General features: G+C 39.9%; 1 protein-coding gene and 1 long non-coding RNA gene across 4 annotated transcripts; one reads left to right on the top strand and one right to left on the bottom strand.

The window, feature by feature from the left end:
• The first annotated feature begins 2,193 nt into the window (after nucleotides 1–2,193).
• On the top strand, nucleotides 2,194–12,547 carry LOC149323702 (uncharacterized). Its single transcript, XR_016277391.1, has 3 exons — nucleotides 2,194–2,268; nucleotides 4,692–4,858; nucleotides 12,387–12,547. It is a non-coding gene; the product is annotated as an uncharacterized LOC149323702 (long non-coding RNA).
• Nucleotides 12,548–18,553: 6,006 nt separating this feature from the next.
• LOC149323701 (tyrosine-protein kinase SYK-like) lies at nucleotides 18,554–71,304 on the bottom strand. 3 transcript variants are annotated; one of them, XM_089491217.1, is made up of 14 exons: nucleotides 71,193–71,304; nucleotides 56,826–57,284; nucleotides 54,449–54,609; nucleotides 46,214–46,352; nucleotides 40,624–40,708; nucleotides 39,225–39,277; nucleotides 36,750–36,818; nucleotides 29,205–29,280; nucleotides 27,198–27,381; nucleotides 25,891–26,100; nucleotides 25,034–25,220; nucleotides 23,120–23,260; nucleotides 22,798–22,910; nucleotides 18,554–21,839 (listed from the first exon to the last, which is right to left on the bottom strand). In XM_089491217.1, exons 2-14 carry the CDS (start codon nucleotides 57,231–57,233, stop codon nucleotides 21,767–21,769), a joined length of 1,899 nt encoding a protein of 632 aa, XP_089347343.1. In that variant the 5' UTR covers nucleotides 57,234–57,284; nucleotides 71,193–71,304; the 3' UTR covers nucleotides 18,554–21,766. The 3 variants fall into 3 exon arrangements, with proteins under 3 accessions (XP_089347343.1, XP_089347350.1, XP_089347357.1); XM_089491224.1 differs by having other exon boundaries at nucleotides 27,198–27,375; XM_089491231.1 differs by lacking the exon at nucleotides 36,750–36,818.
• Nucleotides 71,305–72,089: the final 785 nt, after the last annotated feature.

Raw genomic sequence — 72,089 nt, 5'->3', positions numbered from 1 at the left:
TTAGCTATTTTTTACAGAAGTTTCAAAATGATCTATGACTTTTGTTTACTAAATCTTCTCCATTTGTGGAATATCATAATGTCTCTTTGTTTTTAAAAAGTTTTAAAATATGGGGATATATTTTCTTCATACTTTATCATTAAGATTTGTTTGTTATTAAAAATTATTAAGGTACTTGAAAATTGCAGCTTCTGTACAGTGCTTCACACATTTATATGCCTGCAGCTCTAAGCCTATGGAATGGTGAAGGCCCAACACATGGTTCTAATGCTTAAACAAAGCAGGTTTGGTATTCTTAGCCATGCTAGTGAATGATAATCCTAGAGGCAAAGGAATCTTTCAAAAGATACATAGAACCTGTGGGAAGCATAATGGGGTAATAATCAGGGTTATCTTTCACATATTTGTGGTCTTTCTGAGGTATAAATGAGAATATATATTTTCCCAGCAAGAGCGGAGATTTTGATTTATTCAAGCCACCATTGACCAAAAATATTTTACAGTATAAGTTAAGGACAAGATACACTGTCCCTTTCCAGTTCCATGCACAGAAGCTAACCAGATTTGTAGCTGGCATACACAGTTCAGTCTTCCAAGTCTTCTTCAGAAGAGCTTCAGTATGACTTACTCTTTGTACATGCTCATTGTTTGCTATGGATCTATTGGACTTTGCAGAGATGCTTTGGCTGAAGAATCCATTTTGTTCTGGAAGGCACAATTTGAGTAGCTGCAGGGAACATAGTAAAAGTTCTGAGATGCTGCAGAGGTGGAGATACCTAGTATACAGAACACTATGATCCTCCTCACATGTAACCAGGAAAAAATCATGGAAATGCGTACCCCTGTCACCACCCAACCAACACTTGAAAAAGAATCCAGTCCTTCACCTGTCTACCAGCTCAGTGAAGTTAATCCCTAACCCAACGAACCCAGGTGGCTTTCATGTGAATAATTTTATCCAAAAGTGACATGCAAGTACAGCAGGAATTTCACAGCTGTTCACCAACGGTTCTGCCCTTTTCCTGTCTTGGTCAGATTGTAAAAGGTGTTTTATCACCTGGAAGAGTTCTGCTTGATGGCACTGAACAGATGCAATAATCTTTTGCTGTCATCACCACCACAGAAGAGGCCATCATGAGGCCTCTAATCTGAGAGTGGTGGAGTCTCCTTACTTTAAACAGAGACTGGATGGCCATCTGTCGGGGATGCTTTGATTGAGAATTCCTGCATGGCAAGGGGTTGGACTGGATGGCCCTTGTGGTCTCTTCCAACTCTATGATTCTATATTTGGTAAGAGTTGTCTCAGATTAGTCTTCCATTTGTGCCTTTGTGATCATCATCCTATTCAGTTCATCATTTCTGTTCTCTTAGAAAACCAAGGAGGCTGCCAAGCACTAAACAGTGGAAGAAGGAAATAAATCCCTTCTTGCCATGAAATGCTTTTAATGTTCATGTGTAAAAGTGATAGCACAGAACTTTCTGATACATAAAAACTAATTGTAGATTACTGATGACAGGAGGGTGGGATGGTGTCTTTGTACTGCAGTACATAAAACATACATTTGAAGACAGAATCCTTTCAGTTCAGCTGTAAAGCTGCCAAGGGATTGTGCATGCTCAAATTTGTAGCTATAACAAAGGGCAAATGATTGGCCTGACTAAAACATGCCATAAATAGCACACTAGCTCCAAAATGAATTCATGGAATCTAGTATAGTGCTGATGCAGGGAGAATGCTGCCTGTAGAATCATCTTCTATAGCTTTACAATGCCAAAACAGTGATAAAGGTTGGGGCATACATTAATTTTGGAATGTAGCAGCCCTTGAACAGATCCAAAAGCAAGCAAACAAAAACAAAACACAGAGATTAATAAAGTAGAGGCTCCATAAAGCAGACATAGATAGAGCCTTCATGCATTTGTCTAATTATCTTTTTAAGTTAGTCGTGCTAATAGCCATCAACACATCTAGTGGCGAATCTAAGAATAATGCTGACTTCAGAAATCCTTCATTTTCTCAGCAGTGAGAAAGAACATGTTAAAGTGTTTACTGCCAACTGAAGTCAAGAAAGATGAGTCACTCCATAGGTATCACCTGGCATAGATTCAGAAGAGAGCTCTCACAGAGAGGGATAACAATCATTCAGTCCACTAGATGCTGTTAGACTACAATTCCCAGCATTCCTTACCACTGGCTATGCCAACTAGCGCTGGTGAGCCTTGTAATCCAACATCTGGAGGGCCGCATGATTTCCACTCCACTAGAAGGTAAGAAACTCTGTTTACTAATGTATGTAGAATTGCTTACAGTAGTTGCTTTGGGTACCAGTCAGAAAGAATAACTTAGGAGCCATTCACACTATGTTATAAACCGGTTTGTAAACCAGCTTAAAAGGGGGTCGTTCACACTTGTACTGGTTTTTCCTGACCCGAATTCTCAAGGGGGGCAGGCACAAGTCTCCCTTAACCCATTTTTTCCAAGATCAAGTTTTTCCCATCTCTTTCCCAAAACACCAGGGTTTATCAGGGTGCTGCCATTGGGAACTTGCTCCAGATACTATTCATGGCATCTTGGAGGGAGGAGTTAATGCGCAGGGGGAAGATCATTTCCACCCCTTTGCTTTCTCATTGACAGCCAAGTGTTAGTGTTTTTCCCTCTTGGCACTCATTTGCGAGAGTGAAAAAAGCAGCTCCATAAATGCAGTGGATTCAAACTTCTTGCACTTTGGAAAGTGGTCTCTTTAAAGTGCAGCCTGGCTTTTTTCCTTTTCTGCCCATCAGTTCCCCTTATCTGCACCAGTGTCTGATTCCCATCCTGGAGTGCACCAAAGCCAGGGAGGGGGTTCTCCTGGGAACATCATTAGATGGTGTTTTTTTTTTAAAAAAAATACAATTTGACAGCTTATGCACATATTTGCTATTGCATGGCCACAGTAGACTGCACCTTTGAATACTTGCGTCATCATTATGACAAAGGTGTGCATAATTTGCTTGACATTTAAAAAATGGGGCTGTAAGGGGTCATTTTCCCCTCTTTCCCAAGAAAGAAAACCACAACAGACTCTGCTTCCAAGTTGCTTCAAACTAAAGTTCTTGCAAACATATGCTGAGAGTTTATATTATTATCTTATTATATGGCTGAGAGAGTGTGACTCCCCCCAAAGCTCTCCTAATCGAGGGTTTCTTGCTAAAGATTGTTTTGAGGGGCTTGCCATTGCCATCCTCCAAGGCTGACGGGAGGGGGAGGGTTTGACCAAACAGTGCGACATACATGTACATCATTTGATTGACAGTGTAAAAACTCACCAAGAACGAGTGAAATGGCAGCTCCATTTTAAATCGATACAAATGGTAATGTGAGTTCTTAAACCACCATTTCCTGTGACAACCGAATCAGAAATCTATGGTTTAAATATTCCCTTTAAATATAATTCTAATTTTTCAAGAGTCCTTAAATCACAGTTTCGTATTATAAAGCAAAAGTTGAATAAATTGGGTTTTTTTAGTCCAGCTGTCAGAAGCCTCCAGCCAGTATAGGATTTTGGGAACTGTAGTCCAAAGAGTAACTATCCAACTCTTGCTTTACAATGACAATGGTGGTTTGACGAACAAGAAAGCCTTCTTTGAAGCTGGTTCTATAAGACAAAGAGGGAATGTTTGAAGTTATTGCTCATTCCTGTCTGAGAAACCATTATTTGGGAATACAGTGCCCCCGCGTCATATGCGGGCACGGCATACGTGGCTTCCAGCATATGCTGGAAACCGCGCCAGAAAGACATCTCCCGTGCCCTGAAAGAAGCAATGGGGTGTGTGCCGGGCACGGCTGCGGGAACAAGCCCCATTAGTTTTAATGGGACTGGAATTTACACGTTTTTCCCCTATGCGGCGGGGTCCAGAACAGATCCCCCGCGTAAGGGAAGGGCCAACTGTATTACACCTGAACCCAGCCACCACCTGAGTCTTTGTTTCATATTTTCAGGAAGGATTATGAGATCTTATATGGGACGTTATTATAGGGAATGTCTTCCCCTGTATGATCCATTCCCTAGTATGTTATGATTATTAGATAAAGCCTGTTGCAGATATATTTATCTTCTGTGATTTACTGCTTCAGAACAAAGGAATTATTGTACAGGATCAGAACAAAGGCCTATCTAGTCCAGTGATCTGTCCCCACTGTGTCCAACCACTGCTTGTAGGGTGGGCACAGGTTCAGCTTTTGCCTAGAATGTCCTACCTTCTGATGTATTTGTGATAAAAATAAAAGGAACATCTTTTTCAGACCTTCTATTAGAGTATTACCTCCTTCTAGCTGAGCCGATAAGACATCAGGGAAGGTGTTAAGTGGTAAAAGCAAATGTGACCAGGAGTCAACTTCTTGTGTACATGTTCTACATACTTTAATGCTTGCTTCTTAGTGATATTTTTTAAAAAAGAAATCTAACTAAAAAAAACACATGTACTCTTACTAATAAAAACTTTCCCCCAAACTTGTATGTAAGCAAGAAAAGAAAGCTACTCTTTTACTGAGAGCCATCCAAATTAGAATTTAACATAGAATGCCTCTTTGTCAAAAATTTGTAAATATTTGTACAAATGGCAAAACATGGTAATCTGCTCTGTTGTCCTGCATGTATATAGATTAAATACATTTAAAACTGTTAATCTTTCTCTCTTTGATGCAACCTCAGGGTTCCCAGAGCTACTTACAGTTGGAAGAAGGACTAGTAAAGCCATGGAGGACCAACCAGAGACAAACTGAAGGCTTCTGGAATGTAAAAAGGATGAAACAACCTGATCGAGGAAAGAGTGGACATAGCAGATCAATAAGTTACCAGTCACAGTCTTCCCCACTATGGTGAGCCAAACTGTATTTTTTACTTAAACCAATTAAGTTGAATACTGTCTGTGCCTGCATATATTGTTTAAATTTGTAAATGCAATTTTATACTACAGCCAATGTAGTGTAAGGGTTTGAGCATTGGACTGGAGATCAGGTTTCAAATTCCAGCTCAGCCATGTAAACTCATTCAGCCTCAGAAAATGGCAATGGAAAACCCCCTCTGAAGAAACTTGCCAAGAAAACCCCATGTAACCCTGATGTAAATAGGGTTGCCATAAGTGAGGACCTCCAAACCGGGACAAATGTAGGACAAATGTAGGGCAACATTTTCAAATGTAGGACACATTTTATAACAATGGAGGACGTGCAAAAAATTGAGTTTTTTTTTAAAATGTTAATATAAATGCATGTTTTTAGGCATGATCAAAATGGAGGACATTTAGGCATTATTCTTAGACAGATGGCAGAAATGTACTTGCCCTCGGGTTCAACTGTACATCTCAGAAGTGTGTACTTGGGCAAGGGACTGTAGTTTTTCCTCAGGGCGCATGAGTTTGTAAAAATCACAGCAAGTTACATTGGCCGTGCCTCAGAGGCTTGTTGATATCATCATCATCATCATCATCATCATCACTATAATTGGCCAAGAAAGGCAGACTTGTTAGCATTCAAAGCACCATAAATACACAAAAAATGCACTTGCATATATTTAATAATAAAAAATAATGAAAAAATAAATAAAAAACAAGGCAGGGTGTATATATTTGATAATAAAAATTAATGTAATAAAATAAAAAACAAGCAATAATAAAAATTAATAAAATAAAACAAAAACAAGCAATAATAAAAATTAATAAAATAAAACAAAAACAAGCAATAATAAAATTAATGAAATAAAATAAAACAAGCAATAATAAAAATTAATGAAATGAAATAAAAACAAGCAATAATAAAAATTAATAAAATGAAATAAAACAAGCAATAATAAAAATTAATGAAATAAAATAAAAACAAGCAATAATAAAATTAATGAAATAAAATAAAACAAGCAATAATAAAAATTAATAAAATAAAATAAAAACAAGCAATAATAAAAATTAATAAAATAAAATAAAAACAAGCAATAATAAAAATTAATAAAATAAAATAAAACAAGCAATAATAAAAATTAATAAAATAAAATAAAACAAGCAATAATAAAAATTAATAAAATAAAAAATAAAAACAAGCAATAATAAAAATTAATAAAATAAAAAATAAAAAGCAATAATAAAAATTAATAAAATTAAATAAAAACAAGCAATAATAAAAATTAATAAAATTAAATAAAAACAAGCAATAATAAAAATTAATAAAATTAAATTAAAACAAGCAATAATAAAAATTAATAAAATTAAATAAAAACAAGCAAAAAATAATTTAAAACCCCCAAAATACCAAGGCAGACCTAATGGCCACTGACTCAGCTTTCCTCTTCTTCCTCCTCCTCCTTCTGTGGCCCAATTCTGCCCTGGCCTTCAGGCACCCTTCCTCCAGCTCCTTCCTCCTCCTCCTCCTCTCCCCCCTCCTCCTCCTTAGGATGCCTGGCGCGGGAGGAAGGGAAGCGGGGCAAGCGCGCGCGCGGAGGGAATGGGGAAGGCGCGCGCACAGAGGGAATGGGGAAGGCGCGCGCGCGGAGGGAATGGGGAAGGCGCGCGTGCGGAGGGAATGGGGAAGGCGCGCGCGCTGCCACTGGCCCCTACTGAGGCCTGGGCAGCGCATAAGCCCTCCCAGTGGGGGCGCGGTGGCAGCGGCGCTTCTGCTGCCGGCCCGCCAAGGAAGAGGAGGAAGGCGGAGCCGGAGGAGGAGGAGGAGGTGGGTCGGCGCCGCAGCAGCCGCATTAGCGGCAGTGGCAATGGCCGGAGCGGACCCCCCAAACCGGGAACAAGGCACGGGTGGGGGCCCAAACCGGACCGTGACCGGGAGGGGCCCCCCGAAACCGTGAATGGCACGGGGGCCGCCGGGTTATGGCAACCCTAGATGTAAAACTAAAAAAAATGTAGATTGGAGTACTTGACATGCACATACACACATGCATCACCCCAAGAAAGTCCCCAATCCCCACTTATTGGGCAGCAGCAGCTGTGATTGATGTGGGTCTGTTGCTGTCACTTGAGAAGTTGGTTGGTGTCTCGGGCCCCCATGCAATGATCTCTGGCATGAGGGGGAATTAGGACAGGGGTCTTGCTTCTGTCTGTTGGACCAGAGATTTATCATGGGAGGGGGTGGGAACAGCAGTCAGCTGCTTCCCAAGTGACAGGGGAACAGGTTCCCTTATCGATTGCAGTGGCTGCTTCCCAGTAAATGGAGACTGGGAGGATGAGATTCACTGCGTAGTACTCTAACTACGGTGCTCCCATAAAAGATTCTGGTCTGTTAACCCCTAAAGTTTCACCCCAATACCAGAATTCTGTTGGTGCACTACAATGAAATAACTATGCCAGGGTAGGTATAGTGCCAGGATGAAAAAGGCCATGAGTCATGAAAGAAGTAAGGCATTGGTGAAACAGGCTGCATGGAGCTAACAAATTTTGGGTCCTTTCACTACTGTACACAGTTATAGTGCTATGATTCCACTTTAACTGCTGGGATTCCATCCTGGAGAAACCTACTATTTGCAATTTAGAGATGGGTCTTTAGTTTTTCAGACAGAGAGCTCTTTTGTGTCACCAAACTACAAACCCCAGGATTCCAAAGTGGAATCATAGAGCTATAATCGCGTAGTGTGAAAGGGCCTTTGCCTTCCCTTGCCGTTGCTGTGCCAGCCTGGAAAAAGTGTGAGCACTGCTGTAGTGAACCAGCAGGATTCCAGTTTTACTTATTATGTTACTTTTTGAAATGGAATTTAGTTTCATCCTTCCAATCCCGCCCCTCCCCAGTAACTAGATTCAAGTAGCTGGCTCTGTGTAAATCCACTCAGGGCACTGCTGAGTGCCACTAGTGTGAGTAAGCAGACAGGCAGTATGCACACCAACTAGGGAGCCATAGTATGTTTAAATCAATTAGGAGGGTCTAGCAAAGGGCATTTCACTCTTTGCACCTAGTAACTGGGAGTTCAGTTTGCAAAAAAAGCTCAACCCTCATACCCTCCAACATGTCACAGATGAGAACAGGGGCATGTCTGGCCAAGCAACATCACTGTGTGGTCAAAATGGAAAAAATTAATAACACAAGAGCTAGGGGAGGATAGAGTAGTTTGCCTTTTTTTAACCCTACAATCCTGTACAATCCACCCCAAACACTGAGGTCCTCTGGAGGGCAGTTGCTACAGCTTGCAAGAACCTGACTGGTAGCCGTTACCCAGAAGACTTTCTCATCAGCTGCCCCAAGACTGTGGAATGACCTGCCAGAAGAGATCCAACAGCTAAACCAGTTGTCGGAATATAAAACACATTTGAAGACCTATCTCTTCTGGCAGGCCTATCCAGGCAGTTTTAAATCATGAATTTTAAACCTGAATTTTATATTTAATTATTATCCTATGTATTGTGATATAAATAATGTGTAGAGATGCAGCTTAATATGTGTACTTTATGTAAGGATTGTGTTTTTACTATGGCCTGGAACAGACGGGCCGAATATACGAACCGCACTGTCCCTAACCCTAACATGGCACAGCGGCAGAGTAATGGCGGCATCCCGTCCATATGGGTGCCACCATTTTGATGTAAGTGATGCGCAGTATCCGCACATTGCCATGCGTTGTTTACATCACAAGTGACGTCACTCCAGCGCCACAAAAAGAACCCGGAAACACTGGGTTATTTTTACTCCAGAGGGATGGCGCGTGATTTGGGGGCTGCACCATCTCTCCAGAGTTAAAACGGGCGAATGCAGACTGCTGTTTCATGGCAGTCTGTACTGCCCCGATGTTGTAACCCGCCTTGACCCATGAGGAGAGGTGGGTAAGAAATAATAATAATAATAACTAGGATGAGCAAGATTCTGTTCCTTCTCTCTTTTCTCCTTTGCTGAGTTACATGGGTGTGAAATACTTTTGCATTTTGAATTCATTTAGCAGCATTTGAAGTAAGCTAAGGACAAAGAAGGAATGTGGGAGGAGAAGAGAAAAACTGGGGCATTTTAATAGCATCTGAAAATACAGGATGAGAGAAGGTTAATTGGGATTGTCCATGCTAAACCAGGACAATTGGAGCATCTGAAACATTAGTTGGGCCACCAAGGAACCTAAAGGTGAATTGAACTGTAATGATTTAGAAACACAACTCTTCTTCCTTTCACCCATAACTCTCCAACTTTCATTTGTCTCCTCAGCCTTCTTTGCAGGCTGTGTAAAGCACAAGCTGGCACTGCTGATAGTCTGTAAAGGAAAATTTACACCAGAGTGAGTTTAGATGTTGTTGCACAATAGCAGCAAAAAGAAGAAAAACAAAACAGGAACATATGGAACAATTAAAGAGAGCGAGAGAGAGGCAGAGATCTGCCTTGTTCTTTATGGCCAGGCTCCTGGAGTAGGGAATGCAGAGCAGCCATTCTCTAAGTGGCTTGTTTTAGTACATTATGTTCTGCCTGTACAAGACTCCAAGCAAAGTACATGGAAATTAGAAGATAATAGAACATTGTCCAGGAAAGTGATCGCACCAGATGAGACAATCAGAAAACATTCTCTGAGAACTCAGTTTTCCATGGCAAATCAATGTTTTGTTTATGCAGCCAATGCCAAGTAAATATAATACACAGCTACATGTGGCTACAGACTCAGCTTTATTGCTTGTCACAATTGCTTTTCCCCAGTCTCCTCCCTAGAATGGAAATAAGAGGGGAAAATACCTACAGATTAAAGACCTTATCACATGATTGCCAGCATACCACAATTATAGCAAAAAACAACAACACTACTACTATTAATAACAATACCAATGTGAAACAAAAAATAGATAGGTGTACTACGCAAAATCATAAACATGTGGATGAGGTGGGCAGATCATGAGCCATATTGAGAATATGTGTGATTTCAATCAGAAAAGCAAAGTGGCAACAGCAAAAAGTGTTGAAACTGTGCAGTTGCACAATTGTGGCCATAAATAAATAAATAAAGAGTGTGCATGTGCTACACAAGGAGCAAGACAGGGTCAGTGAGGCAGTGTGGAAGACTGATTGTGGAAATGTGCATCACCTTAGTGGTATAAGCTATCGCAGAGATGTTGTGATAGTGATTGGTCCCATATCAATATGTTTCCATTTGCTTAAACAATGTGATTGCTGCAAGGCAACAGGCTGGTGTAATAAACCCTAGGATAAAATGGTTGACATTAATTCACCATCTTATTGTATTGCTAGGTCAAGAGCTTGTTTCCCAACAACATATAAGGATGTTAAATTCATAGTGTGTGTGCGTGTGTGCGTGTGTGCATGTTAAACATTCTTTCTCTTGAAGCTAATGCATCCATGCAACCATGATCTACCCAGGATCTATATTTGGAAACAAGCTTGCAGACGTATCCCTAGAAAAAAATGTGTGAATCAATCAGCCCTCCAGATATGTCTGGCCTGCAGTTCCCAGCATTCCTCACTGTTGCCTGTGGTGACTAAGGCTGCTGGTAATTATGGTGTGTCTTCAAGTCGTTTCCGAATTAAGATGACCTCAAGGCAAGGCTATTGTAGGGTTTTGTTGGCAAGGTTTGTTCAGAAGGGGTTTGTCATTGCCTTCCTCTGAGGCTGAGAGAGTGTGGCTTGCTAAAGGTCACCCAGTGTGTTTCCATGGCTGCATGGATATTTGAACCCTAGTCTCCAAGAGTCCTTGTCCAACACTCAAACCACTACACCATATTGGCTTTCCATTGGACTACTGGGAATTGCAGTCTAACCATATATGAAGGGCTGCACAAGTCCCCCTCCATCCTAAATATAGAATTGCATGCATTGGGGCTGTGGGTACATAGGTTTTGAAATTAAAGTGCATTTCCACCAATGGTCTACTTGGAAAAATAGGTGTGGGACTGTGATAAAAGATTTGACTTCCCTCTTCTTCACAGATGATAGGCACTATTTAAAATAAGAATGGGAATGTATGGCCTTCCCACTGTTGGGCTGCAACTCTCATTATCTCCCACCAGTAGTTATTCTGCCAGGGCTGATGGGAGTTGCAATACTACATTTAGAGTCTAGGGTTCCATGTTCCACCATTGGCCATTGGAAGGTAAAGATAGGCTTAATGCAGATGTTTCATTACTGAGGCATCTATCTCTGAGCAAATCCCATTTAGGATTTTTAGTAGCATGCAAACATCTTAGTTTAATATTGTTTTACAATCTTGTGTATTTCAGTTATATGCATTTGTAAGTTTGTTTTATATAGTATTGAAGTGACTTTTACATTTCCATCTGGATAACTGGTTTTACAATTGTATTACAGTACATACTTTTATATTTATATTACTCCTTCCTTCACAAATGTGTGGGTATGTGCAGATATTTTAGCTTGCATGTCTTTTGGCAAGTCTTGGCATTTTATTGCTGTTTTACTTGTAAAGCACCATGTACACCGTTAATGCTCTAAAAGAGGAAGAGGAAGGGGAAGAAGGGAAATACATATTTCTCTGTAATATCAGTACCAATCTGTATTTAGCCCTATTTGGGTGTTGTCTCCTTACACAACTAACAATTGCACATGGAGGAAAGTGGAGTCATCCCTGCTGGACTTGCCTCCGCCATCTTGGCTCCTTGCCCTTGTATGGCTGTGTTTGGAAGGCAGGTATCTGTAGAAGGGAGACTAAAGCCCGGTACAGACGAGCAGGAAGGGATGGCGAGACGCTGCCCCTTTCTGCCTGGGATTGTTGCCATGGCAACTGCATGGGCATGGCAACGATCCACTCCAAAAAGGAACTGTGAAATGCAGCTCCTTTCCACACCATTGCCAAAGCAAAATTAGGGCCCTGGAGTGGCACAGTGATGTCTCTTGTGCACCACTCCATTTGGACTCAGCACACAAGGCATGTCATCGGTGTGCACACTGTCTGAATGCGTGTGTGCCCAAAATGGCGCCGGGACAGCGTGGAACCTGTGGACACTCTGCTCTCCTGACCCCTAATTTCGGCCCCAAGCTGCCACAAAGCACAGTCTGTGCCAGGCCTAAGTATGTAAACTCTCCCCACATGATATACAGGGTCCCATGTCACACACTAGAGTAGGCTCCGCTTTTCAAACATACCTCATGCAACGATTGATAGGACGGGGCTATGATCATGGAGGTTTGCTATCTTTAGGAACAGGAAATTGCCCTCTCAAATTATGCCCCCAGCTCACAGTGCATTAATACCCAAGTCCAGCCAAATTATTTTGACAACAATGGCCTAAATCCAATTTCTATTCCCAGCTAGAGTAGATCCAGTGATTCAGCTGATGATTCAAGGGCTTCTTTGATGCAACAAGTCCACTTTAACTGGGACTATTAACTGGATAATTTCCCCTTCACAGGCCATAACAACACAAGAGCAGATTAAATTATTAAGAATAATTACGAATTTTGTCTCTTTTCGTGCCAGGTCAGCTGCTTGACATAAGACACCTCAATCCACTTAAGTATAGGTCCAGCTCTGCTGAGGTCAACAAGATACTGTCAGAGTCCTTTTGATGCACCTCACCTGTTTTTGAGAAAGGAAGAATCTGGATAATTTTTGGAGTCCTCCATTTGTTCCTATGCAGATCCAGGTAATGATTTACATTAGGACAGGAAACTTTGGATTCTGTAGATATTTGGGGGCCACAACTGTCTCACCCTCTTACCATTGACCATACTGGATGGGAGTCATGAGTGCTGTAGAGCAAAACTTCTCAAAGGTCAGAATTTCCCCACATTGGCTACACAGTACGCATGAATGTAAAGCTATTCGTGTAATAGGCAATACATTAAAAGCAAGATATTGGAACAGGACAAGCCTCATGTCATTCTTAGGAGACGTATAGCAACAATCAGAGGTTCAAGAAGGGATAGAGACAACTGCTTTCATCACTCCCAGCTCCCTGTTAGCTTGGATCCAGAAATAAGAAGAGGTCATTTCTTATCACTGAGTTGGGGAACAGATACTGAACACTGCCTCCATCAGTCCCTTCCAGCTTGCAAAACCAATAAACAGGGATTATCAGAAGTGAAGGCCAACCTGATCAGGAAGGCCACACATTCTCTACCCTGACATAGCACAAAGTAGTAATTCCTGGAAGCAATTTCAGGTTCATTGAATGCCTTAGCTGATCAGTTGCCAGGTAACCAAAAGGATGTCTGAGTAACAAGGGACAAACTGTGACATCCTGTTAGTGACATATGCAGGTGTAAATCCACCCTATGCCTGAGTATGTCTCTTTTTGTTTGGCCATTGTGTTGGTTGGTATTCTATTCCACTCTTCTCAACAACCAAAGCTCCCCTCAACTCAGCAATCAGCTGTTATAGCCCCCCCCCCCTTTGCCATTCCTTGGTTAGTAAAGAGTGGGGTTGACTGAAGGACTGTTGGCCTGTTTCCCTGTAGCCAGACACGTAAAGATTACACAGAAGATCCCAGTGGATCTCAGTGCATGTTGTAATCATTTTGGACAATGACTCTGGAGACCAGAATTCAAATCTTGGCTCAGCTATGTAAACCCACTGGGTGACCTTGGGCAAGTCACACATTCTCATCCTCAGATGAAGACAAACCTCCTCTAAACAAATCTTGCTAAGAAAACCCCATGATCTGCCACAAATCAGAAATAACACACAATACATCTTTTGAGAGCTAGTATGGTGTAGCGGTTTGTGTTGGGCCAGGACTCTGGACACCAGGATTTGTTTCCTAGCTCGGCTATGAAACCCACAGGGAGATCTTGGGCATGTCACACTCTCTCAGCCTCAGGGGTAGGCAACAGCAAACCTCCTCTGAACAAATCATGCCAAGAAAACCTCATTATAGGCTTGCCTTATGGTTACCATAAGTCAGAAACGTCTTGAAGGCACACAGCAACAACAAATAGGTACATAGCAAGCTGTTTTTCCAATCCTGTTTGCTGTCACCCATGGAGTATCTGGTGTGCTGCAGCAACTAAATGTTGTGAGGGCAGTATTGTGAGGAAATATATAGTGTAGTATATAGTGTGGAAATATTCTTCTATGATGTTTCTACAGTAGTGTTTCTCAGGCTATCTGATGTATGGGACTGGCAATTATTGTCTTCCAGTGTGCCAAAGAACAACGCTTAATTTGTGTCCACTGGGTCCAATTGTTTCTCTCCCAGAAACTTGTCTGGGACTGGGAACCAATGGCTCAGGCACTGCCACCGGTGCAGGGATCATCACTTTGAGTAGCACTGCCATACAGGATCTTGCCCTCTGTGTGTGTGTGCATGGACAAAGCCATGTAATTCCTATTTAAGTTTTTTGCTATGATCCTTTTTAATAATTGCATTGATCTTTTTCGACCAAATATCACATAGTTAATTCATAGTCAGCTTTTCATCCGGTACTTCTTGCCCACTGCTCTCCATATGTGGGTTAGTATTTCTTTCCTTTGTGGATTTCTTTAACAACATCACTGTATTTCATATTTTAATTAACACTTGGAATGTGCAGCTTATTTTGAAAAACATATTCACACATTTGCAGGACCTTGTGGTTGGTGTCTGAGTCTTAAAGCCAGATACTAAAGAAAAGTAGATCAAGATCTGACACTACGAGAGTCTGTTGAATGCCTGTTTCTAGTTTATTTTTAAAAAACGAGGGTGTTTTTTCCCCCAGTTCTATTTTTTTTCAGGAGCACTATATTTTTTGAGCAGTAATGGTTTATGGCAGTATGCTTAATTTAAAGATGGATAGATTCAAACACATTTGCAGTATTTAGATTCAGTACCCATTAATCATTAGTAATTATTTGTAATTTATTTTATTAATTTATTAAAACTATTCATTTTCTATAACAGTAAGAGCTTGGAAAAGTTACTTTTGGGGGCTATAACTCCCCAAATCCCCAGCAAGCATAGTAAGTGGTGGATGAGTTAAGTTTTATTATGCCTGCACAGAGCTGTTTTAAAGTGTTTACTTTGGATTTTCCATAATGTGCAAGATGTTTTCTGCTTTCCAAACCAGTTGCTGTATTAACGGAGATGAACTTTATAATCTTATTATTTGATATGTGCCGCAACTGTTAATGTTTGTAAATGCTCTTTTGCTTAATGAAGAGGTTCTATACATTTTCTGGCAATCTGCTGTGAGAACTCTGAAGCCCTGAGGTTTGCTACTAAGTTAATCAATTGTTTTATCACAAGATAGCTTCCATTTTGAGTTGTGAGCAGACAGAACTGTTGATCTTCCAGCAATAATGATTCCCCGCTTCTTTTCATTATAATATGAGTATATATATTCATTTCAAAGGCTCTGGGAAACAGGGAAGCGTTTCTGTTTATGTTTCTTTTTCAGAAGAAAGTTAATAACTCTGTCAGTTTGAGCCTTTATTACATTTATAAAGCATTCATTTCTCTGCTGAAAGTTTGCCACCACTAACAAAACCAAACCAAAGATGAAGCAGCAACTGCAGCAGCCAAAACTAGAAAGAAAAAGAACACAGAAGTAACAATATGTATTCAAAGACTGCCATCTGTTGGTTAAATACATTCTGTACACTTAATTTTGCAGAATTGTTCCCTGCCATCAGTCAATTTAGACTACTTGACCATATTTCCTTGAGACAAAAACAGGACACTGGGATGGCAAAAATGAGATAGGGTAAAAGTAAGACAATAATAAAAAATTTATTACATGATCCATTTTCTTCAGTGACAGAACTCATACAAAATATATACTGTATAGGTAAACATAGAGGGGGGCTGTATTTCACTACAATCGTCCCATGAATACTTTTCTGACGAAGTAATCTTATGCGGCAAATTTTGGTCTTTCAACACCTTATCATAAAATGTCTCATGCGCCATGACACAATTTTTGTTTTTGACAACCACAATTTCAAAAAGGGATCTTCAAACTCTTTTTGCAACATGACAAGGCATTTTTTCTTGAAAATGGGACAAAATTGACATTAAAACAACAGGATGGTCTAGAAATATGAAAAAAAATAGTACTGTCCATTTTAAAACAGTATGTATGGTCAGCCTAACTTAGACTTATTTTGACCCTGTGAATGAGAGACCTCTAAGTCACCCTGTTACCAACAGCCCTGCTCAGGTCTTGCAAACTCAGGGCTGTGGCTTCCTTGATTGAGTCTATCCACTTGTAATGCAATCTTACCTTTTTCCTACTTTCTTCTCTCTTGCCATGCATCATTGTCTTTTCTAATCAATCATGTCTTCTTGTGATATGTCCAAAATATGAGAGTCTCATTTTAGTCATCTTGGCTCCTAGGGAGAGTTCAGGTCTGATTTGCTGTGTTGTTACTGCTGTGTGCCTGCAAGTCATTTCTGGCTTATAGGGATCCTAAGACAAATCTATCATGAGGTTTTCTAGGCAAGGTTTAATTAGAGTGGGTTTGCCTTTGGCTTCCTCCAAGGCTGAGAGAATGCGACTTGTCCAAGTGGGTTTCCATGGATAATTGGGGATTCTAACCCTCTTATCCAGTCATAGTCCAATGCTTAATTCACACTACTCTTGCACTCTTGATTTGCTCTAGAACCCATTTATTTGTCTTTTTGGCAGTCCAGGTTATCCATGGAACTTTCCTCCAGCACCACATCTCAAGATAAGGTGATTCTTTTCCTGTCAGCTTTCTTCACTGAGAAGCTTTCATACCTATTATAGAAGTGGGAACTGCAATAGCATGGGCACTCCTGATTTTGTTGTCCAATTTTGTATCTTTACTGTTGAGGATCCTATCTAGATCCTTCATAGATACCCTTCCAAGTCCTAGTCCTCTGATTTCTTGACTACAGCCTCCATTTTGATTAATGGCTCGGCAAAGGTATAGGAAATCTTTAACCTCTCTCTCTCTCTCTCTCTCTCTCTATATATATATATATATATATATACGGTCATTATTTTTGTTTTCTTAATGTTCAACCTTAAACTTCCCTTTGCACTTTCTTTCTTGAGTTTTTTCCATAGTTGTTCCAAGTCTTTGTTATTTTCTGCTAGTAGTATGGTGTCATCTGTGTATCTTAAATTGTTAACTCTGGTATAAGCTACTGGTAGTAAGTATATAGGAGTCAGTGTGGCATAGTGGTTTGAGTGCTGGACTCTGGGACACCAGGGTTCAAGTCTATGCTTGGCCATGGAAACCTACTATGTGACTTAGGGCAAGTCACACACTGTCAGCCTAAGAGGAAGGCAATGGAGACCCTCTCTGAACTAATCTTGCCAGGGAAACAGGTTTGACTTAGGGTTGCCGTAAGTTGCAAATGACCCAAAGATGCACAACATTATTTTTAGACCCTCCAATCATGCACATATATTTTAAAGCTTTGATAAGTATTCCAGCTGTTGGTGGTGAATGTGAATGTAAGTTCTTGGAGGAACATTCTCCCCTTCTTTCCCTTCTGTCAATAAAGCCAAAAGGAAAGGAGAAGAAATGGCTGGCATCCTGTTCAGCAGTTATGAGATTGTTAACAGGACATATGATTTCATAACTCCTGGGGATTAACATTTATGATTGCTAATATTTAAGCATCCAAAACCCTACATTTACAGCCTGGCAGTGCCCTGATCAGAGGGTTTCCAAGGTACTGCAGATTAGGGCACCAGGAAATGAAACCTGTAGCACTCTCCTGGTTTCATGGCACACTGAGAGAACCAGTTGTCAATGAACCCCATGACTGGGGGGTTATTCAGGTAGTGAAAATAATCCTGGTAGAATGTGGGTTGAATCTTTGTTGTTCACATGCATTTTGAATTAATCTGATTAAGGTTTGAAGGAGCTGCCAAAAAACCCACTTAACTCAGGATAATTCATCTTGGGTTTTTTCTGTCTGAGTTTTTCTAAATGTTTCATGTTGTCGGCTGTGTGAATAACCAATGTGAATAGACCTGGGACAAACTGGGATAAAACTCTGAATGCCTTGAACATGTTTCAAATATATCCACATCATCAACCCCATCTTTTTTTGAGTGCTGATACGTGTGAGCAACAGAATACACATAAATGCAGTTCTGATTATAAAAATACTGTGAACAACAAAACTGGAATGTGTGAGTGATTTGGATAGTCGCACACACACACACACAAAAAAAAGGCTGAATAATCCCTGGGAGAAAGTGCTATAGATGTCATTTCCTAGTGTTTCAGTCTGCCTCAGAGACCCTTTAACTGGGGGGCTACATGGATGCAATTATAAGGATTCGTTTTCTTGGGGGGGGGGTTACACAGTCAGACATAGCTACAATGACCAAACTCCATCATCATTATGTCTGAGGTGCAGGATCTCAGCCACTGTTTCCTTGATAGGCTAGTGGGGAAGATGAGGAACACTACTCTTTCTTTCAACTCATACATGCAACAGTTGCAATACATACAGCAATCCTATACATAATGGCTGAGTCTGGTTTTGCATAACACCACAAAATCTGTGTGACTACAGTCGTCTTTTGAAGTCCAAAATCGGAAATTCTGCAAAAACCTTATCACCCACACTACTAACTCCAATGTAGGCAGAAGATTTTATCATTAATGTAATTTAATATAGCAAAACATTTTAAAACCATTTTTAAAAGAGATAATAAACACAAGAAACAGAAAGTCTCTTTTAACTGGGTTACTTACATCAGGCATTCAGAAAAAGAAAGAAATGATTTTTTTATCATGATTATGTAGTCAGAGATGGGAAGCCTTTGTACATACTCCCTGTGCTAAATTTCTATCTCATGTGTGTCTGCATTAGAAATAAATTGACACTTAAGAAAAATATGTTGTGTACATACTGATCATATTTATTATACAGAAGTTACAAGTGGTTTTGAGTTCTACAACACCTGATACGTTTGCCATGGAAACAGATGAAAAACCTGTAGCCATCTATTATGATTCCTGAGCAATGTATAAAAATAGCAATTCAGCATTGCCTATTCAGTTCAGTTATAACACAGAACACACTTAAATATCTCATATATTATTAAAGAGATATACAAAATAAAAATGCATTAATTTCAAGTCTGAATGCTTTATGCCTTGCTGTTTCAAATTACTTCATACCTTCATAGTATCATTTTAGCCGAAATCCTCTCTCATGGTCCACATTACACAACTTTATGAATACTTAGCTACACAGAGGAAATGCTAATAAACTCTGTTAGTGAACTGTGAAAGATGCATAGCAGGACATTGGTAAGAGAGTCCTGGCATCCTGATGCACACCCAGACTAATGCACATTACTCCTGCTGTATGTTGGTCCTAATGTACATCAGCCATTAGGGGTGCACCACTATGTATTAATGTAACAGTGGCCCCTTACTGGGTATGGATGTAATGGAATTGTCCAATTCTAATTCCCACAGGCATAGTTTCACTTACAAAGATGCAACTCCACAACAGGATTCTGACATGTGCCTCTTTTCACTGTAGGATATGAGGCTACAATTATTGCTGTTTTACAGATATAACCAATGACACTCAGGAAACTGAAAAGCTGCTGAATGGACCTTACATTTCAGAAACCTCCAGTCTGGGATCCCTGACCATCAAGAGTACTTCTAAAAGAATAGCTCCTAGCACTAATCAAAAATACGAAAAAGTGAGGAAGTACTCCTAAGAGGCATACAAATAGAAGGCAACATCATCTGAACCCAACATAAAATTCCATGAATGACGCTGGACAATTGCACAGTAGAAGCCCCACGTGAAATTACAATAAGGTGCTTTAAAGAGCATTAAGATAAGGAATGGAAATTGGGAAGTGTTTGTTCTGCTAATCGGTCTGTACTGATGAGATAACAGTCTGGAAAGTTTAGTCCATGAAGACCAATTTAAATGTTACCACTATAACATGAGGACCACCAAAAAGCATTTTTGCATGGTGGCTGAAACATTTGAAAGCTTTCACTGTATTCATTAGCTCAGTTACATCCAGCTTCTTCATGACATACTCCTGGGATGTGCAGTGGCTGCCTGGAGATGTGTTCTGAGTGTATAGCTTTGCGCAGCAAGGAGCTTTTGAAATATTATGGTCATTATTTGGCTTAATGTTGTAGCAGCCTTCAGGTTGGGATTGTGACATCTAAAATTCCAGGAAAATAGATCGTAGAGTCTATCATTGGGCTTGTTCCAGAGCTTGATGCTAGAAACTTAAACTTAGGTGTTAATTTTAGTTCATCTATTTGCCTCTCATTGTGAAAGCAATTTAAATTGCAGTCTTAAATACAAATAGTAAGCAGTCAGTAAGTTGAACTTATTCACCAGTAGATAACTTAGGACTGCAGGCTTAGTTAACATCAAGACAGATCTGCTGCTAATGTGGGATTCCAGAATAATCTAATTTTATTGTATATATCTTTATAATAGGTCTAAGTAAGAGTTGTAGAGGTAGAGGTATGGTTTAAGCTTTGCGCAGTCACACCATAAATACATTTAAAGCTGAGAACTGTTGTTTAGATATCATATTGCATACGTTGGATAATGGAGTGTATTATCTAGTCTAAGACTTGGAAGGGCAGCTATGAAGGAGCTAGATAAGAGCCTGAAATGTCAAGAAATATTATTGAACACTAAAGTTAGGAGTGTCAGTGATGGCGTATCTCCAATTTCTATGTATAGTTGTGAAAGCTAGACCATAAAAAAAGCTGATACAAAGAAAATAAACTCATCTGAAATGTGGTGCTGGAGAAGAGTTTTACAGATACCATGGGAGGCTAAAAATTAAGAAAAAATAAATGGGTCCTAGAGCAAATGAAGCCTGAACTATCCCTAGATGTCAAGATGAATAAACTGAGATTGCCATATTTTGGACATATCATGAGAAGACAGGACTCCCTACAAAAGACAATGATTCTTGGGAAAGCAGAAGGCAGTAGGAAAAGAGGACATATGCATTACAGATGGATACACAATCAAAGAAGCAATAGCCCTGAGTCTAGAAGACATAAACAGGACTAATGACGAAAGAATGAATTGGAGGTCTCTCATTTATAGGGTCACAAGACGTCAAAATGGCCTTAATGACAGTTAAGCTGCCCCTAGACTTTGGAATGGACTCCCAGAGGAGACCCGCCTTGCTACATCCTTAGAAACCTTCAAGAAGGCAGTAAAGACAGAGCTCTTTCACCATGCTTATCCTCCTGACCTTCTATGAAGACCACTAGCATGGAACGGGACCAGCTGCCCCCATGATTGATTGTTGTAAATGTTTTCAGGTTTTTATGTTTTTGTTCTTATGCTTTTATTCTTTTGTGGTTTTAATCGTGCAGTAACTAATGCTGCTATACTGTAATTGTAATTTTAACCTTGTTGTGATCCCGCTTCGATCCATTGGGAGAGGCGGGAAGACAGAAATAAAAATTATTATTATTATTATTATTATTATTATTATTATTAACAACAACAATCTAAAGTTGCCACTCAAAATCAATCCCTGGTCTGTGAGCTCCTTGGAAAAGCTATGATAGTGGCAGTATTAATGTTTATTAATAGCAGCAGCAAGTGAAACACTGAAGATCTCCTGACTCCAGAATTACAATACAGAAAGAGAGGAAACAAACTATGAGGTTTCATATCATCAGCAAAATCCATAGCAGTATAGAAGCAATGGAATCAACAGGCTGAAACATAAAAATCCAAATATCTCTGGAACCCAATTTTTCCAAAGTTATTTAAAATGTGGAAATACTCCAAAAAGCAGCAAGGCAGTTCTACAGCAAAGTTCTTTTCACAGTGGTTCTGATGGAGACATGTTGTATTATTTCAAGTTTCTTGCATCTGCCTTCCATGGTGTCTTCCTTTACATAGGTCATACAAGTCTGCAATATGCTTATTGTGCAATGTCATAGTAGAAGTTGCGCAGTCTTAATTCCACTGTGGAAAATGGTGGCCGATCATCAACGCTTCAAAAGAAAGGCAAATGTTTTTGTATACAATACACATTTTGCTCCCTTGCTCTTTATGGCCTCTAGGGCAATGCCCCATCTATCTAACTGGATCTTTAACACCAACATTATTGAGCAGTGCTTTGAGGATCCTGCTGTCATGTAAAATTTCACTTACTGTGCACCAACCAATTCCCTATCAGATAACTTAGTCGTTATTTCCCAAGAGCAGCAGCATTGGTAGATAAATAGAAATGCTTTAAGAAAACTCTCCAAAGAGTTCTAGGCTACCAAGAACAAATAAATATACTCATCCCTCCATATTTGTGGAATTGGTTATTCATAGATTTGATTAATATGTTCTCTCTAGGAATCTCTAGGTCCTCCAGTGTAACTCTGTGGTCAACTTTAACTAAAAGTTGCACTGAAAGACTGAGAGATTCCTAGAGAGAATACTCCAGCAGGCATTTGTAGCCCCTCCAGTGCAAGTACTATGGTCAGTGTTTGTAGGATGTTGACCACAGAGTTGCACCGGGGGACCTAGAGACTCCTAGAGAGGTGTCCTCTCAGGTAAAAACATGCTGGTTTTGTTACTTGCAGTTTTTCTATATTCATGGAGGTCTTGTGCCCTTAACCCTAGCGAATATGGAGTGACAAGTGTATTTAAGAAAGAAAAACCTCCCTCCATAATGTAAAACATAAAAAGCAGCAGTGGAAAAGTACAATATTCAACAATAACCCAAAAAATATTAAAATCAAATATTTATCAAAACAGAAAGTAAAATCACCCACCGAAGGCCTTCCTAAGATTAAGCACACATTTCTGTTTTATCCCAAACCAAACTGCAGTTAATCTTAACGATGATTAATGGAAAAAAGCCAGCTTCATAACCCATTCCATCATTTCATCCTAATTTAAAAGAAAGATTAAAGAGAGAAAACCTCAAACAATGCAATGTATGTTGATTGTACTCACTTGTATGTCCAACACAGTTTCATTAATTCATAGACCTCAGGGGGGCAAGCTGGGGGACATTCCATTCGTTCTCCTCTTTCAATCATCTGAGCAACTTCTCCTCCTTTCATACCCTGCAAAACAGTGATTGACCTTTTATTGGTGCAGAGGACTATCAGGATGATTGTTCTAGCCCTAATTGATAGGAACATCACAACTTATTCTTTTCACCTGAGAGAGTTTCTGTAACAGACAAAATATCTTTATGCAGGATTTTCCCACCCATCAGCTCAATGTGTAGGAGTTAATAAAGGAAGTTTAATGAAAAACAAAATGTAGTTACCTTGTATGGCTTCTGCCCATAGGAAAAGGCCTCCCACATTAACACACCGAAACTCCAAACATCACTCTTGCTTGAGAATTTGAAGAAGTTCATGCACTCTGGAGCATACCACTTAACTGGCCATTTCCCATAATGTTCTGCCTAGAATAATACCAGAATAATAACAGCATGATCTTAGCCAAATAAAACTCAATAATATATTTCAGGTTTTTAAAGATAATCTCCTCCTGAATGTTTAGGGATATATTTCCTGCCTCTATGGTAAGGCAAGAAAATGAGAAAGAGGGTCAGCCACCATTAAGGTGTTACCCAAAGAAAGGTGTGGGAGGGGGAGTGGTGGGATCTCCACCAATATTACAGTGTTACTTTAATTTTTAGAGAACTTAACTTTTCCAAGAAGCTGGGTAACCTTTAGGACTATTTGCACCTGTATATACCAGTAATAACTAAAGACTTCAGGTCTGAAGTGAATTAAGAGAGTTTTATTTAGAAAAATGCACAGTGCAATCACACACACAATATCAATTCACACAGACTTAACCGAAATGGAAATACAGAAACTGGATAGTAGTTTGAGGGGGTGCCGTGTATGTGTAAATACCTGCCCTATGAGTAGATCACAGAAAGCTGGAGTGACTCAGACTGGGGGCGGCGGGGGTGTCTGAGGGCAGAAGTTTCATACATGGAGCGCAGTTTGGAACAATTGTATTCGTGCTGTGAGTGTGCAGAGACTAGGTTTTTGAAACCCATCTTATACCTGAAATCTAGCTCCAGACAGTGGGCTATCTCATAAGGTAACAAAGGCTGGATGACCTTTTCCAGGAATTGATAATGGGATTCCAGATTGGTTAATGGTTTTAATTTTAGTGCGACAAAATAGCTATTGGATCAGGATATCCCCAGGATAAATGGACAGGGAAGTTTGGCTAGGCAGAGGTTAGCTTGCTTCTTTGAGTGCAAGGAGCTCTTTTGTCTCAAGGGGCATGAGGAAATGCAGATGACTTGGGGGAAGGAAGAAGCACTTAATATATACTCATTTAGATCTGTCTTATTACCTGCATGTACACATGCTTTGAGTCTTGCTTTTTTTCCCCTGGGAACCTGAACTGGTGCTCCCAAAGGTCATTAGGACTTCTCAAGAACATGCTGGCTCCAGATATGAAACATGGGGACTCAAATACAGACAGGGTATGCAGTATGTGCTAACAATGGTATACTTTTCCTGGTGCAGAACTATACTGAGAGCCAATGTTGTCATAAATTACAGGCAAGCTGCTATTGTTGGGGATGGCAAAATATGGCTCATGGGTCACATGAAGCTCTAGATCTACCTTTTCAGCATCTGCCTCCTCCTCCCATGCTTCTGAATGTGCCACCATAATTTAGTGTCAGAGCAGCAGTACAACTCCTTCCCCTTTAAAGCCCTTCTGCTGTAAAACAAATCCCTTACTATTGCAAGCGTAGATTTCTTTATTTTTTGTTGCTCCTGCTCTGCCATATTATTGGTGACATTGTTCAGTGGCATGGGGACTATAACAGTGAGTTTCCTTGTGGGTTTCAGGAGGAGAAATTGGCCCCTAACTCCCAAAGTTGCCCATATCTGTGCTACTTAAATGCATCATAATTGTACCTGCTGGTTGCAGACCCTTCCTTTGCACAACTCCCCAGAGTGCTTTACAGTTGCAAATGAACTAGTGTAATATTTTATACTGAAGGATAAATTTTCCACGTACTAAGTGGACACAGTATTATCATGGTGCAATAGGCCTAATTATTGATCTCTAAGAGAAGATTTTCTTAATGATTCTTGTTTTCTCTCAAGGCACTTTTACATGTTCTCACGTCCAGCTAAAACTGAATTACAGCGACATCATACTACAAGTGACAAATGCCAGGCAAAGCATAAAATGTTACCTTGTAATAATCATCAGAGCCAAGAGCTTTAGAAAGTCCAAAATCACTAATTTTGGCATAATGTTGTGTAACCAGCAGTACATTTCTTGCAGCTAGATCTCTATGCACAAAGTTGTTTTCTTCCAGATATTTCATTCCCATAGAAACTTGATGAACTAGTTCTATAATATTCTTATCTGTGACATCTCTGAAAAATCAGAAGTGGGCCATTAGTAAATTTGCCTTTGACATCATTTCATTCCCCACTTTAATTGATAAATAAATAAATAAAATAGTATATTAACTGGATTTTTATCTGTTTCTATGTGGGCTGTTTCAGGGACACTTTTCAGGGATGCCGAACAGCACACAAAAATCTTTACAGTTGGATAAATGAGTATCTACTAGATATGGAAAGAATATTCAATGTTATTCATTTCCTGGCCAAAAAAATGCATTTCTTGACACTAGGGAAAATTAGTTGGGAGGAATAATGGTGTGAATGTTAAGATTTCATCTGATATTTGTATATTACAAAGACTTCAAGGATTTTTTTTCTTGTGCCCAGATATACATGAGGGTTTCATTCACAAACTTTGGGTGTTGTTGTTTGTTTGTTTTTGCAGAAAACCCAACCAAAAACCATGAATTTTTAATGCAACATTGTTGTCGTATGCATGCTCTTCAAACAAATTTTGAAAATCTCCATTTATTAACTAAATTAATATCAGTGTTTCAGCAAATGTAGCAGCTTCTGATGTTTTCACAGATCATCTACATTACAAATTTGTGCAATTTAGACTGCATCAGTTTTCTTATTCATGCTCAAAATTCTGTAAATTAAGTTTATTGAAGGGCAAAAATGAAATTCAACTTACTTGTGTTTTGCCAAATACTTATGCAAGGGGCCAAGTTCTGCCAACTCCATTACCAGCATCCAGGATTCAGCTTCACAAATACCAATCATTCGGACAATATATGGGTTATCCAATTGTTGCATTACATTTGCTTCTCTCAGCAGTTCATCTTTTATGGCAGGATCATTATTTTCATTCTTGAGAATTTTAACGGCTACTGTCTTCTTTCCCCTGCAAAAGAATTTTCAGAAAGCTTAATTATGTGTAGAGCTTTAGGTGTTTTAGCTCTTTAGCATGTGCATACTGTATCCAATACTATTTTTCTAATCATGCCTATATATAACCCTTCAGAGGAGAAGTAGGTAGGGATGTAAAGTGACTGAATAATTCTTCTTGTGCCTGAAGAAGGACAGGAAATATATTTACTGTTTTCCCTACAGGAGAAATGTGAGACAATTAACAAGTCTTGTCTTCCACAAGGAATAGAACTCATCCATTCCCATCAGGAATGGGAGCTTTCATTTGAAAATCAATGGTCTGGAAGTTTTCTTGTTTTGTTGCTTGATTGCTTCAGTGCAATTAAAGAGCAGGGGTGCAATAAAATCTGTGCATCTTCACACTGAAAAAGTCTAACAACATAGAAAGTTCTTCTTGCCAAAGAGATGTTGAAATTGAGTGTTTTTGTTATTTTATAAATGACTGGATTCAAATTTGTCTAACCTAAAATGTCACATAAGGGAGGGGGAAGGTAGCTCAGTATATTTTATGAGGAAGATACAGTGAAGAAGACAAGCTGAGATCAGTTTGGACTATAGCTCCTATAGCTGGGAAGGAGTTTATGGGAGCTGTGGGCCATAGCTGGTGCAATCAATGCTGAAGAATGCTGGGAGCTGCAGTCCAACAACAACCAGGTCTTGAAAGCTACATGGGGTCAGTCAGCCTTTGTTAGTACTTGGAGGGAAACGACCCAGGAATATTAAGTGCTGTAAGTTATCTTTCAGAGAAAGGAACTGGCAAAAACACTTTTGAGGATCCTTGCCTAAAAATTGTCCAAAATATTCATGAAAAAAATTGTCCAAAATGTTAATGAAAAAAATTAGACATTGACTGAGTTAAAGGGAGGGGAAAAATCAAACAGAAAGAGTCTTAATCCAAAAGAAGGGACTACAATAATTTTATGGAACCCACTCCTTTTAAAGTTCACATCAGATACAGGATATAATATGAAGGGTTTAAAATTTTACGTAGTAGTAACAAAAACACATTACGAAGAAAAATAATAAGAATCAAAATGGGGGAATGCTAAGATAACACATTCCGCTACTTACTTTTTCATTTCATAGGTGCCTTTTTTTACAGTGCCAAAATTACCAGAACCAAGTTCCTGCTCATCCAGAGTCAGCAGGCTTCTATCAAGAGTGACATTTTTAGCTTTCACCTCTTCTGGATCTGCATATGGACTTTCATAGACCTCTGTGTCCATAGGCAAAGCTGCTCTTTGATCATCTGTATCTTGAACAGCAAAACATATAGTACTGTCACATCCTTTGAAACCTGCGTATTTCTATTCACACTGCCTTTATAATATGAATCACTAAACATTAGCGCACTCTGACCTGAATCTTGTTCATAGATTCAGCTAGAGTAAACCCAGTGAATAGTCAGCGCTTACATAGATCTCGTTAATTCAATGGTTAGCAGTTAGGATGAACAGTAGAATTTGGCCCTGTGTCTTTTTATTTCTGCCTTCATGCCTTCTGTACTATACCGCCACATGCAAACAGGACTCTTTCCTACTGTTTAGCAAGCCTCCTCCTTTATCTCCTTGACACCCACTTTTTCAGAAATGTCCAACATCTTCACTGATTCATTTTTGTAGCTTGGTTGTTATTGAAGCTCCATCCTATTTCAACTTCATTACAAATTTGCACCACTAACTTCATCCCGTCAAGTTTCCACTGCTTTGCTGGATATTTAAAATAGATTAGATATATTAACCCATCTCTGTTTCATACAGTATGAAGCTTATTGTTAGTAAATGTTAAAGAATGGCAAAAACAGTAGCAATGCTGAAAGGTTAAGAAGTGTTTTAGAATGATAATATAAAATCATTTAATGTAATTGTACATATTTTAGATACGTCTGTATAGATGACTATTATAAGACTGAATGGATAGGTATTTAAAGCATAATCAATGAAGAAATTATTTTCCTTTTTTAACAGTTTGAACAATTACTCACATTTGACAAACAAGGTTGGGGACGACTTTTGCTAACTTTCTATAACTAAATTTGGAAAGAATGCATAAAAGGCTAAATTAGTTTACCAGGAGGGAGCAGACGGAGGATGGATCGTGACTGGGAGAGGAGTTCGGGAAGGCGAACTGGGAAGGAGCAGATGGAGGTCGGAGCATGACTGGGAGAGGAGTTCGGGAAGGCGAACTGGGAAGGAGCAGATGGAGGTCAGAACATGACCGGGAGAGGAGTTTGGGAAGGCGAGCCGGGAAGGAACACACGGAGGACAGATCGAGACTGGAAGAGAAGTTCAGGAAGGCGAGCTGGGAAGAAACTGTTTTGCCATTTTAGGAGAAATAAAAACTAAAGTACTCTAACTCAGCGTTTTCAAGATCAAATACATAAAAACAAGAGGACTAGAGTGTAATATTAGAGGCAGAAGCCCTTTAGAAATACAATTGGTAAGCTGTAAATCAGCAACATCTAGTGGATCCTAGATACATTGCCATCACTACTGAGAGAAGGTGATACCACAGCTGCTCCTGTTTAGCATCTGTCATATTTTCAACTAAATTTTCCAGAAGGTACGAAGGCAGATGGTAATTTTTAGTTCCTCAGAGTCAACATTATGAAGAATTCATATAGACCTAGATTTACAAGGCAGGCATTTATAAGATGATCACCTCAAGTATAGTCACCTTTCATTTTAAGCAGATAAAAAAAAATACCTACAGTTATAATTTTTAAAACAATGGAATGGTCAAAATAGCAAACTGAAGATGGAAGTAAAGCAGTGTAATAGCAACTAGAAGGCAACAGATACCTGCCTGGTACAGTTTAGGTAAAACAAGTTTTAAAATCTTCAGTAGAGAAGAGCTAATGTGACCACAATCAAATCTGTTACACATGATTTAACATTACCTTCTTAATCTTAGACTTCCACAGAGGGAGAGCTGGATAAAGTTGTCTTTGAATTCACAGTAAAATAAATAAGTGGTTTCATTACAATGGCTCTCATAATATGCTAAATAGCAAGACATAACTTTTTAAATGTCAAATTAGGCAGCAATCAATACTAGTGAGATGATATAATTGCCTACCTCGCTTTGCACGTGACACGTAACTGTTAAACGATGCAAGTAGGGTAGAATCATTGCTTCGGCCAGAAACAGGTAACTGTGATATACAAAATAGAATTTTCTCTTAGTGTCTTTTGTGAAATGGGTGGGCTAAGGAAAAGGTTACTCAACAAAAATTAAACAATGAAAGTTGTAAGAAAGGATTAATGCAGAAAGAGAGCGAAGCATACCTAAACATTCAGGTTATATCTTGCACATACATGTCAGCAAATAAAACATATATTACTAAAGCATCAACTTTCAGTATATGCCATAAAAGTTCTGCAAATATTTCAGAGCACTTCAAGAGGAAAAAACCTATTGAATGGCTTTGTGATTGAGTTATACGTATGATGAAATTTTGATCTTACTTCAGATTTTTTTCCATTCAAATTGGAGGTGCTCAGTGTATGTCCTCCACAGACTTTGTAGAAGTAACTTTTTTTTAATCTACATCTTTCAGAATGTCTAAGCAACCAAGACCATCCTGGCTGAAGGTTAGTCCAAACAGTAACCTTTACAAACTCTAATATTCCAACTTGCATGTTTTCACTGATTCTTTTATGGACTTTGCATTATACAAACCATTTCACCAACATACATGGACTTTGAAAACAGTAATTTGGAGAGTGAATTTAGGTTTACATGTTTGCCAGTATTTGCAGCTCCAATAGATTACACAGGTACACCCCTTCAATTTTTTCCTATATCTTCTCTTGCATTTAGCAACCTCTGTTCCAAGCTCTTGATTTTATTTCCAAAATAAAAGGTACAGTTCAAAAAGCACATTGACACAAGCTGTTTTTTTTTAATTTGTGCAGACAGTTCCAACACTTGATGGGTACAATTCACCAGTGAAAAAAGATGTCATGTGTCCATCTGATTCATTTTTGTTACAGATAAATGTATGCTGAAACCTGGACTGCCTGCATGTAGAATGTGTATAATAGAAAATAACTTGTGGGAATCAAATCTAAACATATGTTAAGGGCAGAAAATGGGCCAAAAAAGCTGCACCATTTTAATGAATTACCTGCGATAAGGTTACAGAGCAGTTAATGTATTTTTGCTTTGTTATGTTTGCAAACATGCTAGTGGCACATACCAAAGAATTCCAGGTCAAAAACAGCATGTGCTTTGTAGACTATAGCAAAGCATTTGACTGCATAGATCACAAAAAAACTATGGATAGTTCTTAAAGTCATGAGAATATCACTATATCTGACCGTCCCCATGACAAATCTCTACTTAGGACACGAGGCTAGTGTTAGAACAGAATATGGAGAAACAGAAGCACTCTCAAATCGCAAAAGGATAAGACAAGCCTACATTCTATCACCCTATTTGTTAAACTTGTATGCAGAAAATATCATACAAGGAAGAGTCTTGGATGCAGGAGGAGGAGGAGTGAAGACAGGATGAAAGAATATCAACAATCTAAGACATATGGATGACACCATACTACCAGCAGAAAACACCACATACTTGGAACAATTATTAAGGAAGGTCAAAGAAGAAATTGCAAAGGCAGGCTGACTGCTGAATATATTTAAAAATATATGACCACAGAGGGTTTACATAAATTCAACCTAGGCAATCAGGAAATTGAAATAGTAGAATCCCGTACCTTCGGTAAACACTGATAAGAATGGAGACTGTAGCCAAAAAATCAGAAGAAGGCTAGGAAGGGGGAAGGTAGCTGTGAAAGTACCAGAAAAGATCCTAAGGAGTAAAGATGTACTGTACAACTAAACACTAAAGTTAGAATCATATAAGCTATTGTATACATCACCATGTATGGATGTGAGAGCTGGACAGTGAAGAAAGCACTTCACTGTCCAGCTCTCACATTTCTCAATGCATTTGAGATGTAATGTTGGAGAAAAGTGCTGAGGATACCATGGACAGCCAAAAAGACAAACAAATGGGTCTTTGAACAGATCAAGCCTGAACTCTCCCTGGAAGTCAAGATGACCAAATTGAGGCTGTCATACTTTGGCCAAATCATGAGAAGGCATGACTCATTAGAAAAGACAACAATGGTAGGAAAATTAGAGAGCAAGATGAAAGAGAGGAAGACCACATGCTAGATGGATAGACTCAGTTAGGGGGATCATGGGTCTGAATTTGTAGGAGCTAAACAGAGCAGTGAAAATGTTTCATTCACAAGGTTCCCATGAGTCAGGGTCAAGTTGAGGGCAGTTAACAACAAATGTTTGCAAATTCTGTTTTAAGAGGTTTGCTTTTGAATTTATGCATCACATAGTTTAATTTGCTTTTGGGGAAAGTAGGATCTTAGGAAAAAAATACCATTTCATCTATCAACTTTGCTGTAATTGGGGCTTCTTGAATTTCTACCAAGAAGTAACAAGGTTTGGAAACTCTTGATAGAGGGGCTATTTTTTAGGTAAGCTGTTGATTGACATATAAAGAATTAAAAGAAAGTGAATAAATAGCAGATAATTAGGGAATTAGACAATTCTGCTCTGTGCTCTCTTTTCCAAAGGCAATTGGCAACCTATACACATTTATTCAGAAATAAAAATGTAAATCTAATAATTAGAGTAAGTTTATAAATAGCCTCATTTATAGTTACAGTCTTACTGCACAAACTTAAACACCTACTTGGAGTGAAGAAATCAACACGAACATGGCTATATATAATAGAATATAAAATACACATACTGTATATGCTATCAGTTACAAAGAACATATGCGTGTTTTAAACATCCCTACTAGTAGTCAGTAGTATAGTAACATTTAAAGGGAATTGAGTGGTAAATAATACAAACAATGTACTTTACTTCTGACATATATACTTTCTATCCTGAAATTTGCACCTGCAGGGGAAGATTCAAAAGCTCTGTTTTGAATAAAGCAGAGAAGCATGAAAACAGGAACCGTGAGGTATAGCCCCTGATCTTCTCTTCCCCAAGGAGGAAGTGTAGCAGTATTCTGGTAAGTAGAACTAAATTTACTAAACCATATTAAGAAGGTGAGAATTACAGTACCTTTAAATGTAAATGTTTTTTATGATTGAACTCTTGAGACCTAGCATGAAGAAAAGTGATGCACACATTTGTTTTGTGCTTTGTTCTCCTCAGTCATTAGGAAAAAAGGGGAACACAGAACCAATTGGGTTTATATGACTGGGAAGAAAGCAGGCACATGTTAATCTCCTCCAAAATTTAGGATTAGACCTTTTTAATGTGGAACACCAAGAGCAGCAATCTCATTTCCATTCACCTCTCCTCAAAATAGCCTGCATTAATATTCACAGTCAACTGAATATTAAGTATATTTTGTTCCAGATTTAACTATCATCTGAGTTACATTGCACAAGTCTACTTAGAAGTAAGTGTCAGTTCCACAAACCAGCAATTTTTGCATTTAAAACTGATTAACAGGAAACAAGCAATTTTTAATGAAAACCTATATGGATTTTTGAGAACAATCTTGTTTGTGGGAATGGGTAATGTCTGGATATACAGCAGAAATCTGCTTATACTGGCTTTCAATTATATGTACCAATAAATATATGCTGTATTATCACATATGAGTTTTCCAGCTGAAAACCTCTATGCAGGATAAGATGGACCCAAGTCCCACAGGCTCTAACTAGGCAGTTACAAGACTAGGGTGGGCAAAACACCACACCAGAGTGGCTTTACCAGAATCAAGTTATCTCCTGGATGATGCAGGCATTAACCCTGGGCCAGGATCAGGCTTGGATCTAGCAGAGTAGACATGGATCTGGCCTGATCCTGGGGCAAAGGGGTTTTAATGTGGGCCTGAATGATGCATTGTGACAAAGTTTCATGGAAACTCTCAAGGCAAAGCCCAGCAGAGAAGGCAGCCCCATGTACCCCTTACCTTACTCAGCCATTGACACTAGTAACTGTCACTACTTCTGATGTGGAAATGAGGCACCTGTTCTACCTGCAACCATGTGGCCAGGCATAAGACATGGTAATAGGGGCAACAGTAAGGTAAGGTAAGTAAGGTAAGGGGCATGAGGCAGTATCAGGTCCATGGCACAGGGGCAGGCGGGCGTGTAAACACCCTCCTGTCCCTGCAACTTCTCAGGGACTGATCCTGTTTGGGACCCAGGCCAGGATAGCACAGGCTTGGCCCATGCTATCCTGGGATGTCTGCTTAGGGTACTTATTTCTGCCTTATCTGCACACACCTCCTGCTGCCTGCTCCCCCGCCCCGCCCCGCCCCCCGCCCCCCCCCCCCCCGGCTGCAAGATCAAAATTGAGACTAAACTGGCTGTAAATTATAAATAAAAAATACCAGTCATTCCCAGTCCTCAGTTATAAGGAGAAATGTCAGAATAAAGGATGATTCTTTTAATTCCAGGTTTAATTTATGTGAACAGGAAGAAACAAAGGTCTGATCTGAAAGTCAGTAAATATCATGTGTCAACACAGGTCTAGAAACTGGGCTCAATGCATTTTCATTTTCTTCCAGTAGAGTGGACCCATAAAGGAGCAATTGGAACTGGGTTTTCCCTCACCCTGTCTCTTGTCCTGTACAATATAAATTGCTATGTGACTCAGTCATTATTTTCCAGCATCCACACTATTTCCTCTTCTATGTCCATATACTGATATTCAGAGGCTCTCATCATATTGAGGCTCCCAGTAGAGAAGAATAATGTACTGTATTCATTGGGCAACTTATTTCCTCATTCTTATAATTTACAAATGTGTTATTTTATGGTTTTGTTTTCTTTTTGAGTCTTACTCTTATTTTTGATGAGTAATTCTTGATCTGTGCCTCAGTTGGTGCTTAGTCTAGTCTTGCCCACCAGTATAGAGTTCCACTATCTTCTATTTCCAGTTATATAATCTATTTGATTTTTGTGTTGACCATCTGGTGATGCCCATGTGTATAGCCTTCTTTCTGGTTGTATGAAAAATGTGTTTGCAATTAATAAGTTGTCGGCTTCACAAAAATCTATCAGATGCTCACCTGCTTCATTTCTTTTGCCTAATCCAAATCTGCCTACTGTTTTTGATTCTTCTTTGCTTCCAACTTTTGCATTCCAATCACTAATGATCAGCTTGACACAATGTGTAATGATATACAATGGCACAACATGCATAACTCCACTTCCATAACTTTTAACTCAATATGTTCACTATGCCAGTTTAAGGCAACCTATGCATGTGTAAGACATCAAGAGGATCCCATGCCAAAATGCAGAAAGCCCTACTTTGTCTGGGCGGTGTTCCAGTTTTTCTGTCTTGACAGGCAAATAAAATGTAATGGGTGTTCACATCTACTCTGAAGTAAATACAGCTGTGTTCAATGGTGCTTGCTCACAGTTAAATGTGTTGTTAGTATATCTGACACACTTTTATTACATCTTGAGTTAACGTCTTCAGCTTGTATCACTATTCAATAACAAGGGCTACAAGCTGAAGACTTTAAAATAAGGTGTAATAAAATGTGTCAGACATACTAACAACTGACTTACCTTAAAGTGAGTACTGCTGAGTACCTAGGGTGTGGGATTGCCTGAATCCATTTGTCAAGCACCGCTACTCAGCACTTTACAAATGGATTCTGGCAATCTCCTGCCCTGCCTGGTGGGTTTATATGAGAGGAGATTATTATGCTATAAAATCAGGCTTTCTTTCCTCACAGAAACAATAAAGATTTTCAGGGAAACTAAATTCCTGAGAAATAGTTAAGGAACTCATCTTTACTCTTTAATGGCATTCAATGAACACAGAACAGGCAAGTGCTTTAAAAGAAGTAGGGGGAAAGAGAAAGAGACCAAAATTATAAACAGAAATCCTTGCTATGGTTCCCTGCCAAAGTCACAAAATACTGATAATGGTAAATCATGCTGACTAGCCTAGAAGGCAATAGAGCATTCATATATTACAAGATACTTATTTTCTGCTTCATCAGTATCATGCAACAGCTATGTACTTTATGTATTTTCCTTTTCTGGTTTTAGGAAATAGGAAGGTGTTCATCCATCCAACCGATTATTCTAGTATATTCTTCCTTTAAGAGACTTTCTATAGTTGTAGGAACAGAGAAGTCTTTCCCATACCTCTTACCTCCTTTTAATACCAGGGAATCAAACCACAAACATCAATAGAGCATTGTCATTGTGATGAGTTGAGGGGCCAAGACTCACACAGCAAAAGAAAATATATTGTAGCAGAAATCCGTTCATATCTCCATGTTTACTAATAGCAAGATATTACCTAGTGACTTTGTTCTTATGTAGTAGGATAGGGTAAAGTGATTACAGTTAACAAAAAAAATGTTCCTGGGTTTACATAACCATATTTTACATAGCGATTATATATATACAGTATCTCCTCCAATTTTACCATCAAAACCTACAAAGGAATGGCAGTTTACATTTTATATTTATAAAAAAAGTATCTGTATGCTATAAGGCACCATTTGGCGCTTCAAACTAATGCAAAAGAAATGTTTCTTTAAAATATATTTTCAGAGAACTATCAATTCAATTCAGGCTTAGCACAGACTGACTGAAATCTGTGGGACTTAAGGTAATCATATCTACTCTAAGCTTGAATGAGTTTGTATTTAACCCTATACACAATGTCATTTTTAAATTAAGAAATCCATATGTGAAAATTCATCTTTTATTTGCCCTAAAAATCAAAAGCATAATTTCATTAGGTAGCCAGTCAGACTCTGTCATGAAGAAGAAACAAGCTTATCCCTAGAAGTTTTCAGCTTGCAGTTGCATGACTACATTTTTCTGTACTGTGATCAATTTTTAATTTATCCAATCATCATTGCATGCAAAATAATATGAGTTTTGGAGTGAAGCAGATGAACAGGAAGGTGCAGCTAAAAGCCACTCCCAGACTGATTGCCCCAGGGCCCTGGTGAACACACGCTGCAACCCTAAATACGAGTGGAAAACATCCACTCATTCTGGAGCCGGTTTTGGGCCCCAGGGCAGCAGCTGGCAGCCACGCCCATCTGTTTTGGGCCTAAGACACGCTTCCAAATCAGCCACATATGCTGAGAATGCAAGTCTAATATAACACTAGCAGCAAACCCTAAAACCTGTGTGGTGGGATGAGTAGAGTACAGAATAGCAGATAATTCTGTACCACATTTAAAAATTTTCAGATTTAATTTTAAAATTACCATCTCTCTAACTTACCTGCAAATTATAACAACAGACTATATCACTACATGTAAACCAGAGAATGCAAAATTTAATTTTGTTTCAACAAGTTAGTTATGATAAAGCTCAGTCTCATTTACTTCAGTTGGTCAGCTCTAAGCAAACCGAAGTCTGGATCCAACCAAATTTCCTCATTCTTATTTTTAATAACTATTAGCCATAGGTTAATGCTACAAACTAAAGCTAGAGGTGAAAGCCGAAGACAGCTGAAAATGTGCAGAGAAGATTAACAGCAAAGCACAAAGTAAAAGCATCAAAAGAGCTGTGAGCAAGCTGAGTGAAGGTAAGTCTTTCCACACATCTATTTATAAAACACTGTTTTTATGCACCTTTTTGCTTCCCGCCTTCGGGAAAGTGTATGATTTGAGTCTGGTGATAATTCCACCTGTTGACCAAGTCTAGAACCATAAAGGATATCAAAAGGATAAATAAGTGTATCAGGAAAATATGAAGAAGTATTTAACACATACCAGTTTCCTTACATCTTCTACAATAATGGTTTTCAAACCTTCCACCAAGAATACAATTCATTTGTTCTCTTTTGTATTTCCCCCATGATTCACATGTAGAGAACTTTCCTTTGACCCGTCAGTTGAATCATTTCTTAAAACTTTTTACTCCACATCTTTAACACAGTGGGTCCTTGGTATCCACTGGGTTCCATGCCCCCCCCCCCCCCGGATACCAAATTGCAGGGATGCTCAAGTCCCATTAAATACAATGGGCATAGTAAAAATGCTGTCCCATATATAAAATGGCAATAGCAAGGTTTGCTTTCTGACATTTATATTTTCCTGGAATATTTTCAAGTCATGGATGGTTGAGTCTGTGGCTAAAAAAATCTCTGGATATGAAGGTATAACTGTACCTACTGTGCATTGGCCTACGCCACTCAATAATATTTCTGTTGAGCAATGGTAGCTGTCAAACAATTATTTCAAAATCATTTGCTTCTGCCAGACACATTGATGAACTATGGTTTATCATTTCAGGGACTATGGTTTATTGTCTTGGTGCAGCCACAAAGAAATCAGAACCCTTCACTTCCAAAATTCTTGACTTACCACATTTTAACATTTTATGTCTGAAATGGCATAAACTAAGATTTATTTCAACTGTGGATCACTGAAACACGCCAAGTGCAAATTCTTGGTTTATAAAGGAAGCTTGTTTTAACCATTCATGTTTAAACATTACTGAAGTTTAAGATTGAACTACACTGTGGTTAACTGAAAATGGTACAAAATGTTTCCAGTTATGGTGGGGCATGAGACTGAGATTTAGCTAGACTTGTTAAGGCTAAAATCCTACAACCCCCTCATCTGTGGGTAATTCTTATTGCATTCAATGGGACATAATTTATGCATATGCATTTATATCCTATGGACATGTATAGGAATGCATTATTAATGTCAGAATGTTAGACCTAGACTTGACTGCCACCACACTGCAGAAATAAAGCAGTTTAACAAAACTTTAACTTTCATGGATCAATGCTATGGAATTCTGGGATGACAAACCCCAGTATTCCATGGCACTGAGCCATGGCAGATACAGCAGTATCAAACTGCTTTACTTCTGCAGTGCGGCAGCACTCTCTGTAATGCAATGATTTTAATAGAACACTAATAAAATATTTCAAGGCAAAAAAAATCTTGCAAATCAGCTTGATTACTTTAGCCTCGTACAGTTTATAAATACAGATTATAAAATGTGGTGGCTGTCTATAAAATAAATAAATCAAATAGATAGCTTTTTGGACAATTCAATAATACAGCACTTCTTTTGCTCTTTGAAAACCAACAGGAGCAGAATTGGGAGGAGTCAGCTGTTTTTAAATAACTTACAATGACATATTTCCTATGTTAATTTTTTAAAACATAAGTACAAGCTTAGAAATCACATGCCCACAAATGCCAGAAGGTAACTCACAGAAAAAATATTGATCCTCTAGAAAAGACAATAATGTTTGGTAAAGAAAGCAATAGGAAAAGGGGAAGACTGGATTCCAGATGGATAGACTCAATCAAGGAAGCCATGGCCCCAAGTCTGCAAGACCTAAGCAGGGCTGTTAAGGTATCCTACAGTAATAATCCCTGGGTTTGTTTGTTTTTTTACAACTAAAGGGACAGTTCTGTTTCAAAGCAGGCTTGAGCTTCAGGATCTGGGTTATCAGCAAATGTTCAGAAAAATTATTATTATTCTGGGGTTTTGGTTTTGTTGTTAATTACTGTGAAGTCAATTTTGAATTATGATAGTCCCATGGATTAGAGACCTCCAAGTCACCCTTAGTTTAAGCAGAGCCTCCATGATGTTCTTTCATGCTGTTCTCCTACCTTAGCCTTTCCCACTTCAGTTCTTCCCAATCTATTAAAATTCTTTGTGTAGCAGAATTTTTTAGAAAAATGACTATGGTTGAGGAACTTTATATTTTGTTTCACATGAATAATTCATTTGAATTAGTTGTTCTAAATGCAAAATCATTATTTCCTTATCTCAGAAGATTAAGACAGCAACAGATAGAGATGTATACAGAGCTGTATGGATACAGCTGTAGAGCCAATATCAAGTCTGGCACAATATTTTTTACACAATTTAGTGTTCAACAACATATAAATGCAGCATTTAAAATATATATATAATGCACAACATTTTAAAAACTTTAAAGAAAATTAATGACATTAACCATTCAAAAAACGCACGTATTAAAAATTCAAAGATTAATAATGAAATATTTTGAGATTTAATAATACTACTAAAAACAAGCATTACTGCTTTTTCTTTTTGCCAGTGTATTTTCTTACCTTATTACTGTGACGTTTAGGAAGTGCTGGTGTTTGTCCTAAATCAAATTGTCCTAATACAATGAAATATACTTATTAATAGAAATATATCAGTTGTTTTTAGCAAGATAGATTTTTAGGAGAAAAGATAGGCTAAGAAAATTAAAAACTTCCTTCACAGAGCAGATGTGCAAAGTTCTCTGGCATAAACTTACTGAAATTTGTGGCCTGAAACACAAAGGTCAAATGACGCAGATTCCAGACACATTCGGGGTGTAGCATTCAGATTATGTGTGCCACGAATGCAACTGCAAACCACACCAACGCCACGCCATCCAGGAAAAACTGGGCCAAGAAGGAGTGGATAGGATCTGCTTTTCCCAGCAGCTTGGTTTAGGACTGTGCCGGACACCTGGATCAGGGCCAGGCACATGTAGTTGCCGTGGTTCCGGAGCAATCCGCAGTGGTGTGGCTGCATACCACTCTTTCGGACCCATCTGTTTCGGACCTTGGTTTAGTTTCTTCAAACCCAAGCATCTGAGAAAGCAGACCAAGGCGGGATACAGACCGCCATATAGTACGTCTTCTATACGTACTAGGGTTAGGAAGGGGCGGTGCTTCCGCACCCCCCTAACCCTAGTACGTATAGAATACGTACAACATGGCGGCGCCCCTTCCACATGGGGGCCGCCATGTTTACGTATCGGACGCTGAGCGTCCGTACGTGTCGCGGCACCTATGACGTCGCGAGTCCGCGCCAGGCGCCTCGCGACGTCATAAAGGCGCCGCAAAAAGAAGCTCCGAAATGGAGCTTCTTTTTTGCTCCACGTGGGAGCCGCGCGGTTTGGCTGCTGCGGCTCCCTCGCGGAGCAAATGGCGCCGGCGGGAGACCGCCGCAAAGCGGCGGTCTGTATCCCGCCCAAGTCTATGAAAGCTAATGCTACAACTTTTTTGCAGTTAGTCTCAAAGGTGCTACAAGATCCCTTTGCAGACTGATATTCCAGACTAACATGGCTATGTCTCTGAATTCTACCTATATGAAACAGGTTACTATGGTTTTTCAGACAAGTTGTTATATTTTAAGCAAGAGATTCTCAGAGATAATTAGGACAATCATACTTCTAACACTTAGTATGTTTTATTAACTTTCAGTGTTAGGAATCTTCTTCAAGTGCTAAATGCTGAACTAGCAAAGGTTAGGTTTTGAACTACAGCTCCCCATATCCCTCCGTCAGTATGGGTACTGTATAAGGATTTTGAAAGTTTTTCTTCAAAAATTACTTTTCTAAGCTGTGCCTAAAGCAGAATGGTCTGTGGGAACTGATCCATGGTGGCTATGTTCTCATATGTATCATATGGTCAAGTAATGATGCACACAGTATATGGATTTCACATTTCTTTAAAAATATTAGTCACTCACCATTTAAGTGGAAATCTGGATTTGGAACTGGATCAGTGATTATTCTTAGAAGTCCATCTGCTTTGTAGGAATAATGTTCCACTAGCTGTCATGAAGAGAAAATAGGAAACTTTAGAGAGAGAGAAAACGCACAAAGTTCACGAACATGGTACAAGCTGTTAATTGAGACCTACAGCCAAAGATTTGGCAAAATCATTTCCAGTTAATATATAAAATTCAGCTACCCATTCTGGGCTCCTGCCAACTCCTTTGGGATGTTTGGTCCTTAGTCTCAAAAATGTATTTTGTATATTCAGATAATATCACTGTGATATAGCTCCTTCTGTTTTGAGGCTCACCTTAAACACTACTTTTAAATTATCCAGAAAGTGTTTTGACTTATGTTGACATTTGATAATCCTTCCACTTAACAAACAGCAAGGGACTCTGAAGTTCAACATGGGGTGGTTGAGGGATAGTAAAAAAGTCTTAAGAGGCCAGTGAATGTATACATATTGCATGCATGATGAATTTTTAAAAACTTGATGTCAGGTACTACTTTGTGCTTTTGTAGGTAGTATGAGGGGATATTGTAAAGCTTTAATTATCAATTTAAAAAAAATTGGCAGAAAGTTTGTTTTGATTTGTAGTTGCTAACTTATCTCTACGTAGTCACCATCCAGATTTACACATTTTCCCCAGCATTTCTTCTGGATACCTGATATTGTAGAATTCTGCAGATTGCGTTTTACGAGGGGGTATCGTAATAATTATCATCCAGAAGTTAGTATGGTATATTGATGAAATTTTGCCAGTGTCATCATTGATCCCTAAGTGCATGATGTTGAGAAAATTAGCTCATTGTGTCCTTTAATCTTGTGCCAGAGGTGACTAAAGTTTACAGTCCTCATAAGGCACAATATGCAGACTTCTACAATAATGGTATTCAGAGGATCAAGAAACACTGGAGAAATGTGTAAATCTGGATGGTGACTACATAGAGATAAGTTAATAATTACAAAGCAAAACAAACTTTCGGTCACATTTTTTTAAAGGTGATAATTAAAACTATACAATACCCGCTCATAAAGACAACAACAACAACTCAAAGCCCTCTTTGCTAAGATAGTCACATGGAACATCTCCATGCCAGAAAAAAATCTCTTGCTGTCTCTTAATCTATTTGTTAAACCTACAACAGAATTTGCAAAGCAAGTGGCATGTCTTTTAAATTTTTTGTTGTTGTTAACTGCTGTCAAGTCGACTTCCATGTATAGTGATGCTCTGAATTAGCAACCTCCAAGTCACCCTGTCATTAACCGCCGTGCTCAGTCTTGCAAACTCAGAGGTGTGGATTCCTTGATTGAGTCCATCCATATGCAGTGCAGTTTTACTCTTCTCCTACTGCCTTCCACCTTGCTAAGCATTATCTTTCTGAGTGAATCTTCTCACAATACGTCCAATGTACTACAGGCTCAGGTTAGTTCCCCTGGCATCCAGGGAGGGCTCAGGCCTGATTTGCTCTAGGACTCATTGATCTGTCCTTTTGTGAGTCCAAGGTATCCATAGAACTCTCCTCCAGCACCACATTTCAAATGAGTACAGACACAGATTGAATACAGATGAAAAAAATATTCCCCATTATTCCTTTTCCAGCTAAAAAATGGGCTTCCTGACACCCAGGAAACCTGGCTGGGAAGAATAATACAAAGGTGAGAATGATGTAAGAGCACTGCTTTCTGCCAAACAAACAAGCAATTTTGCAGCCCCTCGTGTAGCAATGGGGGGTGGTGGTTAAGGCAATAGAGTGGTCCCTTGTTATACGCTGGGATTTGGTTCCAAGATCCCCATGTATAGCAAAATCCGTGTATGCTCAAATCCCATTAAATATAATGACATGGCAAAATGGTGTCCTTTATAAAAAATGGAAAATCAAGGTTTGTTATTTGAAATTTATACTTTTTTTGAATATTTTCAAACCGTGTATGCTTGAATCTGTGTATAAAAAATCTGTGTATATGAAGGGCCGACTGTACTTTTGTGCAAGGTTTGTTGTTGTTATTCAAGATAGTTGTTTTTTGTGCAGACACCAATTTTGCACAGACTATACATACACATGGCTCTCTGGGGAGATTTTTTTGCGGGTAAATAAAACCACGACTCTTATGAAAAAAAATAATCTAAGAGTGATTCTGTGCAGAATAATTTCCTGAAAGTGCGCAGAAATACTCATCTTCTCTACGGTTAGGAAAAAACTGAGGAAATTGTCCTTACTTTTGAAGATGAAATAGTTGAATATGTGCATACCTACTGTTGAATTCCAGATTTTGCTTTCATCATGCATGCACTGCTGTAGATGACAGAAAATGACTCTACCATGCTGGAAATGTCTAGCAATAGTGCTTCTTCTAACAAGCAAACTTTCTACTCTCACACCCAGTAGAGAAGTGCTATAAGAATATGCATCTCTATCAGCTGAAGCCTGAATGCTGCACTGAGGCAGGCTAATTCATAGGTATTCAGATTTCTCTCAAAACTGCTTGAAATAGGCAGATCTCAAAACTTTGTAAATTAGTGGGTTATCAGGGCTTTTCATAGCTGCTCTGATACATGTAACTTCAATATCTTTATTTCCCTGCATTGAAGTCAATGAAGACTACATTATTTCCACAGTCTTGGATTGAAAGGGACTTCAGAACTTGTGGCACTGAAGCAAGGTTATTTCCAGAATTTGGAAAAGTTACATTTTTTTCTGCATCCCCAAATCAGAATGATCAGTAGCTTCAATCCAAGACTTACAATACAGACTAGTTCTGTCCATTTATTAATAGCACATTTTCTCTGCATCCCCAAACCAGAATGGCCAGTAGCTTAAATGCAAGACATATAATATAGACTAGTTCTGTTCGTTTATTAATAGCACCACAACTGAGCTATCAACAAAAAGAATGAACACACCGATGATTGATCTTTTTTTCAATTTACATTTTCATTCTGTTTGCTTTATGTACATTATTTCTTTGAACAAAAAGAACAATGCACAAATTGTCATTTTTCTACATAGAATTATATGCAGGCAAATCAGAATGCAAATTACTGATAGTTTAAACAAATGACTGTAAGGGTGGTACATTTGTAGTCCATATAATAAAACTAATAAAAATACTGCAAATACATTGTCTGTGTGTATGAGGGACAATGCGATCTACATAGTGTTTCTTAATTTAGGATTGTAACAGTTCCTACAGTAATTTCTGACAGGAAGTCAGACTATAGGTGTGATGATGACACTCACCCACCCAACTACTTTTCTCTGATGGCAGCACAATGTACTTTTTATCCCACCACTGCCACCAATTTGACAAGAAGATGGCAACTATCTCTTCAGCTGCCACCTAACCGTAATGGGGATACTCGAACTTGGGACTCTCTTCAGTGTCTCCTGCACTATAACTCTCTTCAGATGCCAGTCCTCTGGGTTTCAAATCCCCCCTCCCAGCTTGGCACCAATTATTCATTGACAGTCACTACCCACTATCTTATGTGTCCCAAACCTAAAAGACTTTTCTCAATGTTGGTAGTGCTTTTAATAGGTCTCTAAAATCACTTCGGACAACTGCTTGTTGAAACAGAGTAATAAATTTATTTACAAGTCAGGCTGAATACAATACCTCTCTTAGTGGATAGTGTTCACAATGGATACGATGTATAGATATTTCATTAGTTACATGGTTTAACAGTTTCTTTAACTTGTTTTTGTAATTATTTCCTTATAATTTTATATATGTTCCCTTACAGACTAAGTCTCTCAGAACCTTTATTAATCTTTTATATCTTTTAACCCTTCTAGTTAACTGTGACTCTAATAGTCACCAAGCACTATATCTCCCGCAGGACATTACAACAACTTAATTAAGGACGCTCCTCGTTCCTATCTGGGTACCTAAAACCCTTTCTAACTGACCTCACAGCAGCCTATCCTAGCCTCAATGGCTCTTCACCCCTCTGGGCACAATAAACATCAACCTATCTTGTGTACATAAACTCCTTTTAACTACAATTCATAGCAATCTCCCTCAGCCTCCTCGGCTGCTAACCCTCAGGGTTCAATAAAACTTCCCCAATTAACTCCAAACACTGCTCTGTTCATTTACTGGTATTCACTCTTGGGAGCAGCCCCCACCTTTTCTTGGCTTCGCTCCCTTTGGCTAGTGCCAAGGTTTTAATCTGCCTGTTGTCTCCACAATAGGCCAAACCAGATACAGTGGGACCTTGGTACCCACAGACTTGCCATCCGTGGATTTGAGCATCTGCAGACGCCAAGCCCTCCTTCTCCCCAGTGGCAGCGCATGCACGTGACCACTCCACCCTTAGGGACAACCTGAATTCACCTGAAGTCCAGTTGTCTCTAATGACAGTGCAGCCACGTGCACTTGCCACCACTGGAGATAATGTGGGCTTGAGCACCCGCAGACTGTTTTATATTAACTCAAAACATACTTTTTATATAGAAAAAAGGTCACATCAGATGCTTCAGAATAGAATCCTAACCTCATTATGACACACTGCATTTCATAGGGGTATAACAAAAATGCTAGAGCATTTCATCATTATGTTCCCATTTTCATGAATAAATGAACTTCTATTCTATGCTGTCTGCTTAACCACAAAAATAACCCAAATTAGCTGAATTATCTATGTAAACTGAAAACTGAACAAAGTATAGGAACTTGTGCAAGAAAAACTATTCTCTGTTTTTTGCTGGAACAGATAATAGCAAAATACATAGAAATCAGCAAAACTGATTTAGGCTGTTAATAGCAATTGCAGTAGCAAACAGAGTGCACCCTTTGTTTATGCGGGGGATCCGTTCCGGACTCCCTCGTGTAAAATAACATGTATGCTCAAGCCCCATTTAAATGAATGGGGCTTGTGTATGCAGTGGTGCAGCGGTGTGGTGGCATGCATACCACATGCACATGCCCCATTCATCCCTGGGATGCGTCACCCCTTCCTCCCCGTGCAGCTTTCAAAAAAGCCGCGTATGAGGCGGGCGCACTGTACATTTCTATACCACTTATCAGTGCAAGTAAGCACTCCCTAAGCGGTTTACATTGTGTAAGCTAATTGTCCCCAGCAAGCTGGGTACTCATTTTAGCAACCTTGGAAGGATGCCAGGCTGAGTCAACACTGAGCTCCTGGCTGAGATTGAATTCACAACCTTGTGGTTTATGAGTGAGTGGCTGCAGCACAGGCATTTAGCCACTGCACCACCAGGGCACTATATATGTAAAATGTGTTATGCATGCTAGGTGAATAATTAATCATTCTACAACAGACATATCCTGCTGATAGTGGAAACAGCAGAATTGCACATGCAGCAACACTGCACACTATGGTTACATTTTGCAGTTGCATATTGTGCATTGTGCTTCACCCAGTCATTGATGAATGTTGCTATTCTGCGGAGAGGCTACAAGGTGCTAACACAGGGTATCTCTGCATGGATGCTGGGCAGCCTTAATTTGTTAAAGAATGTTAACCCCACAACCCAAAACTATTTTTACATCCTCAATATAGGTAATAAATAACACTTGGACACTTGACAGACCTGGCAGAGAGTATCAAACTTCTTTCCATCTGGGATTGAGAGCTTTCCCTTCTTATCTTTATCAATGCGATAATGTGCAACCTTTCCTTCATTGAGGAGGCAGAGAGCAAAGGATCCATTGTTGTCTCTTTCCCTGATTCTGCAAAGATCAAAACAAGAATTTTAAAAAAATCAAACTGAATGGTGATTCATCCTTACAATAACATCTATTTTTCTTCCCTATCTGGCACAGACAGTATAGTAGTAGTGTAGTAGTACTAGTAGTAATAATGTTATTTATTACCCTTTTCGCCAAACATGACACATATACAATCAAGAACAAAACACAACATTGTAATATACCAATGTACTAAAAACAAAATCCTCCCTAGTCGCTCATCAGGATGATGGAACAGGTCCCTCCACAGGAGTCTTGGTGGTGCTTTCCTCTTCAGGAGTGATAATCATCCTTTTATGAGTGCTCCTTTGGGAATGTGCTGGTTCATTCAGGCCACCCAGGCAGCCCCTTATATCCTTTTGAGGTAGGGCAGCAGGTGATGCTCACCCTTCATTATCTCAGTCCTGAGGGAACCTGGAACCTGGTCCATGAATATGGTCTTACTCATCAGAAATCAGGCAGACAATCAGGCAGCAGCCTTGAAGAAAGAGATTAGAGGAGTAGGTGATAGAACTCTCTCTTCTCTGCAGGAGTCTTGGTAGTGCTTTCCCCTGCAGGAGCGATAATCTTCCCTGCAAGAGTATAAAGCTGCTGATTTATCCATTCTGCACTCTTCGGAATTATCTGTATTAACCACGATTTGCTGCTGGAGATTACTGGGGTATATAACCCACTGACACCTACCAACTAAAATTCAACAGAATGGCTTGAAGATAAGGAAAGATAAGGAAAAAATATTGTTTTGAACTTTCTACAGTAGTAGATGCTCATCATTATTTTTACTTCCTCAATTCTGATGAAAAAAGACATCTGTTTCAACATGTGTATCTTGTTATAAAATAAAGATTAATTCACACTAATATTTTACTACATGATTAGCTTCATATGTTCCTCATAACAGACAGTAAAGCTTTCAAATTCTCACTTTTGAGTGTGCTATTCAAAGATCTCCCAAATTATAGTTTCACTTTATTGGTGACACTATAAATAATACAGTAGTTTTTGCAATCTTTACAGATGGCATCCGACCTTAAAGTCTAGATTGTTTTCTACAGTTATTCCCCATTTTAAAAGAATCTTTACAATGTCATATGTACCAGTAGTAGGGACCGAAACTCTTATCATGTTTCTTTTATTGTACAACTGAAAAAAAGAAAAGAAAATAGAAGCAGAACAACTAATGTGATCTTGTCAAATCATTTCCAAGTAACAAAGATGAGTAGGATTTTCTAGTTCCTGTTTCTAGTGTGCTGTTTATTTCTTGGCTCAGCTATAAATAAGCTAAGGTAGCCATGAAACAGAAATACAGGAAGAAATGCAGTTCAGATGTTGACAATATGTGATACAGTCAGATAAAAGTTGAGTGGGGGAATTCCAAAATGTAAGATATAAATGGAAAACTGGAGGGAATATTTGGCTAATTCATCTGAATACAAAGAAATCCTATGCATTCATCAATTGTATGAAAAACAACTCATGTCTGGAATAGTCAAATTTGCTTTTCAGATACCAGTAAGTTTTCTCTGAATTAAAAAAATGTAGGTCTTCACACAATTAAATCCACAATAAAGAAATGGAGGTTACACAATAAATAAATCATTTTAGCTTGTTTTGGAAGTTGTCTGGCCTATTTTCTTGGCCTACTATTGAATTAGTGGCAACATGTTGGGGTCATAAGGAATCTATTGAAAAATCTACAGCAGTGGTACACAAACATTTTACTCTTGGGACCCCCTTTACATTTACTTGTTGACACTGCACCCCCTCCCCACTCAAAATAGTATACAATATTTTGTTTATTTACTGTGCGTATTTTCATTTGTCATTCATGCATATTCATATTTTAACATTTAATAAGGAAATAACAATGTTCATATTAGAACAGTTTTATTTAAATATATTCAATATTTAACTCGATGCATGTGTACATTTTATACATCTTAAAGGAGGACAAGGAAGGAGCAGGTCTTGCCCCCCTTTCAAGAGTCCCACCCCACTAGTCTACTGGCCATGGCTTACCTTGCAGAATTATCTTTTTGACACAATAGGAGATACAGCTGCAATAGCAAGCAAAAACTCTGGCAATCCAAGTATGCCCTCTATCATAGCCTTCTGCATATCTACCAGTTGCAACACTCCAGATACAGATCTCTGGATTGCAAATAGCTACTTACTGGCAATGTACAGCAGGGGCTAGATAATTAGAAAAGCTTCTGCAGTTTCTTTTAGTTTGCATTCAGGCCATCAAAATACCACTCAGAATTAAGAGTGGAATTATACAATACATGCAGTTTTGTAATTCCATGGACACTTTCCTTTCTGTGAACAGTTGCTGCACAAGTAGAGGAATCTCTTTCCTTACTTTTAACTTTTAAAGTTCAGTATGAAGCCTTAAATTTTTGCAGGGGATGGTGAAAGAGATTCAGATTAGTTATCTATAGAGAATTGTTATCGCCCCACCCCATTACATCCATTGTTAGCAATGACTGGCAACTCTAGTCTCAAACAGTCATAACAAGTTATGTGTTAGGGAAGAGCCCCAAATGATGCCAAGATTGCAGGATCTCTCTGTCCTCTAAAACATTAAAAAGTAGCAGTTTTTCAAAACTCCACTACACACTCCGCATCATTCTCCTGGGCTCGTTCCCTCCACTGCATCTGGAGAGGAGCTACATTGGACCACATTATCACTTCTATGCCTGAACACTATCCCCAAAACTAGAGGGATTTCTTGTTCCCAAATAGCCAATAGTTTTCCCAAGCTTCTGGGTGGTGCCAATCTCTATTTCATCTCCTTTTCACATGTCCCTTTTTTTGGAAAGGGGGGAGTGTCCTATGGAACTCTTTCTCTTAAATAAGGAAGTGATTGGATTTCCTGCACCAGTTATTACCTCTTTTGATATCAGGGCTCTGTGGAACCAAAAAAGAAATGAAAAAGAAATATAAGGTAATATAGGGTAAGATAAGATAAGATAAGAGAGCTCTTAATGCCTGGAAGTGTGGCAGAGGTGCTATTGGCCATTTGAGGCTGAAAAGATTTTATGGGGTGAGTGCACAATTATTGTTGTGGACCCTTGTGGCCCACTACAACAAATGTGGTCTGGGACAACCACACTTGGTTTAATAGAACTAATCTCAAGTAAGCATGTGCAACAAGAGAGAGAAAAAGTCAAGCCCTTCAGGTGTTGGCCTGAAGGCAGGGAACCGTCTAATTAAAAAGATTGTATGTAAAGTGCTGTGTACACCTACAGCGCTATATAAATAAAGCTTAATAATAATAATAATAACAACAACTGCCGTTTCCATCAAACCTCACTACTGGCAATACTGGCTTGGGCTGGTGGTATTTGCAGTCCAACAACATTTGAAAGGTCATATCTGGCATATAGGCTTGTAACCTAACTTCTTCATCTTACATTATATATTCCATGAATATTAAATACAAGAAAATATTTTTCTCTCTTTCACTATCATTCAGTTTCCCGAATCAGAATCGGTAAATAAGCCCTGCAGCAACATTTTGTAGTGTGAAGTATGCCTATTATGTGCTTGACCAGAAAGAAAACAGAGGTCCCACATTTTCAAGAGTTGAATAGTGCCAGGAATTTCCATAGGGATAGTTTTCATGACAGCGCAGGGGGCTGTCCAATGTCGCATCTGGCCACCCTACTGAACAGGATCCCTGCGAGCCATACCCTCTTCTAGGATACTCCATTCCACCACCACCATCCCAAACACTCTGTCAGTGTTCTTTGCCCAATACAGCCCAGTGCACTGAGCTGACTCAAATATTTTTACCCCATTGGCAACCAAACACTTTAGCAGCTCCCCCCACCCCTCAATTCAATACAGAGAAAAATAGAAAGTCTAGAATGAACTTTTACCTTTATTTCATTGGCATCAAAAGGAACAATATAAAATTAAAAATATATATTTATTTTTACATTCTTTTCATTAATCCTAACATCTTTGTACAGTATTTTATGGGCTAAATGTCTGAGCAGCTGACACCAGAAATTAGAGGTGGGCAATTGCTAGGGATCCAGGAGCTGTATTCATTTACATGATTTATTTTAATAATTACAATATTTGAGCCATAGCATTTAGCATTTACATATCTATGCCGCTTAATAGTGACCTCAGCACTCTCTAAACAGTTTATAATCTGAAAACCAATTGCCCCCAGCAAGATGGATACTCATTCTACCGACCTATGAAAAGATGGAAGGCTGAGTCAGCCTTGGAGCCCTGGGATCGAACTCACAAGATCATGGATGCAGTATCAGCATTTAACCACTGAACCACCAGGGCTCCAGAGGAAGGAGGAATATTTGATTATTATATTTGTAAAATATATGGAAAACAAACAAATTTGATGGCCCTTGTGCCTGGTATCCTAGGCAAACTAGTTGGACTATGCAATTGGGCTTTGTGTGTGTGTGTGTGTGCCTTCAGGTTGTCTGTGGACTTATGGTGATCCCATGAATTTCTTTTCTTAGGCAAGGAATACTCCAAGGTGGCTTGCCACTGCCTTCCTCTGGAATTTAGCCTACAGTATTTGGTATTTCTTGGTGATCTCACATCCAACTACTAACCAGGCTTGGCCCTGCTTAGCCTTTGGGGTATTTAGGCTGCATTTGAGGGGTGTTGAGGTGCTTTTTAATTCACCTTTTGTTTTTGTTTTTGTTCCCTTTAAGATAAAAACAAAGCATAGGATTTTTCCAAACCTGCTCTCATCGCGTTCAAGAAACTGTTTTCTTGTTTTGCATGTGGTGGAACTAGAAACTGTGAGAGGGTGATGAAATGTTCTTGGCTCAATGAAGAAGGGAATGACTTTGAGCCATGAAACTTACATGCTATTCCACATATTCACTCCAAAGCTCAACACATTTGACCCTTCTCAAGCTTCTTTAACCCTTCCAAAACAATTCTGATGGCACGGCAGGTGCAGTGGGGATGGAGGAGGAGGAAGGAACAGGAAGAACAGAAGGAAAGAACCAGTGGTGTGGTGGCAGGGGTAGAGAAGGAGGAGGAAGAGCAGTGGGGAAGTGGCAGTAGTAGGGATAGAGGAGGGGGAGGAGGAAGGAAGGAAGAGGAAGAGCAGTAAGGAAGTGGTGGCAGGCATAGAGAAGATTTGCAGTAATGCTGGAGACAACTGAGGATTTATGTCGATATGAGTGTTTTTGGCTCAGCGTGACCAGACTTGGTCCTCCCTTTCCCAGACCTATCCTCCCTTTCAGCCTTCTGTCTAGGGGGGATTCCAAAACATTTTCCATTTTGAGCAGGGCTGAGAAGCATGTATTTATATCTATATGGATGTTTTTAGCTCAGGGTGACCAGACTTAATCCTTCTCCTTTTCAGGACCTGACCTTCACTTCAATCTCCTGTCAAGAAGAGAATTTGTTTTTGTTTTGAGCTATTATTTGGTTAATTCCTCCATTTTTTTCTTGCATGTTTTCCCCCCGGAAGTCCCCCCCGGAAGTCCCCCCAGAATTCCCGCCCTCAGAAGTCCTGCCTCCAGAAGTCCTGCCCTCCCCCCGCCCCACACCAGGGAACACCACTGAGTTTGAGCATACGGTCTATAAAAGGTTCACCATCATTGTGTTCTAGGTTTTCAGATCCAGTTCTTCAAAACATCCATTGTCTTGCTAGTCCTATGAGCAGGTGCACTGCCCTGCAAAAAGAGAACACTTTCTGCATCTTCCCTTTCTGTTTTTCCTTCAATGGCTCCAGTGGCACAGTGGCACTACTGTAACTTGCTTTAACTCTTTAACCCTTCTGAAGATAGCCAATCATCAATATACCTTCTTTATCTGGAAAAAAAACCTGTGGCCATGTCCTTTCCTGATGACCTTTTGAGTCTTGATTTTTTTAAAAAAATTTTTTGCTGTGAAGAACCCAAGTGCAGCCACTGTAAGGTCTGTTGTTTGGTCTCCAGATCTTTGTGACATAACCATGTTTCATCAATAGTGACAAGTTGGTGCAAAAAAATATCCCTAGATCACTCAAAATGCTGCAAAATCAACTTGGAGGTAGCCACTCAATTTTGTTTCTGGTCAGCATTCAAACATTTTGGCATCCACTTGGTTGACAGTTTCTGCATAGCCAACTACTCATGAATTCTAAACCTAATTCATTCCCGGGATAACTCCAGTGTCTCAGCAATTGGTTTAGTTGAGATTCATTAAGCTACCAAAATCAGGTCATAAAGACACTCAACAATTCAGACGCTGACACTGTTGAAGGCTTCCCAGACCTTGCTGAATCTTTGGTTTCAAAATCTCCATGCTGAAAGTTGACACACACCTCTTTACAACAGAGTATGATGGGCACTTGTCACTCAGTGTTTGCATCATACATGCATGGATTTCCTTTGGAGTTTTCTTCTGCAGAACAGGAGCTTTATGACTACACAGAATTCAGTGCACTTGAAAATTGCACACACACACACACACATATATATGAAGCTGTTTGTTTTCATTGACATGGTTCTAGCAATGATGTGAAAAAATTCAGAAATCAGAGCTACGATCTTGCAAACTGGCAATTTACAATAGAAAAGAACAGTCTTTCAATCAATAGTGAAAAAATTACACTCAGATTTTGGGAAGTGGCTCAGGCCAAGAACATTTCAGCACTCCCTCATAAGTGGAACAAAATGAATATTGAAATGCCAATGAGGGTCATGGAAAGGCATGTGGTATCCCTTTATCTAGAAAAAATACTGCAAAGACATAAAAATGTGTTTTGATTCATCACAACTCTAGACGTCATGGCTCTGTGTTAGTGTACCACAGGATGCACTACTAATTAGTGAGATCCAATCTTCAAACTTTCCATCAATTTACTTCCACTAAGATCAACAGGCTTGAGTATTTGCACCAATTTATAGAGAATACTCTATGGATTTACTTCCACTAAATAGCATGTAAATTGAGAAATGTATGCCCCCAAATTGACCCTAAAATCTGAGGTCGACTTATATATGGGTAAATGCAGTCACCATGGGTTGAGATTGACTGGAGGGAAGCTAACAACAACAACAAACAGTATTAATTGCTCATAAAGGTCCTTTAAAAAGCAGCTCCAATGCCCCACTCTCCGTGCCTCGGCAGTGACTTCTGAAAGAGCTGTGAGGCATGAGTGTGTGTGTGTGTATGGTGATTCCCTTCTCAAGCCAATCTCCAGGCCTTTCCTTCTTCTTCTCCTCCTCCTTGCATTTTCCCATTTCCTCTCAACTTTAACCCAATCTCCAAACTTTTCCTCCTCCTCCTTGCATTTCCCCATTTCCCCTCCATTTTAACCAAACAGCCAAACCTTTCTCCTCCTCACATTTTCCCTCCACTTTAACCCCATCTCCAAACCTTTCTTTCTCCTCCTCCTCCTTGCATTTCCCCATTTTCCCTCCACTTTAAACCAATCTCCAAACCTTTCTTTCTCTTCCTCCTCCTTGCATTTCCTCTGATGACTAAGCTTCTCTTTTTCCCCCTCCACTTTCAACCTGATCTTAAAACCTTCTGTCTCCTAAATTCTACCCTCAATTTATCCATGGGTCATGCCAAAATCCATGATTTTGGCCCTAAAACCTTCCCTCGACTTATACATGAGGTCAACTTGTACACGAGTATATATGGTAAGTGAATTTACTTCCACTAAGATCAACAAGCTTGAGTATTTGCACCAATTTACAGAGGTTAGTAAGTGAGAGGTTAAAATAGAAATGTTAGAAATGGTGCTTTTGCCTCTTTTAGAAAACTGGTAATAAAACTGGTTAATAAATGTTAAAGTATAATCCATGATTCACTTAACAGCACTGTTGAAGACGCAGTTCCTTTTTGCAATAAGAAGAAAAAGGTTAACAGATCTGACATTAAAAAATAATTTTAAAAGCTGTGTAAACAAGTCATGAATGTAGGTTTCAGTAGATGCATGGATAGATTATTGCATTTCAGTGAAAACAAAAACACTTCATAGGCTTTGGATTGGTTAGGAAAAATGAATGCATCACAGTTTTCCTCCTGCTCTCCAGATTGTTATCATTAACATTTGGAAATTACAGGGGGAAATGTTTACTTACAAAAATTTCCCATTGGTCTTTGTCCCTAGAAGAACACGGTGCTCTGAATCCTCACGAGATATCATCCCATGGAACCAGGGCATCTTCAAATGGGCTGTTGTTGCAATCAGTTTCTCTAGCTGTGGTTTCTGACTAATGATTGCTTGCTCAAGAGCATGCCCCTGTACAATGGACAAAACAGGGGAAAGGTGTAAGAATATAATATAACTATTTCTGAGAAGCTGAGCTACATTTTGAATGGCTTGGACACATCCAAAGTTTTATTAGACAGCTAATCTGGGCTCACCTACACCAGCCAGAATACTCTGGACTGTTCTCAGAGTGTTCTCGCTCCAGAGCTGCCCCAGATTTCCTCTGTTATATCTGCACTCCACAGAGACACTGGCTGGCTGTCTACACATGCGTCCCTGCTGGGTCTCCTAGTACCTCTGCCAGTTATGCAGGTCTCTCTCTGACACCCAGTGTCGAGCACATGGCTGGGCAGCTCATTGTGACATCAGAGAGAGGGAGTTGTGGCGGAAGTGCCGGGTGAAATGGTGGGGACACATATGTAGACAGCTGCACAGCATCGCTATACAGTGTTCCAGGTTTTCTTGCAATATCAGGAACAAAAAGTAATTTTTTTAAAAAAAAGTTTATGGAGGGATAGGGTGAATTCCATGAAGAATTGGCCTTAAATTGTGAAGACAATCTGCACTCAAATTGCTGATTTGGCCCTCCATTGCCATGATGATTTCTCCTTTGTAAAGCACTATGTAACACCTATGGCGCTATATAAATAAATGTAATAATAATAATCATGAGGATGGGGGAGAGATTGTTTTATTTGGCCCATGTAGATGAGCCCTCTGAAAGAAGTCACCAAGGGTGAGCTAAGTGTGACCTGTAGATCAGATATGCCCTTTAAGACTGCCCCCCAACAGATAAAGTCACTTCCTGTTACTCAGGAAAGGCTATTGTATGCCAAAAACAGGGCTTAAGTAAGCTTTAGCTGGCCAATTGTGTTTCTGGAGGCTTCTGGGGAGAAATGGGTCATTTTAAAAACCTTTTCTCTCCTCATGAATGGGGAGGAGGCTTATATGACCACTGAGGTCTGGAGAAGGGGAGGAAATGACTCTTTGATCCTGTAACACTGTTCATTTCTCTTTTAGACTTATAATGGTCCAGCAACATTTGGAGACATGGGGTGAAAAGCAGTTTCTTCAATATATATCTGTTAAGTATCAAACAAATCAAGGAGTAGAATAAACACCAGGATTTTTTAAATGGATACTAAAAAGGACAAAGATTAAACATGCCAGATAAACCAACAAATTTATGAAAGAGATTGGACTTTATCACATTGGGAAAATTGGGGGTTTATACAGCAAAAATCATGTTAAAATTGCGCAACTGTGATTAACATTTTCACATAACATTGTGATTAAAGTGCCATTATTCCGGGAATAAATAGGCAATAAACAGCAAGAAATCATTCACAGGGAAATCCCGTTGTTGCTGTTTATTGCCTATTAATTGCAGGGGCAATGCTCTTTAATCGTGATGTGTGTGAAAATGTTAATCATGATTGTGCGATCCATGCCACTGAAAAATGTGCCCTTAGTAATGTCATAGGCATGGATATAGGAAGGATGTTTGCTGCATGGAGGGTGGAACAGGAGAATTTCAAGTAGTTTTGTGTTTATTTCCACAATTGAGATGTGTGTGTGTGTGAGAGAGAGGGGGGGCGGTGGTTGAAGGGAGGGTGGAGGAGGGGAGGGGAGAGAGAGAGAGAGAGAATGAACACTAGTAAACAGGAATGGAATTTTTGTTATGAGACAGGATTTCATATTTGCATTCTGGATACCAACAAAAAACAAAAAAGTATGGGCCAAGATCCTTCATCATCAAATATAACTAAGATGACAGAACTCCACCATCATAGTTATGTCTGGGAATGATACTCCTTCCCCACCATTATCTTTTCAGCCTGGCAGCACTCCAACCAAAGTGTTTCTGGGCCAATGTGGATTGGTGTACTAGGAAATGTCTGCTGCAGTACCCTCCCAGTCAAGAGGCACAGTGAGCACAGACAGCTGGAGACCCAACAGAGTAGTACAACAATTGCTTGCCTTAATGTAGTCCACAACCAGGAAAGCACTACAGAGGTCATTTCCCAGCACCCAGATCTGCAATGCCACACAAACCATTTGGCTGGGATGCAAAGATGGGCTTTGGGGGTCACATTCAGTTGTTAATTATCACAAGCATAAATCCCCAACAGTTAAAAAACTTAAGTTTTCTTATTCTCTTCCACACCTCTTTTTATTCATAAGGTACCAAATGGAAAAGGGAGAGGTAGGAAAACCAATTTCAGAAGAAAGAAGAATAAACTCACTTGTAAACTCCAAGTTTTTCTGACAAATTCCCTGATTAGATTCTCTTTTAAGTCTTCAAATTGACTAATTTTTGGTTCCACTCCTGGTGGGCGATTACATGGTTTTCTGAGTAGGCAAACAAGACCATCTATTTCATCTGAATGGTAGTTAATGAGTTCTACAGGACTCCTGTGGGATTTTCCTCCTGTAATAGCATAAGAGCCACTAATTTCCCTTTCAATGGTATAATGAAAAACTTTCTTATCATGAACCAGGGATAAAGCAAAGCCGCCTAGATAGTTTCGACTCTGTCGCAGTAGGTACAGTCCATTGCTCAGTCCACCTTGTACCAAATAATCTTCAGCTTCCTCACGTGTGATGTTGCCAAAGAAGTAGGGGAGGTGGCTAATAGAATTAACAGTTGCCATTGTTTTCTTTTGTCAAAGAATTCTTAACTCTCTGTAGAATTTATTTTATACCTGTAAGGAAGAAAGGAGCATATGTTGAGAATAATTTTTTGTATGTTAAATCACAATGTTAACTTTTGATGGAATGAAACCATGAAACTCTCTGGATGGCTTTGGGCTAGTCCCTCTCTCTCAGCATAACCTACCTCACAAGTTTGTTGTGAGGATAAAGTAGTGAGAAAGAGGATCACGTATATGGAGTTGCTAAAGGTTATAAATATAACACAGTCCTGCAAAAACTTTTTTTTAAAACTCATACTGGTTTCACAGGAATTTGGCACTCTAAATACAAAAATGACCTCAGATTTGCTCTATCATTAGTTTTTTCATAACTTGCTTTGACATTTCTATATTGCAATGTGACTGAATGAAATGATCCTGCGAAGAGTAAGAAAAGGGTTAACGTCTTCTAATGGACTTTCAAAATACTTTAATGCACTGATATGAAAGACAAAAATCTGTTCAAAAGCACCAAAAGAAATCACATTGGAACATCAGCGTCCACATTTAATCAAAGTTGAGTAACAACTAAATAGATAAAAATAATGAATTTATGAAAGAACGATATGTATTATGACATTTGTATTGTATTATTTTTTTTCAAATTCAGAATCCAAAAAGAACAACTACAATACTGAAAGGAAGGGTTTTTTCCCCATCACAGGTCTATTTAATTAATAAACACACGCACAAATTTCACCTTTGATAGTTTTGTTGTAATTTAACAGTGCTGGATGTGGTACTTTAGCTAGCTTGTCTGCATATGTTGAATTTTCAGCAGGCAAATGAGGAAGATGAAAGTGGCTTGCCACGCAGTAAGTTCATAGATGAGAAGATGGGAGGGGTGTACTGTCACCAAACTGACTGTACTAGTTCCAAGGCTGAATTCCTGCCCTCTTGAGGCAGGGCTAAGAAAGAATTCTGCTACAAACCCTGAAAAGCCAGTGTCAGTGGTTCTATGCTACTCACCTAGATGGATCACTGTTCTAACTCAGTCCCATGTTCCTATTGCGTTTTTATCGGTATATTTTGTTCTGTATATTATATTTTACATTTTCTCATTTGTCAATGTGTTTTCTCGTTAACAATGTTGTTTTTGTGCTTTCCCCTATGCTTCGGGTTTTGTTTCTTTTTAACTGTTTGATATCGCCGGCAGACTGATTCAATAAAGATTTACTTACTGCTGCTATTAATCAGTGACTTGCTGGCTCACACTGCAATGCAGTAGGTACTCATGAAATGAAGGTCAGTTAAGTCAAATGTCCTAATTTGCATGAAGGGAAAGTAGAGATCCAGGTGATTTTTGAGTTGGCATTCTTGAGGCGGGGTTCAAGCCTAGGTCAAGAAAACTCCTCCTTTTACCCCTTAACCTGGATAGCACTGTGAAGTTATGTAAATATAATTATGAATGGCCTAAAGAATTGACATTTGGAAACCACATTAAATGTGAAGCAGAAGCTCCAAGCAACAGAAGTCTGGAGCATGGGCAAGTGGGGCACTTCAGGTTGACACAACTAGCAGGAGGAGGCTAGCTGTGTCATCCTGAAGCACCCACACTCACATAGCACGCCTCTGTCATTCAAGTTTAAAATGACTTCTGTGGGTATTGATGATTGTGGAATGAATATGGAACATATCTGAATACAGAGCAGTTACAAACATAGTTCTAGCTAACCAATCTGTAAATGCAGTGCAGGATACCAGCCATAATTCTTGAATAAGTTTAATACCGAAAGTTAAACTTAAATTGGATTTAAATGTTTAAAAATACATTCAAAACATTTATATTTTGATTTAAGAGTAAATTTTTAAAATGTTGAAAAATACATTGTTACCAATTTTCATTAGAGAGTCTAACTGAATTGAAGTTAATTAGGTAGTCCCTATCACCAGGTATCATCCCTGTCCTATAACCTCTAGCTGTATGCAGTACTTTTGTTCTGTTGCAGTAAATTGGGATTGAAACTACAATCTGAAAAAAATAAACGTGCATTTGAATTACACTGTGTATGTTTTCATATATTAATATAATATATGGTTGGATGTTTGAAATATTGCAATTTGAAAGTTTAAGAGTTTAAGAAAAAGTCTAATGGCTTCCATTTTAAATTGCATAAAATTAATGAAAATAGTGCTGAATATATTTTAAATATTCCCATGGCAGCATCATACCTAATATATTTGACACGCAGTGTGGATCCTTTTTTAACACTACCTACAACAAAATTATTTTCAGTAGTAACGATTAAATGAAACAAATAATAATTATGGGCCATTGCTTTGTTCTTCACATTTGTTGGCAAATTTGGTTAGAATTTGAGTGGATTCTCTCTCTGAAGATTGAAATACAGTAGCTCTGATGGTATGCCACCTGTTCCTGGTGACTGATTTATCCTAAGTGCACTGCATGTAGCTTCTACTTTACTTTCTAAAACTGTCGGTTCATCTTTAAATTTCTTGAATGAATCTATTGTCTTTTCACCTCTTTTATATAATATTTCAATATATTGTTTTTATAATGCTTGCATTCAGGATTCTGATCCTATTTCTGTCTCCTTTTATTTTCCACTTCTTATCTACCTCTAAAGATTTGAAGAGTCATCTGTCATTCAGTTAGGATTTTTTTTCCTTTTTGTTTGCAGATAGCTTTTTCATTTTGTTTTACATCCTTCCTTTACAAAACAGAGTTCTTCTAGCTCTCAGTTATTTAGGCTTAATAGTGCAGATCTAGTCTTTACATTATCTTTAAACTCTCTTTAAACAGCGATGTTATTCAGGTTGCATTTTGGCATGAAGATTTATTTAGTGTTTTTCTTTAGCTTTACACACTTTTTTGATATTAGCAGTTCATGGTCAGTACCACAACTGTTCCTAGTTTTGTTTTTGCAGAAAGAATGGAGCATCTCCACCTTTTGCTTTGAATTACGTAATCTATTTACAATTGTTTCTTTGTTTTTCTGAAGAACATGTTTGCATTCAACAAACTGTTGCCTCACAAAATTCAAACAGTTGATCTCCTGCTTCTTTTCTGGGTCCTAGATCAAATTTTCTGACAATCTTTGCCTCTACTCGGTTTCCTACATATACATTCAATTTGCCTATGATATATTCTTTTTGGATGTGTGACCACTTTCTCCCTGGAATCCAGCAAAGAAACATATAATTTATCCTTCTTCTGACTCTGTAGGAATCCTGTACTTATTTTGTTTTAAAAAATGCAATTTTAGAATCTGGACTAGCTAATGTTCCTAATGGGCACTAGGTAGAATGCCTAGAATTTAATCTGCCAATCTGGTCATATAGGAGCCTTATAATGCAAGTAGGGGCCTTGGATAATGCCCCAGCTGCTGAAATCCTGGAAGCTAAGTAGGGTCAGTTTTGGTTAATACATGGATGGGAGACAGCCAATGGATGCCAGGTGCTGTAGGCTATATTTCAGCGAAGAAACTAGTAAAACCACTTCTGAGCATTCATTGCTTAATAAACTCTTATGAAATTCACAGGGCTGCCATAAGTCAACAGGGGAACTGAAGGCACACACAGAGAGATGAATGAAAAGGGAAAGGGAGGAGAAAATAATCTACAGCCCCTTTAAGAGTACAATCAGCCCTCCACATTTGCACCTTTGACTTTTGCTGATCTGCCTATTCACAGATTTGAGTAATACTTTCTCTCTAGGAATCTCTAGGTTCTTCAGTGCAATTCTGCCAGAAATTGATTACAGAGTTGCAATGAAAGACTAGAGATTCCTAGGTAAAACATTTCTGTAGGCATTTCTAGGTCCTCTAACATGCTTCTATAGTGAATCTCCAGAGGATGTTGACCACAGAGTTGCTCTGGAGGACCTGGGCATTCCTAGATAGGTATGAAAGTAAATCCCATAATGTTATCCTTTTGTGTTTTCACAAATTACTGCCATATACCAAGAGAATTATTATTATTATTATTATTATTATTATTATTATTATTATTATTATTATATCATGTGGCCCTGCCCAGGTCAACTGCGGGGTTCGGTGTAGCTGACTGCGTAGGCTCCATCCTCACAGAAATAAGCAGAGTCGGAAAGAGGATGCAGGAACAACACACTTAGGGGCTGTAAAAACATCCTCGAAGAAGCAGCCTCCAGCCACCTCTTCTTCAGCTGGATCAGGCCTGAGGCAATCTCATGCCATTGCTGTGATCTGGCCTTTCCAGGGCACACAAAGGAGCTAAAAAAAGCGGCCCCTTTTTGCGCCCAGGAAAGGGGGTGATAGCCAGAGCAGTGTGGCTATATGGTGCTGCGTCATCTGGACACTGTGCACCATGTGGAGCGGCACGCGGCATCACGACACCCTGGGGGGCAAAGTCGGGGCGTGCATCATGTGGACATGACCTTAATAGCCAGTCTGAAGAACCCCTTAGTCTTTTATTGACCGCTCAACACAAGCATAATTTTAAACAAGTCCCTCTTCCTCCAAAATAACACCACAATGGCCTCTGACCTTGCTTCTTCTACTTGAAGGTCCTTCGTCTTCCCCCTTTACTTTGGAGGCCATTGGAGTGCCTCTCAGGGTTCCCTTCTCTGGGAATTCCCAGTCCCCCTTTCTTATGAGTAAAGGACCCTGCCCCACCTTCCAGCACTGTCCTCTAGCATCCCACAAAATTCTCTCATACATTAGTGGGTCCGAGGACACTTGTGAACACTTGTTAACAAGGGATGCATCAGCCTTCTTCCAGGAGACTCCTTGACCCTTTGGGCCGAGCCCAAGCCAGTCACCTTTTCCCCCATTTCTGCTGGTAGGCAGCTCCAGTCTTGTTGCTTCCGCCAGGATTAGCCTGGCCAAGGGTCCCCAGCATTCTTTGATAGGCATTGATCTACGGATTGATAGGCATTGATCTACACCTTTTTAATATATCTAAATTATGATCCCTGGCTTGTATCTTGATATCAAAAGAGCATCTTGACCTGAGCAGCTATATGGCCCTAGCACGTGATCTCCCACTGAAACAAAGGGAAGCCATAGGTTTTGATATGTAAACAAATTTCCTTTCCCAGCCCTGGAAATGGATGAGATTATGCAAGGAGCTGCTAAGTGCTCTCAGGAAAGATGCTATCATGTGTCTCAAGGAAGTGTCTCTCTTTGTGATTGAGGGGAAACCAGGTGAATCAAAAGAATAACATTTGCAAAGCCATTTGGGTCCCTGGTCTGTCGGAAACTTGGGGAGATGAAACGTTTGGGGAAAGATGTGAAATACACATCAAACAGTCTCCTTTGATTACCCTTTGTCTGGAGATCCAGTAAAACCCTAAAAGGGTCTCCCAAATTGGGAGAGGGGCTGCTACCAGTCACTCTCAGCTGCGGTCAGCCATACACTGCAGCCAGTCATTCAGTGCTGGCAGCCAAGAGTTAAGTCAGTTTTAAAGTCAGTCTCTCTCTGACTTGTCTGCTTAACCAGACCTGCAAACCCACACACACAAATTGGAAGATAGAACTTCTACATAAGGTGAGTATTTCCGTTAGAGAACCTAATATCTATTCCACATTTACCACGTTATTTCCTGAGTCTTGCATGAATGTGTGAGCGTATGTGCCTGTATGTTTGAATCCTTGTTTTCAATAAAAGAGACATTGATTGTACTTAGAGCCTCTGCCTCATTTCTGGATTTCTAGTTCCTGGTATAAAGATCGAAGGGGCGATCCCATCTGAGGTGTAGTAACAGGCCTCCTCTCGTGACCTTGAGCTAATTAAATTCCCCATCGAAAATTTGGTCACTGTTCACTGTTACATTTTCCCAACCACACCTTCTTCTCTCCCTTGCCCCAAAAGTTGCTCTGTCCCCTCGCTCAGTCCTCTCCCCCAGATCCACCTGCCCCTGGCTTTTAGCCTCTTCTTGTCCTCCCGGCTCCTCCCTCTCTGGCCACCAGTGGGTGTCCCCTCCTTCCCCCTCCAGCCACTCCCAGTGTCCCCTCCCGTGATCCATTGGTAAATGGTTTCATTGTTGGGTTTAGGAGCCTCACTGTTCTCAGGTGTTCCCTCAGCCTCTTTTGGGTGTTGACTTCCCTTTGAACCTGAAGGATACCCTGACTCTTCAGGGGAGGTCATCACATGTCAGTAATAATAATAAAATAATAATGGCACACAGACTTAAATATCAGATTAGAGCACAGGGATAACCCAGTTTAACCACACTGAGATCAGCAGGACTACATTTACTGTAGCATTGCATAAATTGTGGATGTGGTAAAGGAATACAAACTTAACTAAAAATAACAGAATTAATGTTTCAAGTCTGTCTCAAAGGAGGAAGGACCATGATTTGTCCAAGGAGTGAAACCTGCAATCTGTCTTACACTTTGCATACTCTTAACTGAACCGAGTCTGCAAAACACCTCTTAACTTGATTTAAAGAGTGTCACAAACAGCAAGGTTTTAAGTTTTTCCATGTCCACTTTCTGCACCAACATTATTTAAAACAACAGCAACAATGTACCACCTAGCTTTAGGTTTTGGGGAAGTGAAAGCTTGCTCACTACATTGTGAAACTTTAATTTAGGGGCAGATCTAGTGTGATGTAGTGGTTTGAGTGTTGGACGATGACTCTGGAAACCCAGTGGACGATCTTAGGCAAGTCACACTCCCTCAGCCCCAGAGGACAGCAAAGTCAAATCCCTTCTGAACAAATCTTGATGAGAAAACCCAGCAATAGAATTGCTCTTAGGATCTCTGTCAGTTGGAAATGACATAAAGGAACACAACAAATTGCGGGGGGGGGGGGGGGGGGGATTTTGGCTGGGAGCCTCTGGGAGGCAGGGGAGCTGGAACTGTTTTTGTAGTGGAGAAGGCTCAACATTAACAAGCAGGTTGTTATTAATTTTTCCTACTTGCAGGTACCTGCAGGGGGAAAATAAATTATTCTTCCAATCAGTTATCACTTTGACATCTTTAAATATGAAGACTCTTACAAGCACAATGCGTACATTAAGAAGTACCTTTCATGTGTTCAGTATCCCTTACTCTCAAATAAATGGGCCCAGGGTAGATGGCAGACAGTCTTTTATTATTCCTAGGAAGAGTCTACTCTAGAACAATAGCTTTCTTACTATTTTATTATTTCTTTGTTCTTGATTATTTAGTACACTTCTGATTGAAGATGCTTGACTACATGGGTGTCTTGGTGTCCCAGTTCTGCCTGATCATTTCAGGGTACTCAGCCTCACCACCACCCAGACTAGGCTCCCCTGCCTCTGCCCTTCAGGGGTCCTTACTGGGGGGAACACACTAGCAAAAAAGGAGGGGTGGGATAAACAAAAAAAAACCCTTAGAAATGGTCTGAAGTTCACCTTTGATTTTAAAAAACTGCATTTCTTATTTTAAGCAGTGTAAAAGCACTAGATCCTTCCTGATATTGAAAGCTAAGCAGGGTCAGCCCTGGTGAGTACTTGGATGAGAAACCGCCAATTAATACCAGGTTCTGTAGGCTACACTTTGGAGATAGGAACTGGCAAAACCACCTCTGACTTTTTCTTGCTGAAGAAAACCCTATGAAATTAATGGGGTCAGCATAAGTCGGCATTCTAGAGACAGCTCTCACTAAGATCTCGAATGACCTTTTACGGGCCAAGGCTAATGGCCTTTACTCTGTTCTCATCCTTCTTGATTTGTCTGCAGCCTTTGACACCGTTGATCACTGTCTTCTAGTTGATATACTCTCTGACTTTGGGTTCTTCAGACTCTGTTCTCGACTGGTTTAGATCTTATTTGTCAGACAGATCTTTTGCAGTGGTCACAGGTGGTCAAACTTCGTCCTCTGTTCCCTTATCTGTTGGAGTTCCCCAGGGCTCTGTTCTGGGTCCCCTACTGTTCTCTCTACACACTGTCCTTAGGTAAACTCATCAGCTCTTTTGGTTTTTCCTACCATCTGTACGCCAATGACACCCAGTTGTATCTTTCCACCCCTGACCTTTCTCCAAGGCTTGAACAGCAAGTTTCGTCTTGTCTCACAGCTGTCTCACAGTGGATGTGCTATCGGCGTTTGAAGCTCAACATGTCCAAGACGGAGCTCCTTGTCTTTCCTCCTAAGTCCACCCTTCAACACTCCTTTTCTGTCTCTGTGGACAACATTTCTATTCAACCAGTCCAGCAAGCCCACAGTCTTGGTTTTATCTTTGATTCTTCTCTGTCGCGTATCCCTCAGATCCAGACCACAGCCAAGGCTTGTAGATTCTTCTTATACAATATTGTCAAAATCCGACCATATCTCTCCACCTCTACTGCCAAGATTCTGGTCCATGTCCTAGTGGTCTCACGACTTGATTACTGTAACATCCTCCTGGCTGGGCTTCCTCTTTCTCACCTCCGTCCTTTAATTTCTGTCCAGAGTTCAGCTGCACGCATTATCACATCCGCCCACCGCTCTGACCATATCTCTCCTTTGTTAGCATCCCTTCACTGGCTCTCCCTCCCTTTCCATATTCAGTATAAGCTCCTGCTGTCGACGTTTAAAGCCCTGCATGGGCTGGCCCCTCCTTATTTATCAGACCTTCTTTCTCACCTCCCACTCAGGCCCTCCGTTTTGGTAGTCACGGTCAGCTGTCCCAGCCCAGGATTTCCCCTGCCCCATCTAGGATTCGCCCCTTTTCACTTGCTGCCCCTCACTCCTGGAACCTTCTTCCCCAGCGAGCAAGGGTCATCACTTCATTAACTAGCTTCAAAACGGAGTTGAAGACCATCCTGTTCAGAGAAGCATTCCCAGACATTGTGTGATTATCATTTGCTATTTGATGTTCTTTTTTGTTGCCTGTTTTATTGAACCATTTCCTATATTGCTATGTATTTTATATGTATTATCCTATTATTTCTTAGCTTGTACGCCATAGGCAGGTTTACTCTTATATATTTATTGTTTTTATGTACAGTGCTGTGCAAATCTACAGCACTATATAAATAATAATAATAATAATAATAATAATAATAACTTGAATACACATGCACTGCATTTTGTCTAAAAGATGAAGTGCTGCTCCTGGAGGATTTAGGGCAGGGGTAGGCAACCTTTTTGAGCCGGGGGCCGGGTTGCTGTCCCTCAGACAACTGGGGGGGGGGGGGGAGCCAAAAAATAAATAATTAAATAATTTTTTTAAAAAATTAATTAAATAAATAAACCAGGACAAATGTAGGACAAAATTTTCAAATGGAGGACACATTTTTTTTAAAAAAATGGAGGGCATGCAAAAAAAATTTGCTGATTTTTTAAAAAATGTTAATATAAATGCATGTTTTGGAGGCTTCTATAGACAATTTCCCCCCCTTGCCCGCTGCTTGCCCCCCTTGCCCGCCTCCTCCTGATAGGTCAAAAGCCCCATGCCCTCACGCGAGAGGCCAAAGGCTCTGGCGGCAATCGGCGGCAGGACCGGGCTGGGGCCGGTCCCAAGGCCTTGCCGGGCCACATCCGGCCCGCGGGCCGCAGGTTGCCTACCCCTGATTTAGGGCAGTGATGGTGAACCTTTTCGAGGCCGAGTACCCAAACTGCAACCCAAACCCCACTTATTTATTGCAAAGTGCCATATCCCTCTGGCTTTCTAGTAACAAACTCTGGCAAACTCTGTGCTGGGACAATGTAACATGTGCCCACAGAGAGGGCTCTGAGTGCCACATCTGGCACACATGCCATAGGTTCGCCACCACTGATTTAGGGGGAGGTTATTCACCTTTTCTAACATAAAGGGGAAGCAATTGGGTTCAGAAAAATAGCCAGGAGGCCACATATGGCTTTAGGATCTCACTTTGACCACTCTTGCTACAGTTGGTCTTAGTAAATGCTACTGTTTCTAAAAGAGAATACTCTTGTGTTTCTCTACAGTTGAATGATCTGTGTTGAAGTTCAGACAAAAATCAACAGAAGAAATTATGAAATCCTTCCCAGTGTTAAGTAGTGTTACTGAGATTTTGCTGTAGAGAACTACAAGAAGGAACAAGAAAGTGACTGGCCACAGACTAGCAGAGAAACAAGAGAATGGACCTGAGTAGGATCTTCAGCTGTATAACATATTTTAGTGGTATCATTATTAGTTTTAGATAGAAGAATATGGACACAGCAGCATTTTGACATTATAGTGTTATAGAACTGTAGCTTCATCCCGCGTCATTAGTGCCGCGACACGTTCGGACGCACAGCGTCCAATACGTAAAGATGGCGCTGGCCGTGTGGAACAGCTGGCACCATATTGTAGTGATAGAGTCCGTATTAGAGCCAGGGACGTCCTGCAGGCATCCCAAGTGCCGGTCTGTAACTGGCCCGTGTTCCAGTCCTTAGGACTGAAGTGTGGCTTTGGCATGGCTTCTGGCCTCTTAGGACGCATACATCATTTAAACAGCATAGCTCCAAAGTGACCCAAAGCAGCTTTATTTTGGCTTGTCTGTTTGGGCCCATTGTTTAGACCAGTGATGGCGAACCTGTGGCACACATGCCAGAGGTGGCACTCAGAGTCCTCTCTGTGGGGGCACATGCTGTTGCCCTAGCACAGAGTTTGCCAGAGTTTCTTACTAGAAAGCCAGAGGGACGTGGCACTTTGCAATAAATAAGTGGGGTCTGGGTTGCAGTTTGGGCACTCGGTCTGTAAAAGGTTCACCATCACTGGTTTAGACTGTGTAGATTCCACCTCAGAGAAACATTAACTCAGCAGAAGATCTCACAGTGTTATACAGGTTCAGTATCCAAAATGCTTGGGACCAGAAATATTTTGGATTAAAAAAAAAGGTTTTGGGATACTTGTATAAACAAAATGAGCTATCTTGGAGATGGGACCCAAGTCATGTTTCATTTATGTTTCATATACACCTTATGCACACAGCTTGAAGGTGTTGTTGTTGTTGTTGTTGTTATTATTATTATTATTATTATTTGTATCCTGCTCTTTTCCCACAGCTGGGACTCAGAGTGGCTCAACAATATTGAAAGAACAATATAATTAAAAACATTGAAAGGAGGTAAATTAAAAAGGAATTGAATTATTACAATTATTCCAATTAAGGTAATTGTATACACAATACTTTTTAAACAATTTAGTGCATCAAACCAAGTTTGTGTACACTGAACGATCAGAAAACAAAGATGTTATTATCTCAGTTACCCACATGGATATTTTTGGATTCTAGAGTGCCTTAGCCTTCTGTGTTTAAACATAGATTTATTAAACAAAAAAATTATTTGATTGCTCAGTCTGGGAACCAATGTGATGTAGAGGAGGCAGCATCTGATTTTGAGAAGGAAAACTTGTCTTCCGACTTCTGCTAAAATGTTACACGCCATTCCTGTACTGTATATGCTAAATTGGCCTTTAGCAAACCACCAGACCCCACGATCTTGCAAGCTAAACAAGAGTTAGCCCTGCTTAGGCTCTAGATTTTGTTCCACATTTTGTCCCGGGTTTTAGTGGACAATTATGGCAACCCTAGCCTTGCTTAGTACTTGAATGGGATATTGTCAACGAATATCAGGTACTGCAGGCTATGTTTCAGAGGAAGGAACTGGCAAAAACCACCTGTGACTATTCCTTGCCTAAGAAAACCCTGTTAAATTCATTAGATCACCATCTTTCAGCTGATGCACACATAATAACGGCTAGGATAAAAATGGGATTACTCCACGTGCACTTTTCTGAGACTTTGCTAGAAAAGACTCACAGGGTAAATAATTCTCTAAATCATTTAGACCTTTTTTATATAGTCCATCTAATGTTCTAGCTGGAAAAAAGGTGTATATTTATTTCTGTGGGAAGACCCATCCATGCTCCTTGTCCAAATCTCTTCCATGTCAACACCAACACCACTTCCTCAGCAGCATCCAAAAGGTGACACTTCCTACCATGAAAGCTTACAGAACTGCACTAGATTCAACCTCGACAGAACATATACACACATCAATTACAGCAAAAAACCCCAAACCTCCACACCCACCTGCTTGGCATTGACTACACTGCAGAATTAATGCAGGCTTCATGCTATGGAATTCTGGGATTTGTAGTTGTGTGAAATATTTAGCCTTCTCTGTCAGAGAGTGCTAGAGACACAACAAACTCAAAATCCCACAATTCGTATTACAGAGCCATGACAAGTTAAAGCAGTGTCAAACTGCATTAATTCTGCAGTGTGGCAACAACCAAGGTGAAATGAGATCTTTTCCATCACTTCTGACTATGGTCACATCTCTTTCCCTGAACTGTTTAGGTTTCTCCCACTCCTCACTGGGGGCATCACTGGGGGGGGGGGGGGGGAACCGCACCAAGTGATACCCTAAATCTCCAAACAGAAATGGTCTGTGGCATTCACCTGCGTCCCTTTAAAATGCTGAAGAGATGCTTTGAGTGGGGTGAAGCTCAGTGGAAAAATAAACAAGAGTCCCTAGGGTTGTTTTTTTTTTTTAAATACATTTAAAATTTAATTTAAAAAAAACAATTCCATGAAAACAGCACATCTTACCAAATTTCCACAAATATGTACAGTTGGCTCTTCGTATACACTATTTTTTTAATTCACGGATCCAAGCATCCACGGATTGAAAATATTCCAAAATACATAAATTCCACAAAACAAACCTTGATTTTGCCATTTTATGTAAGAGACACCATTGTCTTAAAATGTCATTGTCTTAAAATGGGACTTGAGAATCCACAGATTTTGGTATCCATGGAGGATCCTGGAACCAAACCCCAGGGGATACCAAGGGCCCACTGTACAAGTAAATACAGTTAGGCAGTACATATGGTATTTCCATTTCAAGATAGCATTTTAATGTTGCTAGTTGTTTATGTCACAACTACTGCCAGTACATTCAGCGATATATGGGAACTATGATCAGTGGTGTGGTTTCAGCATTGGCTTATGACTCTGGAGGCCAGGGTTTGAACCCGGCCATGTCAACTCCCTGGGTGACCTTGGGCAAGTCACTCTCTCTCAGCCTCAGAGGATGGCAGTGACCAACCCCTTTCTGAAGAAACTTGGCTAAGAAAACCCTGTGATAGTTTAGGGTTGCCATAAGTCGGCATCGACTTGAAAGCACACTACAAGAAGCACAAAAAAACATTAGTGAGGCTTCTGTATGGTGTGGTATGGAAGAAGGCCAATGGAGGGGGAAGGTGACACTACTGTGTGTTAACACATTGCGCCACTGACCCTCACAACATTTCTGTTGTTATTATTAATAATACATTATTATTATTAAGCTTTATTTATAGAGCGCTGTAAATTTACACAGCACTTTTCATACAATCAGTTAAAAATAGAATAAAATAAAATAAAATAAGCCTGCCTATGGCGCACAGTCTATAAAAATAATTTAACATAATAATACACATTAACATTAAATAATAAAATACAGCAGGTCACAAATAAAAAATGAAAGCTACAATAACAATTCAAGTGATGCCCGGGAATGCTTCCCTGAACAGTGCTGATAGGTTTATAGGGATCCCGTTGTGTTGTGGCCAAGGTGCCCAGGCGCCCTACTTTTCCAGGACACGTCCTACATTTCAACCGTCAGGTCCTCCAATTTGAGCATGGCTAAGGAGCAGCCAAGACATCTTCTGGTCACCCTGGTTGTTATGACTGTTGTTGTGTGTGTTGGGAGTTAATGACACCTGGACACATTCCCAGCCCCCCCCCCCCCCCACACACTCAGCCTTTAAATCCTGTGCAGTGCTTTAGACCCTGAAAAGCACAGGCTTCGAATCCCAGCTTGGCCAAGGGGAAAAAACCCACTCGTGTGTGTGTGTATCTGTGATACAGCTTGGGCGAGGAGTCACACTCTCTCAGCCTCAGAAGCTGGCCATGGCAAGAGCAAATAAAACCTGCCAAGAAAGAAGAGGACTCGGAGTCCAGAGGGACTGCCTTTCCCCACTCCTAGCCCCAGCATCCCCCATCCTCAGCTCTTCTTCTTACCTTGAGGGCCACTGGGGGAAGCCAGGGAGCCCCTTGCCTGCCTCTGGGCGACCCTCCAGCCGGGCCCCAGCCCAGGCCCCAAGGAGTCCAGTCCCTTCAGGGCGCCGCTGGCTTCCTCATTTCGCCCTCGCTCCCTCGCTCCCTCGCTCGCTCGCTGGGGCGGTTTCCTCGGCGCCTGGGTTTCAGCTGTTGAGCAGCAGCACTTCCTCGTGCCTCCCTCCCGCCCTCCCTCCTTTGCTCAAGACTGGAGCCGAGCCTCTCTCTCTCGCAGAAGGGGAAGGAAGAAGAAGGAGCCAGGCCCAGGAGGAGGAGGAGAAGCTGGGCCAAGCCCAGGGATGAGAGGGCAACCCCAAGTCTCTCTCCCTCTCTCTCTCTCTCTGGTGACCCTGGGCAAGAAGTCACACACTCTCAGCCTCAGGGGAAGGCCATGGCAAACCTCCTCTGAAGGAAACTTGCCAAGAAAAACCCACGATAGGGTCACCATAAGTCAGGAATGACTTGGAAGATGCACAACAAAACAGCAACAAAACAGAATGGGACATGGACTTTGGTATCCGTGGAGGGTCCTGGAACCAACCCCCAGTGGACACTAAGGTCCCACAGATTCCCCACTCAGCCATGAAATCCACTCAGTGCTTTGGGGCAAGTCACACTCTCTCAGCCGCAGGGGAAGGCCATGGCAGCCATCCTTCCTCTGAACAATCTTGGCAAGAAAACCCCAAGACATTCTCTCTGGCCACCTTGGCTGTCCATGGTTCCTCCAAAGCCTTGTGATGTAGCTGACCTTGGGCAAGAAGTCACACTCTCAGCCTCAGGGGAAGGCCATGGCAAACATCCTCTGAGGAAACTTGCCGAGAAAACCCCTTTGGGGTTACCATAAGTCAGGAACAACTTGGA

The sequence above is a fragment of the Sceloporus occidentalis genome, unplaced genomic scaffold, assembly GCF_023333645.1.
Source record: "Sceloporus occidentalis isolate IW3139 unplaced genomic scaffold, rSceOcc1.0.p SCAF_1, whole genome shotgun sequence".
Lineage (NCBI taxonomy): Eukaryota > Metazoa > Chordata > Lepidosauria > Squamata > Phrynosomatidae > Sceloporus > Sceloporus occidentalis.
Note: the sequence above shows the minus strand (reverse complement) of the source record. Positions and strands in the feature narration are given on the sequence as shown.

Excerpts from the sequence above, each read along its gene's own strand:
- LOC149323701 (XM_089491217.1), bottom strand. The coding sequence starts at position 57,233 with ATGGCAACTGTTAATTCTATTAGCCACCTCCCCTACTTCTTTGGCAAC. Across the intron at positions 46,353-54,448 it reads AAGACCAATGGGAAATTTTT|AATCAGGGAAAGAGACAACA; the intron begins GTAAGTAAACAT and ends TGATCTTTGCAG. Across the intron at positions 27,382-29,204 it reads CGTGTCACGTGCAAAGCGAG|ATACAGATGATCAAAGAGCA; the intron begins GTAGGCAATTAT and ends TTGCTGTTCAAG.